The sequence below is a fragment of the Phyllobates terribilis genome, unplaced genomic scaffold, assembly GCF_046119375.1.
Source record: "Phyllobates terribilis strain yellow unplaced genomic scaffold, ASM4611937v1 Scaffold_5__5_contigs__length_657084704, whole genome shotgun sequence".
Lineage (NCBI taxonomy): Eukaryota > Metazoa > Chordata > Amphibia > Anura > Dendrobatidae > Phyllobates > Phyllobates terribilis.
In genome coordinates, this window is record NW_027362765.1 from 248595623 (window position 1) to 248667711 (window position 72089).

The window sequence follows — 72089 nt, forward strand, 5'->3', positions numbered from 1 at the left end:
GTCAAACTTCTAATAGTGTGAACACGTACCTGCTGCAATGCTCCAGGAGCGGGATCCCAAAAATGATTAATAGAAAAAAGAGAGGGGTCGCTCACTGGTCTATTCGGGTGCTCTGAAGAAAAGAGTAATCTCAATTGCAAAAAGAACTTCGGCACTCCATACATGAAAATATAAGAAATATTGTATCTAGACTAATGTCACTTTGAAAAATGAAGATTTTTTGCGCATAATTTGGCCAATTTATGTGTGCCCATCAACCATGACAAGGTCACCTTCGTATGATGGGAAACTACGCTACGCTACCACTGGATATGCCACTCTTGGGCTGTAAGCCTGTATGGACAATATGTCTGTGCTTGGGCTTTTAACCTACAATGTATGGGCTGGTAGAGCTAGTTAAAACCACCTGTGACTGAATGGGAGGGACACATGGTCAGAAAAAAGGCTGTCAAACTTCTAATAGTGTGAACACGTACCTGCTGCAATGCTCCAGGAGCGGGATCCCAAAAATGATTAATAGAAAAAAGAGAGGGGTTGCTCACTGGTCTATTCGGGTGCTGAATAGGAGACTGAGATTTAGACAGAATGAGGTAAAGACTTCTGTAATGCCAGGTCCTAGTCCCCAGAAAATCTTCTCTGACGGCGGTGAACCGATGGAGGTTGGGGCGAAGTCGCTCCCCTCTCAGGAAACAGACCGGAGGTTCACCGAGGGATTGTGTCTTTATTGTGGTAAAGCTGACCATTTGATTAAGTATTGTGAGCTTCATTTAAGTAAAGAAAAAAAAAGGTCAGTTTCGCCCGTATAGCTTGTTTACGCTCTGCAGGAGTATTTCTTTCTGGGAGTACTACTTTGCAGGAAAATTTGATTGAATTTCATGTATTTGTGGATTGTGGTTCAACACTTAATGTGATTGATAAAGGGTTTTTGGAAAAACTTAAATTGAAATCCAAACCTTTGTCATCACCTATTTCTGTGATTGCAATTGATAACACTCCCTTGAAATGTATTACTCACAAGGTTGCTGCATTTCCCCTCACTATCAATGGAGTTCACCAAGAAAGTTTGGACTTGGTTGTATTAGATAATTTACCCTCTCCGGTCGTTTTAGAATTGCCTTGGTTAAAACTGCACAATCCTTTGCTGGACTAGTCTACTAATGTGATTAAGTCTTGGAGTCCGATTTGCTATGATAAATGTTGTAATGGTCGCATTGCGGCTGTGGAAAAAGGGGAATTACCTGTACCTATTCAAGATTTTTGGAGGGTTTTTTCAGAGGAGGAGTCGCAAGTTTTACCTGCTCATAGGGATATTGATTGCGCCATTGAGTTTGTTCCTGGAGCTACTCTTCCCAAGAGTCGCTTGTTTAATCTGACTATCCCTGAAAGAAAGGCCTTGGAGGAATACATACAGACTATCCTGGCTGCTGGTCACATTAGACTTTCTAAGTCGCCTGTGGCAGTTGGATTTTTCTTTGTTAAAAAAAAGGACGGGGGGTTTACATCCATGTCAGGATTTTCGTGAAATTAATAAGATTACCGTACGCAATTTCTACCCATTGCCGTTAATTCCTGACTTGTTTAACCAGTTGGTGAGGGCCAAGTGGTTCTCTAAAATTGATCTCCGGGGGGAGTGAAGGAGGGTGATGAATGGAAAACTGCTTCTAACACTCCGTTAGGTCATTTTGAGAATCTGGTGATGCCTTTTGGTCTTACCAATGCACCTGCATTTTTTCAGAACCTTATTAATGACATCCTGAGACCTTTGATTGGTAAGAATGTGGTTGTGTATTTGGATGACATTTTGATTTATTCACCAGATCTAGAGTCCCATTGGCAGAGTATATGTGAAGTTTTGCACTTATTGAGTGATAATTCACTCTTTGCTAAGCTGGAGAAATGTGAGCTCGCTGTGCAGAAAATTAGTTTTTTTGGGCTACATTGTCTCCAGCGAGGGCTTTGAGATGGACCCGGTGAAGGTTCAGGCTGTGCAGGAATGGCCTAGGCCTATTGGTTTGAAATCTATACAGAGATTTTTGGGTTTTGCCAATTATTACAGGAAATTCATTAAGAATTTTTCTGTAATTGTTAAGCCTCTGACTGATCTCACCAGGAAAGGTGCGAATACGTTCCAGTGGACTACTGAGGCCATTGAAGCGTTTGAGTATCTCAAAGAGAGTGTAACGGGTCTGGGAGGCGGAACCTCTGAGCAACTGATACAAGGGGGCGGTCCTTGTAAGGAAGCAGGTGGCGACCAGGGAAACAGGCAGGTAGTCACAGGATGTGACCGGGACAGTCTCTGGGTAAGCGGGCAGGAGGTCACGGCAAGTGACCGGGACAGTCTCTGGGTAGAACGGGCAGGAGGTCACGGCAAGTGATCGGGACAGTCTCTGGGTGAACGGGCAGGAGGCTCTGGACTGGCAGGTGGTCACGGCACGTGACGGCGGAGCCTCCAGGTAGGCTAACAGGCAGGTAGCAGATGAGCGCTCCCAGGTGAGCGGGCAAGCTGGTCCATAGACAGACTGACTGGTGTCGGAAGGCAGACCGTCGGACCTCAGGCTAGCAAGCAGGTAAGCGGATTACAGGCAGAACTCAAACAGCAAACTGGCAGGAAACTGGCAGGTAACTGGCAGGTAACTGGCAACGGGACCTGAGGGCTGAAGCAGAGTAGTGAACAGTGCAACAACATTGCTCGGGCACCTCCATTTTGGAGGAGGTGCCTTATATATGGTGAAGTCCTCTGGCCATTGGCCGGGGACTCCTTAGTACGGCGCGCGCGGCCCCTTTAAGAGAGAGGGAGCGCGCGCGCCCTAAGCACCGTGGACGGGAAGGAGCGCGCGCTGCCAGCAGAGCGGGAGGAAGACGCCGGGCATGGAGCGGAGAGGTGAGGGGAACAGCGTCCCTGCCTAGCAGGAGGCAGGGACGCCGACGCTACAGTACCTTTAGGCCCTCCCTTTTTTAGGCCAGACAGAAATTTAGCAAGGATGAGAGGGGCATGGATGTTCTCCCGGGGCTCCCACGTTCTCTCCTCGGGACCAAACCCCTTCCAATCTACTAGAAAAAAGGTCTTTCCTCTTACCCTTTTGGTGGCCAGAATGTTCTCTACCTCAAACTCGTTTTCAGCAGAAACCGGAGCAGGAGGCGTACCTGTAGACTTGGAAAAAGAGTTAAGTATCACGGGTTTGAGGAGAGATACATGGAAGGAGTTAGGGATCCGCAAGTTGGCCGGGAGTTTCAATTTATAGGCCACCGGGTTGATCTGACTGATGACCTCCAGAGGACCGATGAACCGAGGCCCTAACTTATAAGAAGGAATCTTGAGCCGGACATACTTGGACGAGAGCCAGACTTTATCCACAGGATGGAATTGAGGAGGATCCAGACGTTTTTTGTCAGCGTGTCTTTTCATCCGCTCGGACGACTGAAGGAGTGCGGACCGGGTACTCTCCCACATGGAGGAAAATTTGTTAACAAGAGATTCCACAGCCGGATTATCCACCGAGGTGGAGACGGGAAATGGGATCCGAGGATGCTGACCGAAGACTACAAAAAACGGGGATTTGGAGGAAGATTCGCTCTCTGATTGTTGTAAGAGAACTCGGCCCATGGTAGGAGATCCACCCAGTCAGAATGGTGGGCATTAACAAAGTGCCAGAGGTAACTGGTCAGGATCTGACTGATCCGCTCCACTTGACCATTAGACTGAGGGTGGTAAGCGGAGGAGAAGTCCAGGGTGACGCCTAGCAGTTTACAAGTGGCTCTCCAGAAGCGTGAGGTGAACTGTACCCCACGATCCGACACGATGTGGAGGGGCAGGCCATGAAGACGGAAGATGTGGTGGATAAAGTCTTTAGCCAGCTCGGGTGCAGACGGAGGCCTGGCAGGGGAACAAAATGAGCCATCTTGGAAAAGCGGTCAGCGACCACCCAAATGACCGTACAACCGGCAGAGATGGGGAGATCGGTTATGAAGTCCATAGCTATATGCTGCCAGGGGGCAGCAGGTACTGGCAGAGGAAGGAGGCGACCGGCTGGCAGGTGTCTCAGAACCTTGTTGCGGGCGCAGGACATACAGGCAGAGACAAAGTCAATTACGTCCTTGTGCAGGGTTGGCCACCAGTAGTGCCGGGTAATAAGCTGGAGGGTCTTTTTCTGACCGGCGTGGCCAGCTAGTTTAGACGAGTGACCCCAGTGTAGGATCTTCTCCCGATCAGGTACAGATATGAACGTCTTACCGGGAGGAAGACGATTTAGACTCACAGGAGCCACCTGCATTACTCTGGCGGGATCGATGATATGTTTAGGTTCTTCCTCGAGATCAGACACCAGAAAGGATCGGGACAAGGCGTCCGCTTTGATGTTTTTGTCAGCCGGGCAAAAGTGAAGAACAAAATCAAAGCGAGCAAAAAACAAGGACCACCGGGCTTGGCGCGGGTTAAGTCTCTGGGCATGCTGGAGGTAAGCCAAGTTCTTGTGGTCAGTGTAAATTATCACCGGGTGAAGAGCCCCCTCGAGCAGGTAACGCCACTCCTCCAATGCCAGCTTGATGGCCAATAACTCTCGGTCTCCTATGGAATAGTTGCGCTCAGAAGAGGAGAAGAGTTTGGAGAAGAAGCCACAAGTTACCATTCTCCCGGAAGATGATTTTTGGGTAAGTACCGCTCCGGCTCCAGAGGAGGAGGCGTCAACTTCCAGGAAGAACTGCTTGTTGCCGTCCGGGCGATGCAGCACCGGGGCGGAAGAGAAGGCCTGTTTTAGGGAAAGAAAGGCCTCCTCTGCTTCGGGCGGCCACTCTCTGGGATTAGTGCCCTTACGGGTGAGCGCGGAAATTGGGGCAGTCCGGGAAGAGAAGTGCGGTATAAAGAGGCGGTAATAGTTGGCGAAGCCCAGGAACCGCTGAATAGCCTTCAACCCCTCTGGTCGAGGCCACTTCTCGATGGCAGACAGTTTCTCAGGATCCATTCGTAGGCCGGTCTGAGAAATTATGTAGCCCAAAAACGGAAGTGAGGTCTGCTCAAAGAGGCACTTCTCATATTTAGCGTAGAGGTGGTTTTGCCTGAGCCTGAGCAGGACCTGACGAACATCCCTCCGGTGAGTCTGGAGGTCCGGAGAGAAGACCAAGATTTCGTCCAGGTACACCACTACGCAGGAGTAGAGAAGGTCCCGGAAGATGTCATTGACCAACTCTTGAAAGACGGCGGGAGCGTTACAGAGACCAAAGGGCATTACCAGATATTCATAGTGGCCGTCCCGGGTGTTGAATGCCGTCTTCCATTCATCCCCCTGACGGATACTAACCAGGTTATACGCCCCACGGAGGTCCAGTTTGGTGAAGATTCTAGCCCCCCTCAGGCGGTCAAATAATTCAGGAATGAGCGGGAGAGGGTATTTATTCTTCACTGTAATCTGGTTAAGGCCTCTATAATCTATACATGGACGGAGTGAGCCGTCCTTCTTTTTGACGAAGAAGAAGCCTGCTCCCGCCGGGGAGGTAGATTTCCGGATAAATCCCCGGGCCAGATTCTCCTCAATATATTCGGACATGGACCGGGTCTCTGCTGCGGACAAAGGGTAGATACGCCCACGGGGAGGAGTAGAGCCGGGTATCAGGTCGATTGGACAGTCATATGGTCTATGAGGGGGTAATGTCTCTGCTTCTTTTTTATTGAAGACATCCGCATAAGACCAATAGGGAACCGGTAGACCGGGTAGATTGACTGGGGTAGGAGATGGACGAGCAGGATGAACGGGAACTAGACAAGTCTTATGGCAGTCCTGTCCCCAGCGAAGGACTTCTCCGGTCTGCCAGTCAAGCACGGGTGCATGTTTCTGGAGCCAAGGTAGACCCAGCAAGAGTGCGTGAGAGAGTCCAGGTAGAACATGAAAGGAGATGCTCTCAGAATGCAGCATTCCCACCTGCAGAGTTATGGATTCTGTGATGAGTTGGATGTGATGTGGTAAGAGGCCCCCATCCACGGCGGCGACAGATAAAGGCACGGCCAGAGGTTTGGTAGGAATGCGGTACCTCTCTACCAGGGATTGAGAGATGAGATTACCAGCAGCTCCTGAATCAAGTTGAGCCAGTTCGAAATAGCGGTTCTCTCCGCAGGTGATAGAGACTGACAGCATCAGGGATGGAGAGGGTTTGCTTTTGTCTAGGGCGACCTCTCTGAGCGACCCTAGACACAGGCATTTCCCGATCTCTCAGGACAGAAACGGATCCGGTGCTCCTTACTGCCACAGTAGAAGCAGCTCCCCTCGGCACGGCGTGAGTCTTGACGGGTTTTGACCATCTTGGTCTGGTCGACCTGCATAGGCTCAGGAGAGTGTGCCTGGGGAGTAACGGAGGGTGTGACGGGTCTCTGGAAAGTAGGGGCTAGACGTGGAAACCTCCTCTCACGGGTGGCCTCTTTCGCGCGCTCCTGGAACCGGATGTCAATCCGGGTGGCAAGAGTTATCAAGTCGTCGAGAGTGGTAGGAATGTCCTGACCGGCGAGTTCATCTTTAATACGGTCGGACAGACCCTCCCAGAAGACAGACACCAGAGCGTCGTTATCCCAGGCCAGCTCCGAAGCAAGGGTACGGAACCGTATGGCATATTGGCCCACGGTGAGATCTCCCTGGCGGAGGCATAGCAGAGACGATGCGGATGAGGTCTTCCGTCCGGGTTCGTCGAAGACTTTCCGGAAGGCCGTGAGAAAGGCTGGCAGGTCGGACACCAGGAGGTCTCCTCTCTCCCATAGAGGATTTAGCCAAGCCAGTGCCTCCCCCATGAGATGAGACATGATGAAGGCAACTTTGGCCCGGTCGGAGATAAACTGGTGGGACAGGAGTTCAAAGTGCAGGGTGCACTGGTTTATGAAGCCCCGAGCTTGAGCGGGGTCGCCTCCGAGGCGAGGAGGTGCAGAAAGCCGGGGTCCGGGGCAGGATACCATGGTATTGGTGGGCAGCGGCGCTGCCGGGTTGCGAGTCATGCCGCTAGCGGTGGTTGCTGGTGGAGCAGTCAGAGTGTCCAGGCGAGAGTTGACATTCCGCAGGTGACCCAGGATAGACTCCTGTTGGGACCTCTGACGGTACAGTTCATGACATAGGTCTGAGAGCGAGGGAGCTTGGGTGCCACCGGGTTCCATGGCCCGAGCAAACTGTAACGGGTCTGGGAGGCGGAACCTCTGAGCAACTGATACAAGGGGGCGGTCCTTGTAAGGAAGCGGGTGGCGACCAGGGAAACAGGCAGGTAGTCACAGGAGGTGACCGGGACAGTCTCTGGGTAAGCGGGCAGGAGGTCACGGCAAGTGACCGGGACAGTCTCTGGGTAGAACGGGCAGGAGGTCACGGCAAGTGACCGGGACAGTCTCTGGGTGAACGGGCAGGAGGCTCTGGACTGGCAGGTGGTCACGGCACGTGACGGCGGAGCCTCCAGGTAGGCTAACAGGCAGGTAGCAGATGAGCGCTCCCAGGTGAGCGGGCAAGCTGGTCCATAGACAGACTGACTGGTGTCGGAAGGCAGACCGTCGGACCTCAGGCTAGCAAGCAGGTAAGCGGATTACAGGCAGAACTCAAACAGCAAACTGGCAGGAAACTGGCAGGTAACTGGCAGGTAACTGGCAACGGGACCTGAGGGCTGAAGCAGAGTAGTGAACAGTGCAACAACATTGCTCGGGCACCTCCATTTTGGAGGAGGTGCCTTATACATGGTGAAGTCCTCCGGCCATTGGCCGGGGACTCCTTAGTACGGCGCGCGCGGCCCCTTTAAGAGGGAGCCAGCAGAGCGGGAGGAAGACGCCGGGCATGGAGCGGAGAGGTGAGGGGAACAGCTAGCAGTAGGCAGGGACGCCGACGCTACAGAGAGGTTCAGTTCTGCACCTATCCTTATGCAGCCTGATGAGACCAAGCCTTTTTTGGTCGAGGTCGATGCTTCATGGGGAGCAGTTTTGTCTCAGGAGAACAAGGATGGAGTACATCCTTGTGCCTTCTTTTCGAAAAAAATTTCGGAAACCGAACTGAATTATGAAGTTGGAAATCAGGAGGTGCTGGCTATTAAACTTGCGTTTGAACATTGGCATCATTTTTTGGAAGGCACTAGATTTCTTATTCAGGTTTTCACAGATCATAAGAATTTGATCTATCTGGATGCTGCCAAGCACTTGAATGCCCGTCAAGTTAGGTGGGCACTTTTTTTTTTCGGTTTCATTTTTCTGTTACCTATATCCCTGGTACTAAGAATGTTAAAGCCGATGCTTTATCTCGCAGCTTCTCTCCTACAGTCGGTGCCGAGGAGGAGGACAGCATTTTACAGAAAGGAGTTGTAGTGGCGGCATTGGACTTCGTTTTGGAGAATGGGATTCTGAAAGCTCAAGATGATGCTCCATCTAACACTCCCCATGGGAGATTGTTCGTGCCTAGAGCCTTTAGGAGAGATTTGCTTGTGGAGTGTCATGAGTCTCGGTTGGCAGGTCATCCAGGAATTTCGGAGACTAAGAGACTTATCAGTCGCAGCTTTTGGTGGCCTGGATGGTGGAAGGAAGTCATCAAGTGGGTGCGTCAATGTACTGTGTGTGCTAGTGTGGCGCCCCTGAGGGTTCAGTCGCCACAGGGGTACTGCACCTCAGTAGATTTGTGGTATCTCCTCTTCCAGGTAAGGATGGAGCATCTCACAGGACCCCACTTCACCACTCAACAGTACACCACTCCTGTCCTGTAGGTGGCCTAAATGCACCAGGGTGCTACCCCGGTCCGGGATGAAGGAGATGGGGGGAACTAAAGATAGGGGGAACCATGTAGTGGGTGAGGGTGGAGGACACACTTTTAGGAAGCACTTATTGATTCATATTTAATCTACGGCCATCTTAAGTTCAAGGTCTTTGATTGAGGGTCTTCTGTCAGGGTCCATCAAGAGTCTGTAGCTGGCTGAAGATTCGCGGTCCTCGTACTCTGGCCTTGAGACGAGGAGCGGGTCAGAGTTAACCACTGTCTCTACCCGGTCAGGGTCCTGTCCTAAGAAGGCCTTGGAGGGGAGCAGAAGAGAAAGGCTCCACAGGCAAAAGGATCCCAGGAGGGTACGAACGGAGTGGAGACGCTACCTGTATTCTTTACTCTGGCCTAGCCAGAGGGATTCCTGCTGCAAAAGAGGTAACCGGCCCCCGATATCTGACTTTGCTACTTCACGTCTCAATCAGAAAAGCCCGGAGGCTTAGTGGATCCCAGGGGGATACGGACGGAGCGGAGTCGCCACCTGTATCTCTCACACTGTGTTTATCCAGTGGGACCCGGCCTTACACCACATTCATACCACACACAGTCAGGAGAAGACTCAGAGGGAGAACTTACCAAGGAGAGGGACACACACCAGAGGGGTCTCGACAGGTGCTCCTGATCTACCTGGGAAGTGCTGAACCCCCTTCCCGGTGGCCACAGTACGCCGTGTGTAGCAGAGAGAAGCTTTGCGGCTGAAAGTTCATCTAAAGTGAGTAAAGACCCGGATGACTTCATTCACCGCCTCCGCTTGTTTATTCCTGCGCGGCACTGCACCCACAATCCCTTCGCACATTGCCCTGAGGCCTGCTTCACCTGTGGGGAGCCATCCCATCCTAGCTGCCCCTAACACCAGCCTCAGTGGACTGTTGCAGCGCTGGTGTCCTTCACCAGAAGCCACAGGTGGCGTAGTCGAACAACCACTCATCCAATAAGCCCATTTATCCATCATTAAATTTTTATGTGACAGCCCTGGGCACGGAACAGGTCCAGGCCACGACTGCATCCCCCGCAACACCTACACTGACCCGGCTCTGAGTAACCCCGCCGCTCAGGGCCAGGCATCACACTAGGTTAAAGGCTTCACATACTCCTGTTGCGGGGTTGCTTTGCCCTCTGGAGGTTCCTAGTGCGCCTTAGACGCATTTCATAATGGATTTTATTACTGATCTTCCTGTGTCGGAGGGTTTTACTGTCATCTGGGTGGTCGTGGACCGTTTTAGTAAGATGTGTCATTTGGTTCCATTCATTAAGTTGCCCTGTGCCAAGACACTCGCTAAGGCGTTTGTTAAGGAGATTGTCAAGCTCCATGGCGTTCCCACGGATATTGTTTCTGATAGAGGACCTCAGTTTGTGGCTCACTTTTGGAGTGCTTTTGGTGACAGGTTGGGAGTCCATTTGTCATTTTCGTCTGGGTATCATCCTGAGTCTAATGGACAGACTGAAAGAGTGAACCAGGATGTTGAACAGTTTTTGCGTTGTTTTGTGGCAGACAATCAAGAGGTGTGGTCAGAGTTTCTGCATCTCGCAGAATTTGCTCTTAACAATCATACATCCTCCTCTGCTGGGTGTTCTCCTTTTTTTTGTTGTACTAGGAGACATCCGTCTTTTGGTTCGTTCTCCAAATTGGGGTCGGCAGTGACGGAGGAGAATTTTTCCAGTGATTTGGAGAGAGTTTGGACTAATGTACGTTGCAACCTTCAAGAGGCTAACAAAAAGTCCAAGAAGTATTTTGACAGGAAAAGTAAGGAGGTTTTGTTTACTGTGGGTGACATGGTTTGGTTGTCCTCAAAGAACCTGCGGTTGAGGATTCCCTCTAAAAAACTGGGTCCTAAGTTTGTGGGTCCATTTAAAGTGCTTCAGGTTGTTAACCCGTCTGCTGTTAGGTTGGATGTCCCTACTTGCTGGAAGATTAATCCTGTGTTTCATGTTTCCTTGTTGAAAAAGGCTGATGTACCAGATAGGGATGCCACTCTCTCAGTTCCTCCTGTGGTGGAACACGGGGAATATGAAATTTCTCGTATCTTGAATTCTAGATGGCATAGAGGGAGACTACAGTATCTTGTCTCCTGGAAGGGTTTCGGTCCCAAAGACAACTCCTGGGTAAAGACGGATGACGTCTCTGCTCCTAGGCTTGTTAAAGCTTTCCACAAGAGGTTTCCGGATAGGCCTGGGCCTGGAGGAACCGTAGGATCCTCATAAAAGAGGGGTACTATTAGAATCCTCCTGTTTGTATTTTCCATCTTGTGTTTTGCGGTCAAGTGACCATCTGCCTTTATATTCCAGCTCCGCCCTTTTGGCTGTGCTGGACTTCAGTGTTTGACTGTTTCTCTAGCCAGGTGCTTCTGTGCCTTTCTCTGTCAGTTTGTTTGGTCCATCTGGGACCTCTAGTACTTTTTTTGTCTGTTTGTCTTTTTTGTGTTCTGCAACAACTTCTCTGTTTAGGAGGTGTCCCATTTTTGTCCCAGTCCTTAGTTCTTTTAGGTACCCCTCCCCTTATGCTATAGGTCTTCGTTCAGACTAGCCGAGGACAGGTCTGTTCGCTACGAACAGGCAGCCCGCTACATCGTAGGGATTCAGCTTAGTTTTACTGTAGGGACAGTTTTTCCTTATCTTTCCTTAGTACATATTGCAGATCATAACAACCACAAGCTGGCCTGGGTGGGAGGTGTATCGTCTGTGTCCTCTGTATCCCCCAGACACACTCCAGTGATGCTGTAAACTTCCTTTAGTGCCATCCTGTTGTGAACACGGTTCCTCCTCATCCTCTAAAACTGTCACTTGGCTGGACAGTTGTGTACCTGTCCACTGTTGGTACAGGAGCCCACCATCCAATCCGTGAATAGAAATGCTAATGAAGATTGGGTGAATGGGCCTAGCTGACATCTTGCTCTTTTGCAAAAAAGAGGGAGCATGGACCGCACCTCCAAAAATCACACATTTGATCTAATGCCTCTTCGGCAAAAATATATATAACTGAACATGAGGTTCTTAGTTTAACATTCTGATCAGACTGTATGAAGCCTACTGCCACGTCACGGAAAACCTCATAGTGGGTCCTAACATTTCCTGCCTGAACGGGAGCGGAGCCGTGCGCCAACCGCCGCCACAGCGAAAATGCACCAGCAGGGCGGGCGGCCTGGTGCCTCACAGCACCCACGCTGCAAGACCGAGTCCCCATGACTCCAGGCCGCGCCGCCTCACAAGCACAAAACCACAGCAACAATGGCCAACACACTGCACCAACACCACAAGAAAGGAGCATTGTGACTCACCTTTCTTAAGCTCTCATGTGAGAGCAAAAATAGGCTAGACCCTCTTTGCCAATATACTCACTCCAGTTCTGATGATAATCCATTTGTATGCAATGTCCCACTAAATAATTTTATTTAGCTCCAAAAATCATTCATTGATGTACAAAAACGCTTAAAAAAATGCATCCAAAAATGCATGTAAAATCGCATGTATTTTACCTGCCAAGGAAAAGCAGAAACGCACAGAAAATTTCTGCTTCAAATACGCATCTTGCGCACATAGCCAAATAGTTGATCTGGACATGATATTTCTTGCAGGGGTTTCACTGTCAAGAAATAAAAGGAAAGAGCTTGCCAGTGGGAAGAATGATAATAGAAATCACCTTCAGTAGAAACAGATAAGGATTCATAAGACTAGAATCATAGAATCATAGAATGGTAGAGTTGGAGGGGACCTCCTGGGTCATCTGGTCCAAGCCCCTGCTCAAAGCAGGATTCACTAAATCATCCCAGACAGATATCTGTCCAGCCTCTGAAAACGTCCATTGAAGGGGAACTCACTACTTCTCGTGGCAGCCTTTTCCACTCTTTGATCACCCTAACTGTCAAAAAGTTTTTTCTAATATCTAATCTGTGTCTCCTCCCATTCAGTTTCATCCCATTGCTTCTAGTCTTTCTTTGTGCAAATGAGAATAAAGATGATCCTTCTACAATGTGACAGCCCTTGAGATATTTGTACCAAAAATACCAAATATTTGTACCAAAAGTGACACCTTATAAACAACTACCTAAAATGGAATGTACAAGTCCCTCTTCCACACTTGCTGTTCCTACCTAAAAATATTCCTAGTGATATTTTCCAAACATTCCCAACAACTAGACACTCTGTAAACCTTTCAGCATCACAGAAGTGTTTACTAGACCTTCTGACATCTACAATACAGCAATTGAATGTCAATATGATCAAAAGGTTTAACAGTTTACAAACATCACTGGATGATATAAATCACAAAATTATTGAAACTGACAATCTATGTAAATACTTTTAAGTCCAAAAATGACAAAAGTATTTTAGGAGTGATTCCTTTATTGGCTAACCAGAAAAAATATACTGAATATGCAAGCTTTCAGAGCACAGAGGCTCCTTCTTCAGGCATTATTACAAATGAATACATAAAACACAATGCACAACATTTAAGAGATGTTACAGTATGACATTTGTTCATGAGGTGGAGGGGGTGATGCTTCCTACTGATAAGTCAAGGAGATCAAATTAGTTTTTTTTTTGTTGCAAGTGGAGATGCTGTGGGGATGTTTAATTATCTGGAGGTGTGAATTGTGTCCATGTAGTGAGTCATAAATCCAGGTGTTAGGTTGAGTCCTGTTGATAAGGAATTGAATAGCCTTATCAACAGAACTCAACTTAACACCTAGATTTACCAAATGGCTGCAATGAAACAAAGAGTAAAAATTTAAAGGGGTCTGAATACTTTCCGTACCCACTGTAGCCTACATAAAGTATAATGCACCACACCAGATAGTCCCCAATATAGTATAATATGCTCCCCATAGGCCTCTATAGTGTAATACACTCCCCATAGGCAGACTCTATATAGTAAAATGCACACCATAGGCCTCTATAGTATACTGCACCCCCATAGGCCTCCACATAGTATAATGCACCCCCATAGGCAGAGTCTATAGTATAATACACTTACCATAGGCATAGTATATAGTATAATACACCCCCATATGCAGAGTCTATAGTATAATGCATCCCCATAGAAAGAGTATATAGTATAATGCAACCCCATAGGCAGTCTATATAGTATGATTCACCCCTATAGGCAGAGTATATAGTATAATGCACCCCATATGCAGAGTCTATACTATAATGCACTCCCATAGGCAGAGTATATAGTATAATGCACTACCCATAGGCAGAGTTTATATAGTATAATCCACCCCCATAGGCAGAGTATATAGAATAATGCACCCCCATAGGCCGAGTATATAGTATAATGCATACCCATATGCAGAGTCTATAGTATAATGCAGCCCTATAGGCAGAGTATATAGTATAATGCACCCCCATAGGCAGAGTATATAGTATAATACATCCCCATAGGAAGTCTATATAGTATAATACACCCCCATAGGCAGTCTATATAGTATGATGCACCCCCATAGGCCTCTATATAGTATAATGCACTCTCCATAGGCAGTCTATATAGTATAATGCACCCGTATAGGCAGTCTATATAGTATTATGCACCCCCATAGGCTTCTATATAGTATAATGCACCCCCATAGGCAGAGTATATAGTATAATGCAGCCCTAGAGGCAGTTTATATAGTAATGCACCCTTATAAAAATAAATAAATCCAATACTCACCTTTCCTCCTCATTCCCCCACTGCTCTGAGTGCCCGTAGATCTACAGAACAGCGGACGCCAAGTGTAACGTCATCACGCTCGTTCAGCAGCGTCAGGCGCAGAGGGGCCTAATGGGAGAGGGAGCGTCACATTTCCTCTCTCATCATTGAACTGTCTTGGGGTGACTGGCGGGGGGCCCGATGCTGGCACTGGGGCCCCCCCCTCCTGCTCATGGACCCGATAGTGGCCACCTGGCGGTGCAGGGACATCGAGTCTCCCTGCTCTGGCCCAACGTGTAACTGTATCGGCGTGTTGCGCACGCTGATACAGTTACACTGGCGTAGCTCCATTGTGATCCCTCTCAGGGCCCCTCTGCCGCCCCCTCTGCCACCCCGGTAGCTATGCTACTGGGCGGAACAATATAAAATTCAGAGGTATCCCGGAAAATGCACCACCAGCAGATCTTGTTCCATATATTAAATATATATTGCACAAATCCTTGCCTTCCTTTCCTATTGCAGATTTAAAATCGACAGAGCAAATAGGTTACAAAAACCTAGCTTTCTTCCAAAAGAAACACCAAGAGAAGTGATTACAAAAGATCAATTTAAGAGACTATCTAAGAAAACGCAAGAACCCACATCCCCCCTATGAGTCGTAAAGTTTTTCTTGATTTCTTGAAAGAAACTTTAGACACCAGAAAATCTTTTGCAGGTATTACTTCCATTTTAAGATCAAACAACATTTCTGAGTAGCCCAGGGGGATGGGGACAACTCGGTACCCGGGCCTTTGCCTGGCCTTTGGGGATGTCGCGGTGGTCGGCTCCCGGGCCCGTACCCTGGGGTCTCTCTTTTAAAAGCGTGGATATTATACTGGGATAATAGGTTTGTTATTTTTATGAAAGTTCATGACGCCACCTGTGGCTTTGGGTGAGAATCACCAGCGCTGTGCAGTCCACTGAGGCCGATGATAAGGCAGCTTGATGGAATAGCTCCCCACAGGTGGAGCTAGGCCTTAGGGCAGCGTATGAAGGGGGATGCAGGACAGGCGAGACCCAGCCAGGGCAGAGCAAGAACAGGGACACTTCAGTACCTTTTACTGATGGAAATTCAGGCACGTCCCGGAGCACTGTAGGGTGAAGGATGCATGTCAGGATCCTCCCCAATGAGCGGGTGTAGGGCCTCCTGTTACTTGCCTCTGCGTAGTAAGTTTCTGACATGCCTGGAGCTAGGTCTAACTTTGTCTCTGTCCTGCGCTGGCTGACCTTGTGGTAGGGCCTTTTCTTGGAGTACACGCTCCTCAGCTTGCGGGGCCTATGTGTCTCCCGGCTCTGTTACTTATCAGCACTTTAGCGATCCTGGGACTTGTAGTTCTCCAGGGATTCCGGTTATACCTTACTTGGTCATAGAGATCCCGGTAAGCTTCGGACCCGATGTCCGGTAATTTCTTCGGGGTGAGCTAGTTAAGCTCCTCTGCCCCCTATGTACTAACTCTCCACTCGCCTTCGGCCTACTTGGGCCCTCACTAGGCTACTCACACTAACGGCAGCTTGCCGCACTTCACCGATCTTATGATGCCGGCACGCCTAAAGCTCACTACTCTGAGCTACAACTGAGTCTAGAATGTGCTCCACTGCAGACTGACCTCGCTCAGGCTTCTTTTCTGCAGGAACTCTCTCAACAGGTTTGGATCTCTGTCGACTCCAGTCTAGACCAACTGCTGCCTGGCTCCACCTTCCCTATTTATCTCCCTAACGGGCTCCCTCTGCTGGTCTGAGGTGGAAGGTGAAGATGTGTGAATGGTTATGGGGGCCTCTTGTGGAGGAAACCATCAATGCACTCTTCTAGGATCTGTGATACCAAGCGCAGCTGGGCGTCACATTTCCTTTTAGTGGGGTTTCCCCACTAAACTCACAGTATTTTTTAATGAAAGGACAAACACATTACAGGATCCAGAGACGAGATGGAACTGTTTAAAACAATGCAAAATACCCGGAAATAGATACAACTGCGACCATGAAGGAAAAGAAGACACTGCGGAGTAATGGTAGTTGAAGGTTTTAAAGTAAAACTTGCTTTACAGTTTCCTTGTTCATGTTCTATTTTATTTTACAGCTGATTATAAGCAATCTTCTGTTTTGCGTTCTCTTTTTCTACTTAAAATTGCTTTAACTCCAGGACTCGCACGCAGAGTTCGCCGAACTTTCTTTTCCCAGATATAGCATGAGGTGCTTGAGAACTGGTATATTTTTGTTATCAACCTTTTTCCTCGGATCATCTAAGGAGTATCAGAATCTGGCTTTCTTTTGTTTTTTGTTTTGTTTTATGATTGGTTTTCTACAGAATTGCATTTCATTTTACCACCTTCACCATAGGTATATGCATTTAAATATTGTACAAAGCACTACATATGTTTTTTTCTGGCTATTATACATATTTTTCTTGTTTAAATCCTAATGGTGCTAAAAATTCTATCACTGAATGTCAAAGGACTAAATAGTCGGTTTAAGAGGTATTCCACCTGGAGGGAAGCCAAGAGCTCTAATAGTGATATAGTGGCATTCCAAGAAACTAAATTCTCTCAAATTAACCCACCAGAATTTTCTCATAAAGATTTCCCACATATTTTTAGATCCTCTTTGGAGGAAAAAAAGAACGGTGTGATTACAACCATAAGAAACACCGTGTCCTTTCAATTATTAGAAGAGATTATAGATAACAATGGTCGCTACCATATTCTTGTCTGCATTATTAATACAATAACGTACACTTTGGTAAATGTGTATGCCCCTAACAGGGCCAAATTTCCTTCCTCAATAAATTAATGAAAAAGGTATAGACACCAAAAAAGAAATGTATTTATTTTTGGTGATTTTAATATTATCCCCAAGCAAAATTTGGATACTTCGGCTTCTCCGAGATGTAAAATGTTTACTTTAAAAAATTGGTTAATAAAGGAACAGCTATGTGATGTATTCAGAAATGTAAAATTTACATCAAGGGAATACATCTATTATTCTGCTAAACATAAAACCTTTTCGAGAATAGACTTGGTTCTGACTAACTTACATACCCTACAAAAATGTAAGGATATTCAAATAGGTACTATCACTTGTTCAGACCATGCTCGTATCAAATTGTCTTTGAAATCCACACAATCAAATAATTACTCTAAAATGTGGAAATGCAATTCTTTTCTACTACATTTTCCAATGTATAAAACCAAAACTGATAATAATTAAATTATACTTCCAAGAAATTATCTCACAAGACATTTCCCCCGCTACTACATGGAACGCCCATAAGGCAGTACTTAGAGGAGTTGTCAAACAATTAAACTCACAACATAAAAGAAAAACTAGAGAAAGTATCAAAAATATAATTCAAAAGATTAATGAGGAGGAAAAACAACAACAAAACCCATCAGATAAAACCTTCTCAGTTATACTGAGTCTTAGAGCAGAACTTAAATTCATTCTTATGGAATAATTATGATAAATTAATGAACTCTATCAAACTTAATTATTATTTCTCCTATTAACAAAATGACCAAACTTATGGCTAATAAAGTTAGAAAACCACGTATAAGATCAAGGGTAATTTCTATTAAAAAAATTGGAGCCTCTTATGTCCATCCGCAAAACATAGCTGAGCAGCTTGCAGCATTCTATTCCACTTTATATAACCTGAAAAAGGATGTGAATACCACCCAACCAAACATCAAAGAAATAAATCAATTCCTTTCTAAAGTCAACCTACGGCAACTAAATTCTGAACAAATTAACTCGCTAAATTCCCCTTTCTCCATAGACAAAACAGAAATTGCCATTAAAAAACTACAAGAAAATAAATCTCTTGGACCTGATGGATTCCCCAATGAATATTACAAATTATTTAAGCATAAAGTATCCAGCCCCTTGACCTCCATGTTTAATCAAGCTAATAACGAAGGCCTTCTTCCAAAAGAATCGTTAGAAGTGACTATCGTTGCTGTACCAAACCAAACAGTGCTCTTGAGGCGATTTCGAATGATAGACCCATATCCCTCTTAAAAACAAACATAAAAATTTTTGCTAAACTAACTTCTGAAAATCTCACCCTTATTAATTCAGTCTGATCAAGTAGGGTTTTTTAAGGGGAGACAGGTTTCAAATGGAAGCAGGAGAATTTTGAATTTACTTACATATATGGAAAGGGGGAAAATCCCCTTCATTCTGATTTCTCTAGATGCAGAAAAGGCGTTTGATAGGATCAATTGGGATTTTATGCGCGTCATTTTAAATAAATTTGGTTTTCAGGGACAAATTCTTAAGGCCATCTTTTCCCTATATTCGTGCCTTTCAGCAAGGGTCCAAGTCAATAATCTACTTTCTAATTCCTTTTTTATCTCAAACGGCACACGCTAAGGTTGCCCATTATCCCAGCTTCTTTTTGATCTTATAATGGAAACCATCAGAACCAGCAATCTCATAAAGGGCATTCCATTCAATCACAATATAGACCATATGTGGCGCCCCTGAGGGTTCGACCGCCACAGGAATGCTGCACTTCTTCAGTGGAGTGTGATGTTCCTCCTCTGAGGTAAGGCCAGTGTGATGGTTGTGACCTAGCCTTTTGCATCCAACACCACATTTCTCCACCAGAGGGAGCTAGTATGCACTAGGTGCTGCTCCCCTGGTTACAGGGAGACTGGGGAACACAAAGTGGTAGGAACCAGTTAGTGTGTGTGGGTGGAGGAACAACTAGTTAGTTACACTTCAAATTTCATATTTAATAGAATGCCATCTTTGATGGTGGTTCTTCTGGCGGTTCTAGTGGTCGTACTGTGCTGTCAAACTACTGTGTGTTAATGTGACTTCCCTCCGGGAGCGCAGATCCTGTGTGGGCCTGCACCGGTAAGGGAAACAGCCCTTGTACCCTGATCTTGGGACGAGAGGTAGGTTGCAGACAAGGAATGTCTCAACCCGGCCGAGGTAGTCGGACCCAAGTCCCTGGTGGCTGCAGGACTCCGCGAGGAGCAGGGAGTCGCCTTCCCGCTAACATCTCTGAGTGAGTAAAGCCTTGGAAGTTCACCCCTATGGCCTCCGGACTGTTCATTACGCGCCATACCATGCGACGCGGTGCCCGCTCTCCCCGCGCTACTGATACCCCCTTTCATCCTGTTTGCCTGCCCTGAGGCCTTGCTCCTTGTGGGGAGCAGTAAGAACTTTAGCCGCCATGACACAGGGCCTCAGCGGACTGCTAGCGGCGCTGGTGGCTCTTCACTAGACACCACAGGTGGCGTAGTCGTAAAAATCAGCCACTCCAACCGGACTAGCCCACAACATCTCTTTCTAATGTGACGGCCCTGAGCACGGGTCGGGCCCGGGCCACGGCTGCATCCCATCTCTCTATCACAGGGCCCGACGCCGAGTCCCCCAACACCCTGGGTAAAACACGGGCTTTTTCCGAGTAGAGGCGTCACAACCTGGCGTAGTCAGCAGGATATCGTGCCCGCAGCAACGGAGAAGAGTGCCCATTGCTATCGGGTACTGTGCGCCTTACACCTTGAACTGTTGTTCTACACTTAAAATGGCGCCCACCCAAGAAGAACAGGCGCCATAATGCTGTGAAAAGACTGTCTTTGAACGCCTCCCATCGTGGGCTGGGCTACCGCTTGGCGCCAAAAATGTGGACTGCCCCTTCCATCAGAGACTGTCCACGGGGTAATGCCCGTCAAACTGGATGGGCTGAACGAAGGTGGGCCTGTCAGCATTCCGCCCAGGAACCGCTCTGAAAGAGGAGGAAGAAGCAAAGCAACAAGGTGCGGCCATGGCAGTCGGAGCTTGACAGGCAATGGAGGCAGACATGGATGCCTCTGGGGAACAAGACCATATGTCTACTGAACCCGGTTCAGGCCCTTCACCTGGCAGAGAGCAAGGTGGCAGCGTGTTGGCCCCGGGAGATATTGCATTTCTCCATCAAGAAGCTCGGGAACTCCTAAGAAGGCAGAGAGAGGCCCAGGAGGCGGCGACGGCAGCGTGGCGGGAGGAGATTCTGCTGCGTATCCGAGACTGCCGCCAAGGGGTTGAGGTCCCAGGACAAATCGACTCGGTGACAGAGGTCGAGGGTGACCTCGCGGCGGGTGAGTGTGCAACCCCTGCCCCGGCTGCAGTGCCTACCATGACTATCCTGGACCTCATGTCGGAGTACTTAGTTCCCTACGCGGTCACCTGGGAGCAAGCGTTGGCTCCAGAGCTGCAATCGGCAGCCATCGGTGGGGACCTGCAATGCTGCCCAAATCCTGATATGGAGGTGTCTGAAGCTGCGGAGGAATCTACCGGCTCCAACCCGGACTGGTCTGCGTCTACAGAGGACTCGCAGCAACCCGTCCTTACCCCGCTACCCGCACCAGCAGTAACCTGGCCCGAGGCTGAGGAGTGGGCCTGGGAAAACCAGGGGGGCAACCTAATGGGCTTCCCTCAGGAGACCCGGTCTGAAGCGCGAAGGAGGAGTCAGTGGTGCAGCGACCAGATTTTCCAGCTTGCATGGGAGCAGCGTCGGCGGGAGCAGCGCTGCGAGCGCCTCGAGGTCAGGACCAAAGCTACAAAGACTCGGGCGCGTCAGGAGGAGGCCACCCGTCCCAGTCCCCGGTACGAAGGCCAAGTCGTCCGCTTTCATCATGAGGCGGGGTTGGGGTTCATCCGGTGTCCCCAGTTCCAGGACGATGTGTTCGTCAGCCGGCGGGACGTTGAGCCGCGACTCAAGAAGGGACACCCCGGTCGGAACCTCCTCCCGAGCGACACAGTGACTTTCTCTCGCCACCAGGGGGAGCGTGGGTGGTACGCCCTGGACGTCCACAAAGTGTCTGGGAGCGACGCCACCCCGCCCTCAGCCTCAGGTGACCGGCTAGCCTCTGTCGGGAAGAATGAGACTTTTCCAAGAAGAGAGCCCGAGGTCTAAAGCAGCCCCCGACTGCTGCTGTTGTTAAAGTTTTAAGTTGAATGCTGCTATTTTATGTTTTCCCCCTGTTTACAGAGACTTTGGTCCCTGCGGACTATGGCAGGCGGCGGACTGTGTTTGGATATAGTTATGCATCTATTTAGGTGCTTCCTATTGGTTTTATGCAAAACCGTGCTCCTTCTTCTACCTCAGACCTCTGAAGCAAAACCTGTCTGGAGTGGCTTTTGTGGAGGTCCAACTCCGGATCTTCATGCCCTGCAGCCACCCCAGGGCCCACGTAGAGGGTTTAGGGCAGATCCCTCTTGCTACTGAACTGATCGTCGCCACTTTTAACAAGTCTGCTGCCATTGTCAAAAGTCTCTTGTCCTAATTTATGCTTTATACTTTTATAATTTTGTACTTTTGCACTTTTACACTTTTATACCTTGTTATGCAACGTTTAAGAAATGTGCATCCCATAAAGGGATGAAAGTTTTGTTATTATAAAAAGAAAATTTCCTGGGTGTTACTTCCTTTGCAGCCCGCGGATGTGCTGAGTTTTACCAGGGGGGAATGTGGCACCCCTGAGGGTTCGACCGCCACAGGAATGCTGCACTTCTTCAATGGAGTGTAGTGTTCCTCCTCTGAGGTAAGGCCAGTGTGATGGTTGTGACCTAGCCTTTTGCATCCAACACCACATTTCTCCACCAGAGGGAGCTAGTATGCGCTAGGTGCTGCTCCCCTGGTTACAGGGAGACTGGGGAACACAAAGTGGTAGGAACCAGTTAATGGGTGTGGGTGGAGGAACAACTAGTTAGTTACACTTCAAATTTCATATTTAATAGAATGCCATTTTGATGGTGGTTCTTCTGGGGGTTCTAGTGGTCGTACTGTGCTGTCAAACTACTGTGTGTTAATGTGACTTCCCTCCGGGAGCGCAGATCCTGTGTGGGCCTGCACCGGTAAGGGACACAGCCCTCGTACCCTGATCTTGGGACGAGAGGTAGGTTGCAGACAAGAAATGTCTCAACCCGGCCGAGGACCAGGATCAAGAAGGCCCGGGAGCTTTAGAGTGTGGCTTCCTAGCAAATGGGTCCCGGGGAGGATGCAGATGGAGCGGAGCACGCCACCTGTCCTCGCCTACCTGATCTATTCAGAGGGATTCCGGCTGCAAGAGGGGTACCGGCCCCCGACACCCGACCTTGTACTCTACGTCCCCGCGCTACTGATACCCCCTTTCATCCTGTTTGCCGGCCCTGAGCCCTTGCTCCGCCTGTGGGGAGCAGTAAGAACTTTAGCCGCCATGACACCGGGCCTCAGTGGACTACTAGCGGCGCTGATGGCCCTTCACCAGACACCACAGGTGGCATAGTCGTAAAAATCAGCCACTCCAACCGGACTAGCCCACACCATCTCTTTCTAATGTGACGGCCCTGAGCACGGGTCGGGCCATTGCCACGGCGGCATCCCATCTCTCCATCACAGGGTCCGACGCCGAGTCCCCCAACACCCAGGGTAAAACACGGGCTTTTTCCGAGTAGAGGCGTCACACCATATACAATATAGACAATATAAAATTGGACTATTTGTGGACATCATTTTAATTTCTATTATGGACGCTATTAACTCTTTAAGAGCTATTTCTTTAATAATTAGGGAGCTCTCGTAAGTATCCTATTACAAAATTAATCTAAAAAACTCAAAAATCTTAAGTTTTTTTAGACTCTCAATTAAAAAAAGCAATGGAAAGGGAATTTCCCTACACCTGGGAAACATCCCAAATTCCTTACTTGGGAATTAAAATTATGAACCCCTTAAACAAAATCGTGAATGAAAACTTAAATTGCTTACAAAAACATATTCAAACTAGTATGAACAATTTTGATAAAATCAACACTTCATAGTTAGGCAGAATTGTTTTTTTATCAAAATGTTTATCTTGCCTAAATAGCAGTATATTTCAGATTAATCCCAATTCAAATACCACATCTATGGACTGAAAAACTTCATAAACAGCTTTCTAACTACATATGGCAAACAAAAAACCCAAGAATCGCAAAATTATTATTATTCAAAAATAAAAGAAAAGGTGGCATGGGCCTACCAAATATTCAGGCCTATTCTGAAACCAACATCATTCTCCAAAGCAGACACTGGTTTCTAGATGAAGGGAAAAATAATTGGACAGCAATGGAAAAGCAGTACAATGGAAATTTTTCTTTGTTAGCACTCACTATTTCGCATTTATTAGGCCAAACTCTTCTATTACCCTAACATACACTAATAAAATGCACTATTACATTATGGCGGAAATTATTTAAGATCACAAAAAATAACCAACATAACTACCCATTAGAGAAACTTCCTATATCTTTTTTCCACACTGCCTTTCCTAATTTTACGATTGATAAATGGGAAAAATGTTGAATTGTAAATTGCTCTGCTTTAATTACAGGTCTTAAAAAAGATGCAATTATTAACTTTCAAGCCCTAAAAATTCTATACAATCTTTCAGAGGAGGAAATTTTTTAATTTTCTAGAGCTTAGGAAATATATTAGAAAAAATGTAATCTCCCTATACTTCTTCCTAGAGTTATTATTTCCCTTTTTAAAAACTTTACAAACGCTAATATTTGGAATACAAGAAATATACAGTACAGACCAAAAGTTTGGACACACCTTCTCATTTAAAGGTTTTTCTGTATTTTCTTGACTATGAAAATTGTATATTCACACTGAAGGCATCAAAACTATGAATTAACACATGTGGAACTATATACTTAACAAAAAAGTGTGAAACAACTGAAAATATGTCTTATATTCTAGGTTCTTCAAAGTAGCCAACTTTTGCTTTGATGACTGCTTTGCACACTCTTGGTATTCTCTTGATGAGCTTCAAGAGGTAGTCACCGGAAATGGTCTTCCAACAATCTTGAAGGAGTTCCCAGAGATACTTAGCACTTGTTGGCCCTTTTGCCTTCACTCTGCGGTCCAGCTCACCCCACACCATCTCGATTGGGTTCAGGTCTGGTGACTGTGGAGGCCAGGTCATCTGGCGTAGCACCCCATCACTCTCCATCTTGGTCAAATAGCCCTTACACAGCCTGGAGGTGTGTTTGGGGTCATTGTCCTGTTGAAAAATAAATGATGGTCCAACTAAACGCAAACCGGATGGAATAGCATGCCGCTGCAAGATGCTGTGGTAGCCATGCTGGTTCAGTATGCCTTCAATTTTGAATAAATCCCCAACAGTGTCACCAGCAAAGCACCCCCACACCATCACACCTCCTCCTCCATGCTTCACGGTGGAAACCAGGCATGTAGAGTCCATCCGTTCACCTTTTTGGCGTCACACAAAGACACGGTGGTTGGAACCAAAGATCTCAAATTTGGACTCATCAGACCAAAGCACAGATTTCCACTGGTCTAATGTCCATTCCTTGTGTTCTTTAGCCCAAACAAGTCTCTTCTGCTTGTTGCCTGTCCTTAGCAGTGGTTTCCTAGCAGCTATTTTACCATGAAGGCCTGCTGCACAAAGTCTCCTCTTAACAGTTATTGAAGAGATGGGTCTGCTGCTAGAACTCTGTGTGGCATTGACCTGGTCTGTAATCTGAGCTGCTGTTAACCTGCGATTTCTGAGGCTGGTGACTCGGATAAACTTATCCTCAGAAACAGAGGTGACTCTTGGTCTTCCTTTCCTGGAGTTGTCCTCATGTGAGCCAGTTTCTTTGTAGCGCTTGATGGTTTTTGCAACTGCACTTGGGGACACTTTCAAAGTTTTCCCAATTTTTCGGACTGATTGACCTTCATTTCTTAAAGTAATGATGGCCACTCGTTTTTTTTTACTTAGCTGCTTTTTTCTTGCCATAATACAAATTCTAACAGTCTATTCAGTAGGACTATCAGCTGTGTATCCGCCAGACTTCTGCACAACACAACTGATGGTCCCAACCCCATTTATAAGGCAAGAAATCCCACTTATTAAACCTAACAGGGCACACCTGTGAAGTGAAAGCCATTTCCGGTGACTAACTCTTGAAGCTCATCAAGAGAATGCCAAGAGTGTGCAAAGCAGTCATCAAAGCAAAAGGTGGCTACTTTGAAGAACCTAGAATATAAGACATATTTTAAGTTGTTTCACACTTTTTTGTTAAGTATATAGTTCCACATGTGTTAATTCATAGTTTTGATGTCTTCAGTAAATGAGAAGGTGTGTCCAAACTTTTGGTCTGTACTGTATATATATGCTTTTTTCAATTCTGATACAGTTTTTGAAAAATCAAAACCCATGATAAAATGGGAAAATGACTTAAACCTTAATTTCTCTCCTGAAATGTGGAGGGAAGCGATTGACGTAACATACAAAACCAATGTCAATCCTAATCTCCATGAAAATTACTTTAAAATACTATCAAGCTGGTTTTTCACACCAGTATCACTTAAAGCTTTCATGGAACATAAAGCAAATCTTCTACATATCTACTGGATAAGTCCTAAAATTATATCAATATGGAAAGAAATCTCTAAATTACTAAATAAAATCAATAACTACAGGTAAAATCCCTCCTCAACTATTTCTTCTTTCTCTCAATTCAAACTTGCTCCCCCAGAAGATAAAATATATTTCAGTTCACATATTTGCTATAACGAAAGTACTTATTGCATCTAAATGGGAGTCTATTGACGTTCCTACTATTTCAGATATTATAGAAAAAATGTCCTCTCATAATTATTTTGAATACTGTTTTGCTTTAAGAAACAACTCTCTTAAAAAATATTATTCTAGATGGGGGGCGTGGCCTGGGCTCTGGCATGGCTGGTCGTGCATGATCTTTGCTCCTGCTTCCAAGCCACAAAAAGTGTAAAAAAAAAACAGATTTTCTGACACTTCAGCATATGAAACCTTCAGTGTCCCCTCTCTACCACCGTGCGGGGACAATAGGTCACTCTTACCCTGGTGACGACCAGGAGGATCGAGGAAAATGCGGAGGAGACCCCGGAGCGGCGTGACTGGAGCTGTGGTGAAGCTTTCCGCCTGATCTGCATCGCCTGCACCTCACCAGACAGATCGCGGACACGGAGGTGAGCTGTGCGACCCCTGGAGACCCAGGGTGTCGGATTCGGCCGCTCTGTCGGCAGTTTGAAGACAGAGAGCACGGAGGAATGCTGCGGGGCCCGATCCACCTGGTGAGCGAGGGTTAAGGGGCCCGTGACGCTTACCTCAGCTTTGTCCTCAGAAGCGGTGCGGGAGCCATCGGCGGGCCTTGGAGTCTTCGTGCCCGCATTGGACGGTTGGAGAGTGCTGGGAGGGATCTGGTGGTGAGTGCCTCTGCAAAAAGGCAAAAAAAAAAAAAATCAAGCTGGCGCCATCTTTCCCTGTATAGCTCCGCCCACGAAGCCTCGGAAGCGGGAAAGGCACCACTGCACTGTTGCCACTGCTCCTGCTACCCAAGCGCCTGGAGGGAAGTTGCTGGCAGCTGAACTGTACTCTCATTAACCCGTAGCTGCCAGGTGGGGAAATAGTCCTCGGTGTCTGCAATATTTATAGGACACAAATATATCCTCATGGTGGCTACAAACTGCTAGAGGGGAAGAGCTGTGACTTTTATTGAGTCCTGTCCATATACAGGCATTCAACACCATTTCAGTTTCTTTTATACACATCTTCTTTGTTTGAGTACTAGTACCCATCAATTTGTGGAGTGTGAGCTCCACCTGCTGGAAGAATTGGGTTACTACATTTCTACACTATTGGATATATAAACTCTACAACTATGTCCAAAGCCACATAAATATGCAGATAAAATGACTTTACTGATGTAACCAAGTGGTGTTTACAAGCACCCATAATCATCACCATGATGGTTCGCACAGATCATAAAATAAATGCAAAAAGCCTCCAACGGCAAACCTCTATAACTCAGTCTACTACTTCTAAGGGAGATTTGGAAAAATTCCTAAATAAAAAATTGGGAATGTCACAGTCTCCAGACAAACAAAAGGTCCGTGGTGAAGCGACTCCTATGGTTAATGATCACTCTGACGACGGTCCGGGTGACTCGGATTGCGGATCCACTTCGGATGACTCGGCTCCCCTCTCCAGGTCCTACATGAAATCCTTGCTGGAATCTACTGTACAACTGACGCACCCCCTGGGCCATGTGCAAGGGGATACCCGGAGCCGGATCTCGATGGGGGTAGTAGTCCTTGTGGCGGTGACCCGGTCCGTGCCCAGGGTGTCAAACTAAGTGGCAGTCTATGGCAGTAGATGTTTAACTTGATTGTCGACTACGCCACCCGTTGAGTGCGGCTTTGAAGCCGCCGCTGCAGAGCAGTCCACTGAGGCCGGTGGTATATGTGCAGCAGTGATGGTATAACCCCCAACGGGAGGGGTATGGCCTCAGGGCAGCAGGTGTAGATGATGGGGGTTGTGATGATGCAGAAAGAAGATTCAGAGTCAGGAGATGCAGTTCAGGGTTTTTACTTACTGGTGTTCTTTTGGTCACTCTGGCCTTGAGTGACCACCCGAGCCGTGCTGCGTCCACCAGGTCCTGGAATCGGCCAACCCCCAGGCAATTCCGGAGCGTGGTCCTGAGCTCCTTTCTGACTTTCCCTTCCTCTGGCCGTTCCCACCAGGGATCCACTTTTGGCCGGCTCCCTTGGGTCTCTTGGTGGTCAAGCCTCCTCTGGGCTCCCTGACCCTATACTCGGTGTGCCTTTCTAGTGGATTTGGTGAGGGTCGTGGCAGATCCTGACCACGACCTCCGGTTCCTGGCTAAGGTTCGTTTTGGGCCTCCGCCAGCTTGGGATCCGGTACCCTTGTCCGCCAAGCCTTCACCCTTCTGTCCTTATTCTGGGATCTTGGGGTTCCTTCTTGTTTCCTCTCTGGATCCTTCTCACTCCTCTCTCTCTCTCTGCAGGCTCTGCACTGGAGCTGGGCCCAGCCGGAGCCACAGCTCCCTGTCAGCCCTCCTGGCTGAGCTCCTCTGCTCTGCTCCTCAGGCTAAACTCTGACCCTGTTCTAAGATGGTGCCCACCTTATATACTCCCTCTATGTGTGAGCTCAGGTGACCAGCACCCAATGAGCTCCTATCTTTACCCAGACTACTCCCCCTATCTGCCCCTACACTACTGGGATGTTCCACCCCCCTCCCACTCCAGCCAGGGACAGACGCTGTCGTACCTGCACATATACTGGTGGGAGTACCGTAGTTCTGTCCCCCGGAAATGGGATGTATGTAGTGCATGCAGCCTACTGAGCTCAGTTCCACACTCCATCCTTACCCGGGAGTGGAATACCACACCTCTGGCTTGAGGTGTAATACCCCTGTAGCAGCCGAGTCCTCAGGGTGCTACACAACCCTTGGTCAAGGAATTGGCTGAACTCAGATCTGACGTAAGACATGTAGGGCATAGGGTTGAAACACTTGAGAACACACAGGCGGACTTAATAAACGCCTCTAATACCCTTGGCGGCCATATTCTTGTCCATCAACAACACTTCAATTTCGTATATCTAGCTTTGGAGGATCAGAAGAACAGGAGCCGGAGAAAAAAATGTGCGTTTTCGCGGCATTCCCGAGTCGTTCACTCCAGAATCCCTCAAAAAGGTCTCTAAAGAGATATTCGCGGCTATACTAGGCACTGAAAGGGCCGACGCGGTTATCATCGAGAGAGATCATAGGGCTCTTAGACCAAAGCCTGAACCTAATGAACGCCCACTGGATATAATTTGTGGCCTCCTCAGTTATGTCGACACGGCTGCTATTTTGTCTGGAGCAAGGGAAAAATCACCACTGACGTATGGAGACGTCAGTTACCAAATTTTCCAGGATATCTCCCCAACTACGCTGGCCAAGAGAAAAATTCTCAAACCATTGACTGACGCAATACTAGGCCAAGGCTTGTGATTCAGGTGGTTATACCCCTTTGGGGTGGCTATTACTAAGGATGATCGTCAGATCACCATCCGCACCCCAGAAGACCTGGAAGCTGCCTGGGAACCTTTACAAATGGATCCAATATTCATTCCCTTGTGAATGCCACTCGACATCGGTTTGCTCATCCCACGGCTTGATAAGCCCGACGATTGGTCGATTAAAAAAAAGTCGACATCACCAAAGGCCAAAAAGTAAGCAAACAGACAGCAACACACATGAATGTGACTATCACCTTTCTTTAAAGGGGACTCTGTCAGACGAGATGGGTTTATGTAATGGATGTAGATAGAGACTGTTAATCTCAAGGAATTTTACATCCAATACTTGTTCACTTATCGGTCCTGTGGATACCGATACCGATTGCCTATGCTGTCCTTCTCCTCCTTGGGGACTTGCAAGCGACGATGGGGGCTCCTTACACTTTTATCTAACCTTCCTTTTTTCTCCCTCTTTACTCCTTTAACCCAATTTTCCTGTCTACCCCCCTTTTCCCCACCTTTCCTTATCTAGCTGATATTCCATTTTTCTTCTTCCCACCCTCTCCCCTGACCTCGTTTATCAGAACGCCTGGGAGTTCTCGGACATGGGTCTCCTCAAATTACTGATACAGATCAGGAAAGTGCAAGGTCGCGCTAGTCACATACAATTCTATTTTGGCTTATAGCTGACTGTTTGAAGTGTACTTGTTTCTTTCTTGTCACATGTTAATAACTATTTGAATTATATTTGAACTCCACTTGGTTGCTATGGACCTCATCTTCAACAATTGGGTCCCTACAATCCCCCCCTGCAGAAGATGAGATTATCTTTGTTTTTATACATAGTTTTGTTTTAAATTTGTTTAATTCCCAATACAGGTTTATTATGCAGGAAAAGGTTACCGATGACTCGTCTGAATATGGCTAGTAGCGCTGGGGAAGGTTTGCTCACTGTGGCGTCTCTCAACACAAAGGGACTGAATAGCCCCGTCAAACGTAGCCAGATCTTATCTCTCTTGAATAAGGCTTACTCTCAGGTAATTTTTTTTTCAGGAAACTCATTTCAAGAAGGGCAGATCCCCTAATATGTCCTATTCTAAGTACCCAATTTGGTTTCATAGCTGTCAGGGGTCGGCTTCCAAGGGGGGTCAGTACAGCTTTTAAGAGGGGACTTCCATTTACCCTAAAAGAGAGCATCTTGGACTCAGAGGGCAGATACATTTTTGTGAAGGGTTTACTATTCAACAACCCAATTACATTCGCAAACGTCTATGCACCAAATCAGGGACAGGTTGAGTGGTTGTCGGAAGCTTTGGATGCGCTCTCATTGTTCATGGAAGGACTATTAATTTTGGGAGGGGACCTTAATTTGACGTTACAACCGGACCTGGACTCTTCCTCAGCGAAATCTACAATTTCTCACAAAGACCGGAGAAAACTGATTAATAAATTACAAACCTTTCACTTAATAGACCCCTGGAGATTAGCCCACCCCAATGAAAAGGATTATACGTTTTACTCTTCTCCTCATGACACGTATCACAGAATCGATTACTTACTAGTCCAATCCTCAGCCATTAAACTAATCACTTCCACCTCGATAGGATCCATGACATTATCGGATCATGCTCCGATTTTTCTGTCGGTTAAAATAGACTCCCTATCGCGGCTCCCATCCTCGTGGCGTTTGAACGAAACACTCTTGTGTAGCGCTGACAATGTTTCCCAGATTACCTTCTCATTTGAAAGGTTTTTTGGGGAGAATAAGGTCGACGGGAAACTCACCCCCATGATATGGGAAGCCCATAAAGCTGTCCTAAGGGGGAAACTGATTTCACTGGGTTCCCATATACATAAAAAAGAAAAGAGATAAAGAAATTTACTCTCTTTTGCATCAAATTAATGTCATGGAACGTTTGCATAGACAAAAGAAAACGGACAGAATCCGATCGGAGTTGAGGGATCTGAGAGAGAAACTAAAGGACTTACTTAATATACGTTCAGCCAAAATTTATGCACTCTGCAAGCAGAAAATATATGTACATGGCAACAGAGGCAGCAAACTTACTTCCAGAATGCTAAAGGCGCAGAGGGACAAATGCTTCATTAGGCAGATTCGAGCAGAGGGGGGAAAGGTAGTCTCGGAGTCAGAGGGGGTAGCAGAGGCCTTCTGCACATATTATCACTCCCTATACAATCTAAACCCCCATGATTCCATGTCCGACCCTCCTACAGCACTTCACCGCATTCATGACTTTCTCTCTACTCTTGCGCTCCCGGAGATCTCCGCTTCAGGACATTCTATTTTACTTGCCCCAATTTCCTCTCGAGAGGTAAAGGAAGCACTTGCCTCTATTCCTGGTGGGAAGACCCCGGGTCCGGATGGCTTCCCCATCATATATTACAAGACGTTTGTGGAGGTATTTGTTCCTCATTTGGTTGAATTGTTTAACCTTTTCCTCTCAGATTCGGTTCCTCCACCACAGGCTTTAGAGACACACATCACTGTGCTTCCTAAGGAGGGGAGAGACGGCACCCTGTGTAGCAATTATCGCCCTATTTCCCTGCTGAATATGGATCTCAAACTTTGGGCCAAAATTTTAGCCAATAGAATACTCTTAGTTTTTGCTGACCTGGTCCGCCCTGATCAGGCTGGTTTCATTCGTGGAAGAGAGGGAAAGGATAATACTACTAAAGTCTTACAGGCGATTTCTCATGCTAGGCACAATCGTCTGCCACTTATATTACTCTCCACGGATGCCGAAAAGGCATTCGATCGCATCAGTTGGCGCTATATGACGTGTGTTTTGCATAGATTCGCCTTTCCCCCTCCTTTCATAGATGCAATCATGTCACTGTATACCTTTCCTACAGCCTGGGTCAGGGTGAATGGGACTCTGTCAGCGCCCTTTAATATCACTAATGGCACTAGGCAGGGTTGCCCTCTCTCCCCTTCTTTATTCGTCCTTGTGATGGAATCATTTATCCAAGCAATCAGGCAGCAGCCTGAGATTGAAGGGTTGAAGATCAACCATTTGGAGTTGAAGGCTGCCTTTGCGGATGACCTCTTACTTCTACTATCCAACCCTAAAATGGCAGTCCCCAAGATTTTGGAACTCTTCTCCTTATTTGGAGAACTCTCCAACTTTAAGATTAATCTGGATAAATCGGAGGCTCTGAATATTTCGGTACCCAGAGAGGACGTACAAATCCTGAAAAACCTTGCCCCCTTTAAATGGCAACAACACAAACTTAAATATTTGGGGATATATATAACAGATGATGCTAGCACACTTTTTCAACACTATTTCTCCCCATTGATAGGACAAACGGAAACTCTCCTACGCTCCTATGATACCGCTCTTCTATCCTGGCTCGGTAGGGTTAATGTGTTTAAGTCCTATGTTTTCCCCAAGATTTTCTATGTGATGAGCAGGATCTCAATCCAACTCCCCGTTTCCTTCATACGCTCTCTCAACCAATTATAGCCAAATTTGTTTGGAAATACAAAAAATCCAGACTACCTTTGAAACTCTTAATATGCTCTAAATGCGGGGGAGGGGCGGGTTTACCTAACCTAGCCTTCTATCATCAAGCCATCCTCCTAGCAAATTCGCTAAAATTAATAAGATGGGCGGAGAAGGGTCATGATTCGCACATTGAAATACAAATCTTGGGAAAACATGCATCGAAATATTTATGGACAGATTGCCCCCTTCCAAGAGAGGGATTGGGGGATACTCTCCTAGCCACTCTACAAATCAGACGTACACTGATTCTAATCCGAGCTCCAACTTAATTTTATAGACAAAATTCCAATAGGACTTATTCCCTACCTCTTCTCTCCGGATTTTACAGACCCCTACGAACTGTGGTCATCTCTACCACAAAAACCCATTTCACATTTGCTACAGGGGAAAATTCCTTGTGTTAACGGTTGGCCATTGGCGGCCGGGAAACGCCCCCTCAATTATTTACAACATATACATATTGCCCATTTTATGAATTTGATCAAAAAGCTATGCAGACAAGTGGGTACTGGCAAGCACGGCTGGTATGCTGACAGGTGGGTACTGGTAAGTACAGCTTGAGTGCAGACAGGGAGATGCTGGCAAGCACGGCTGGAGTGCAGACAGGTAGGTACTAGCAGGTTGGAGCGCAGGCTGGATAGGGTCCAGTACAGACTGGGAGACAGGAACAGAGCCGCAGATGCGGTAGACAAGCAGAGTAAAGTGAAACCACCGGAGCGGAGGACAAGGCTGAGCAGAGCAGAACCGGAGGTGCGTTGGACAAGGCAGAGCAGAGCGAAACCGCTGGAGCGGTGAGCAAGCAGAGCAGAACGAAACCGCAGGTGCGGTGGACAAGGCAGAGCAGAGAGGAACCGCCAAAGTGGTGGGCAAGGCAGAGCAGAGAGGAACTGCTGGAGCGGTGGGCAAGGCAGAGCAGAGAGGAACCGCAGATGCGGTCGACAAAGCAGAGCAGAGAGGAACCGCCAGAGCGGTGGGCAAGGCAGAGCAGAGAGGAACCGCCAGAGCGGTGGGCAAGGCAGAGCAGAGAGGAATCGCCAGAGCAGTGGGCAAGGCAGAGCAGAGAGGAACCGCCGGAGCAGTGGGCAAGGCAGAGCAGAGCGAAACCGCAGGTGCGGTGGACAAGGCAGAGCAGAGAGGAACCGCCGGAGCGGTGGGCAAGGCGAGCAGAGAGGAACCGCCGGAGCGGTGGGCAAGGCAGAGCAGAGCGAAACAGCCGGATCGGTGAGCAAGCAGAGCAGAACAGGCTCATGGAGCAGGCAGAGAGGACAGGGCTCTGTTCACATGGAACAGATAGGAAAATACAGGAGGATGGCTAGAACACAGGAGGTAGATAAGGAGGAAGGGAAAATGGACAAACAGAACCAGATACACACAAAGTACTTACAATGAAGTAGCGAGTGGACACAAAATTCACAAACAGAAGTACAGAGACAATGAGTTGGAGTTAGGTGCAGGTTCAGACACTGAAGGAAAAGGGAGGGTACGGACATAGAGACAAACAGGTAACAGGCTAGGAGACAGTTGAGACAGGAACTGACACTCCAACGAGATACAGGAACGAGCCTGGGTATACAGCCCCCAGAGTGGCGGAAACAGACTAGAAGTCACAGGTAACAGGCCTGGGTATACAGCCCCCAGGGTGGCAGAAACAGACTGGAAGTCAGAGATAACAGGCCTGGGCATGCAACTCCCAGGGTGGCAGAAACAGACAAGATAGAGGACAAGACCTGGCAAGTTCAGAGGCAAGGAGCACACTGATAGTTAGTGTTGCTCAGGCACCTCCTTCTGGGTGGAGGAGGTTTAAATATCCAGAGACTCACAGCAATAAGCTGGGGACGCATTAGGAGTGCACCTACAGCAGCTATAAGAATCAGGAAGTAATCGGGCCGCCGCCCTAAGCAATCAGACAGGAGACATGCACACAGCATGAACTGGAGCAAGGTTTGTAGGCTGAACTGACGGGTAAGATTGCGGTCTTGCATGGTGGGAGGTGGTGCACTATGCAAGCACGCTGCTAGGCATGTTACACAACACTTAATACTTGGTGGCAAAACCCTTTTTGGCAAGCACAGCAGTCAGACGTTTTTTGTAGTTGATGATAAGGTTTGCGCACATGTCAGGACTCAGGAGGAATTTTGGTCCACTCCTCTTTGCAGATCATCTCTAAATCATTAAGATTTTGAGGCTGTCGCTTGGCAACTCGGAGCTTCAACTTCCTCCAAAAGCTTTCTACGGGATTAAGGTCTGGAGACTGGCTAGGCCACTCCATGACCTTAATGTGCTTCTTTTTGAGCCACTTTGTTGCCTTGGCTGTATGTTTTGGGTCATTGTCTTGCTGGAAGACCCAGCGACGACTCATTTTTAATGTCCTGGTGGAGTGAAGGAGATTGTCACTCAGGATTTTATGGTACATGGCTCCATCCATTATGCCATTGATGCAGTGAACTAGTCCTGTGCCCTTAGCAGAGAAACACCCTCAAAACATAATGTTTCCACCTCCATGCTTGACAGTGGGGACGGTGTTGTTTGGGTCATATGCAGCATTTCTCTTCCTCCAAACATGGTGAGTTCAGTTAATGCATAAGAGCTCAATTTTTGTCTCATCTGACCACAGCCCCTTCTCACAGTAACTCACAGAATCATCAGGTGTTCAATGAAAAACTTCAGACGGGCCTGCACATGTGTCTTCTTGAGCAGGGGTACCTTGCGGGCACTGCAGGGTTTTAAACCTTTAAGATGTAATGTGTTACCAATGGTTTTCTTAGTGTCTGTGGTCCCAGATGCCTTGAGATCATTAACAAGTTCCCCCCGTGTAGTTTTAGGCTGATCTCTGACTGATTAATTGAGTCTGTGGACAGGAGTCTTTTATACAGGTGACTATGTAAGACAGCTGTCTTTAATGCAGGTAATGAGTTGATTAGGAGCATCTAACTGGTCTGTAGGAGCCAGAACTCATAATGGTTTGTAGGGGATCAAATACTTATTTCTCACTACAAAATGCAAAATAATTTATCTAATTTATACAATGTGATTTTCTTGATTTTTTGGGGGATATTCTATCTCTCAATGTTAAAATTAACCTACCCTTAAAATTATAGACTGTTCATGTCTTTGTCAGGGGGCAAACTTACGAAAACAGCAAGGGATCAAATACTTATTTCCTTCACTGTATCAAGCTGCAACCCTTCCTAGTTACTTGTCAGGACGGCTTTCACGATGAATAAATACCGCTCGAGACATGTCCCAAGTGTCAGAGATGCAGCATCGTGAACAAACATACTTCATCTGCTCACTAAGCCACAGAGCAGGGCTGTAAGACGAATGGAAAAAAACAAAAAAACTTCCCCCTCAGCGTACAATGGTTGTTTTTTTTGTCCACTTTCAGTCTGACTGTGTGCTCAGTCAGTCTCTGTGCCCTGCTGTAAAGCTGTCAGACTGACAGGGGGTAGATCAAATTTGAGTGGGAAGATCAGATGTGTTTGCTTACAGTGTTACTCCTCTGACAGTTGACACGTCTCAGATGGTGTTTGTTTAGGATGTAGCCCATCCTGACTTGACTAGAACAGATTGTAGCTTGAAATATGTGTTGGGGGACATTTTTATCACATTCTCAGAGAATCTCTATATTAGAATTGATTTTTCAGATGGGCTAAACAAACCATTTGGTCCCCCGCCTTCCCTAGGCTCCTGGAAAAAGATGCAACTGCAACCCCTGCACCGACTATAGTGACCTCTAGTGACCAAAAATCTAAGACACATGACTATTGCACAGGTGTGCCTTAGGCGGCCCACAATAAAGGGTCACTCTAAAATGAGCAGTTTTACAGTATTGCAGGGGTCAGAAAACCAATCAGTATCTGGTGTGTTGAACTGCGTGATGCAAATAGTGGTCAAATCTCCTTCGCATAGAGTTGATAAGGCTGTTGATTGCTACGTGCGGCCTCCTGCTGGGTATTGATGGCTACATGCGGCCCCCTGCTGTGTATAAATGGCTACTTGCGGCCTCTAGCTGTGTATACATGGCTATGTGCGGCCTCCTGCTGTGTACAAATGGCTACGTACAGCCTTCCGCTGTGTATAGATGTCTACGAGCGGTCTCCCACTGTATCTTGGGGGCGCAGTGCGGCCTCACGCTATGTATAAATGGCTATGTGAGGCCTCCCACTATGTATAGATGGCTATGTGCCACCTCCTGCTGTGTATAGATGGTGCAGTGAGGCCTCCCACTGTGTAAAAATGGCACCGTGCTGCCTCCTGCTGTTTGTAGATGGCTATTTGTAGCCTCCCGCTGTGTATAGATGGGTACGTGCGGCCCTCTGCTGTGTATACATTGCTACATGCGGTCTACCGCTGTGTATACATGGCGCCGTGCTCCCCCCTGCTGTTTATAGATGGCTACGTGCGGCCTCCTGCATTGTATAGAGCGCGCCATGCTGCCTCCTACTGTTTATAGATGGCTACATGCGGCCTCCCGTTGTGTAAAGATGGCTACGTTCGAACTCCTGCTGTGTATAGATGGCTACAGGCGACCCCCTGCTGTGTATAGATGGCTACTTGCGGCCCCCTGCTGTGTATAGATTGCTACTTGCGGATTTCTGCAGTGTATAGATGGCTATTTGTGGCCTTCCACTGTGTATAGATGGCTGCATGTGGCCTCCTGCTGTTTATAGATGGCTATGTGCTGCCTCCTGCTGTGTATAGATGGCTATGTGCAGCCTCCTGCTGTGTATAGATGGCTCTATGCGGACTCCTGATATATATAGATGGCAACGTGAGGCCTCTTGCTGTGTATAGATGGCTACGTACGGGCTCCTGCTGTGTATAGATGGCTACGTCCTGCCTCCCGCTGTGTATAGATGGCTACTTGTGGCATCCTGCAGTGTATATATGGCTTCGTGCGGCATTCTGCCGTGTATAGATGGCTACATGCGGCCTCCTGCTGTGTTTAGATGGCTACGTGCGGCCTCCTGCTGTGTGTAGATGTCCACATCCGGCGTCTTGCTGTGTATAGATGTCTACGTGCGGCCTCCCGCTGTATGTGGGAGGCACCGTGCTGCCTCCCGCTTTGTATAGATGGCTACATGCTGCCTCACACTGTGTATAGATGGCTACGTGCGGCCTCCCGCTGTATCTGGGGGGCGCCGTGTGGCCTACCGCTATGTATAGATGGCTACATGCGGCCTCCCACTGTGAATAGATGACTACGTGCGGCCTCCCACTGTGTATAGATGGCTACGTGCGGCCTCCCGCTGTGTATAAATGGTGCCGTGCTGCCTCCTGCTGTGTGTAGATGGCTACGTGTGGACTACTGCTGTGTATAGATGGCTACGTGCAGCCTTACGCTTTGCATAGATTGCAATGTGCGGCCTCCCGCTGTGTATAGATGGCTACGTGCGACCTCCTGCTGTGTATAGAAGGCTACGTGTGGCCTCCCACTGTGTATAGATGGCTACGTTCGGCCTCCTGCTGTGTATAGTTGGCTACATGCGGCCTCCTGCTGTGTACAGATGGCTACGTGCAGCCTCCTGCTGTGTAGAGATAGCTACGTGAAGCCTCCTGTTGTGTATAGATGGCTACGTGTGGCCTCCGGCTGTGCTTAGATGGCTACGTGTGGCCTCCTGCTGTGTATAGATGGCTACGTGCGACCTCCTGCTGTGTAACGATGGTGTCGGGCGGCATCCCGCTGTGTATAGATGGCTATGTGCAGCCTCCTGCTGTGTACAGATGGCTATGTGCGGCCTCCCGCTGTGCATAGATGGCGCTGTGCTGCCTCCTGCTGTTTATAGATGGCTACATGTGGCCTCCCACTGTGTATAGATGGCGCCGTGCTGCCTCCTGCTGTTTATAGATGGCTGCATGCGGTCTACCGCTGTGTATAGATGGCGCCATGCTGCCTCCTGCTGTTTATAGATTGCTACCTGCGGCCTACCGCTTTGTATACAGCGCGCCGTGCTAACTCCTGCTGTTTATAGATGGATACTTGCGGCCTCGCGCTGTGTAAAGATGGCTACGTGCGAGTTCCTGCTGTGTACATATTGCTACATGCGGCCCCCTGCTGTGTATAGATGACTACTTGTGGGCCCCTGCTGTGTATAGATGGCTACGTGCGGATTCCTGCTGTTTATAGGTGGCTACATGCGGCCTCCTGCTGTGTATAGATGGCTATGCGCTGCCTCCTGCTTTGTATAGATGGCTATGTGTGGCCACCTGCTGTGTATAGATGGATACGTGCAGCCTCCCGCTGTGTATAGATGGCTACGTGCAGCCTCCTGTTGTGTATAGATGGCTACGTGCGGCCTCCTGCTGTGTATAGATGGCTACATACGGCCTCCTGCTGTGTATAGATGGCTACGTGTAGCCTCCTGCTTTGCATAGATGGCACGTGCGGCCTCCTGCTGTGTATAGATGGCTACATTCGGCCTCCTGCTGTGTATAAATGGCTACATGCGCCCTCCCGCTGTGTATAGATGTCTACGTGTGGCCTCCCTCTGTATATGGGGGGCGCCGTGCAGCCTCCCGCTATGTATAGATTGCTACGTGCTTCCTCCCACTGTGTATAGATGGCTAGGTGCGGCCTCCCACTGTGTATAATTGGCTACGTGCGGCCTCCCGCTGTGTATAGATGGCTATATGTGGCCTCCTGCTGTGTATAGATGGCTACATGCGGCCTCCTGCTGTGTATAAATGGCAACGTGCAGCCTCCTGCTGTGTATAGATGGTGCAGTGCTGCCTCCTGCTGTTTATAGATGGCTACATGCAGCCTCCTGCTGTGTATAGATGGCTACGTGCGGCCCTCTGCTGTGTATAGATGGCTACGTGCGGCCTCCTGCTGTGTATAGATGGCTAAGTGCGGCCTCCTGCTGTGTATAGATGGCTACGGGCTGCCTACCGCTGTGTATAGTTGGCTACGTGCGGCCTCCCGCTGTGTTTAGATGGCTATGTTCGGCCTCCTGCTATGTATAGATGGCTATGTGCGGCCTCCTGCTATGTATAGATGGCTATATGCGGCCTCCTGCTGTGTATAGATGGCTATGTGCGGCCTCCTGCTGTGTATAGATGGCTACGTGCCGCCTCCTGGTGTGTAGAGATTACTACGTGCGGCCTCCCGCTGTGTATAGATGACACAGTGCGGCCTCCCACTGTGTATAGATGGGTTTGTGCGGCCTCCCGCTGTGTATAGATTGCTACGTGCGGCCTCCCGCTGTGTATAGATGGCTACGTGCGGCCTCCCGCTGTGTATAGATGGCTATGTGCGGCCCCCCGCCGTGTATAGATGGCGCCGTGCGACCTTCCGCTGTGTATAGATGGCTTTGTACGGCCTCCTGCTGTGTATAGATGGCAACGTGCGGCATCCCGCTGTGTATAGATGGCTACGTGCGGCTTGCGGCTGTGTATAGATGGCTCATTGTGGCCTCCTGCTGTGTATAGATGGCTACGTGCGGCCTCCCGCTGTGTATAGATGGCTATGTTTGGCCTCCTGCTGTGTATAGATGGCACCGTGCGGCCTCCTGTTGTGTATAGATGGCTATGTGCGGCCTCCTGCTGTGTATAGGAGGATTATGGCAGCTCATATTGTGTGTAGGGTCTCATACCGTACATAGGGGATGTCAGCATACTTAATTGTGCTCAATATTAAGTCATACAATTAATGTAAAAAAATTATTATAATTAATTTATTAAAATTGTGCCAAATTAATTTCACGTGAACTATCACATGATCTATCACAGGGGATCATGTGACATGTCACGTGATACATCAGGTGTGTGTGGAGACCCCCACCTTCTAAACTGCCCGGGGCCCTTGCTACTCTTAATCTACAAACCCCTATAGACCAATACTTATAACTGCAGACAAAGATCTGTATGTATTCAGTGTCTTGTGCAGGGGGTGATGGTTTTTAATGTTTTTTTTTAAATTAATCATAAACTACACCATTACATTAGGTTATTGCCAAGACGGAAAGTTCTCATTATCTTTAACCCTCTGGTGGCTGGGGGTCACAGCACTGGAACTCCCAGTAATCGTGAGATTGGCTCTCTGGAATCCGCGAGGACCGGTCCCTGCAGATCCAATTCCTGCATACAATGGGGTTGTATGTGCTCGATCTCTGCTCCATTTATTGTCTGTGGCACTGCTGCAAATAGAGGAGATCTGTACTCTGCTTCCTCTGGCAGTCTCCTATCTGCAGAGTCCAGTTCTCGTAGTCTAAGGTCCCAGTCTCATGATTACTGGGTGTTCCTGTGCTCTGTCCCCTAGCGATCATTAGATTATCCATCATCCCTTGGATAGGTGATAACTTGCTGTCTTGGGAACAACCTTTTTATATTCTGTTAATTCCACATAATTTTTGACAGCAAGTACATTCTTAATAGAACTTTTAATTGAACATTGACAGGATGCAAAATTGTATTATATCTTTTCACAAATATGCAATTTTTTTGCCAGGAAGCGCAGTACCTGGAGCAAAAAAATCCTGCCGCCATTTTCCTTTAGCTGATCACTCTCAGATTAGGCCTTTTCCCAAATATCAAGTAAAAAGTAGAGTGATCCCTCCATAATATGGTGACATTTTAGCACCCGTTTGGCCTGAGTCTGTAGCACATGGGTTTTGTATACCAGCTGGAGAACTCGTCCTGGCACATTAATTACACAGATGTACAAATTCTACCAATTTCATCTTTAACAGTCTCATCTACTATATAATTGTCTTATCCCGTCTGTCTGTCTGTCTGTCTGTCTGTCTATCTGTCTGTCTGTCTTTCTGTCTGTCTGTCTTTCTGTCTGTGTGTCCTGGAAATCCCGCGTTGCTCATTGGTCCGGCAGCGGCCAATCAGCGCCGCGGGATTTCTGAAAAAAGATGGCGGCCGTTAGCGGCTCATCTGGCGGACGGAGGTCAGCGGCGATGCAGCGGGAAGATGAGCGGCGCTAGCTGCACAACTACCCCGACCGGCGCCGCTGACCTCCATGCGGCTAACGTCGGAAGATCAGCGGCAATCAGCGATTTTGGCGCCAAATTTAAACAACATTCTGCTGATTGCGCCCGGTCGGCCGCATACATATTCTAGAATACCCGATGCGTTAGAATCGGGCCACCATCTAGTTGAGAAATAACCTAGTTGACTTTTTCTTTTTTTGTAGCTATGGAAAAGATGCTGGTCATGCCACTGACGATGCAGTAAATTCTGCTATCAGTGTCGGGGTGACTGCACTAAATATTGACCATTTAGGTATAAAGGCAATGGTGAAAAAAACTGCAAAAGAAACCAGTCATGTCATTCTGGATGAACACAGACAGAAAGAGAAACAGGACAAGATGGATCCGCACTGACGCCGTAATCCCGCTCTCCCCTCTGCCTTAATGTGTGACACTAAACCTTTCCACTAGTTAATACAATATCTGGTTTTTAATAGACTTTTCTTCTGTGTGTTAGAATAAGAACCTTGTGAAACACTGGCACAAAGATCAGGTCTGCTAAAAATATTCCACTATACGAATAGAAACAATAGCAATATTAATATTCTGAAACTCAAAGTAGCAATAAGTAGGCCTGGTTCTAAAAGGAAATATTCCGATTTTTTTTCTCCAGACAGATGAATTACATGTATTATTCCTTGTTATATCATTGTCTGAAGACAATAGTTTTGCACTTTTCGGATTTGTGGCTAAAGGGGCTATCCCAGGAATAATTTTTACACTAAAATTCCTGACAGGGGATCAGTGTGTTAAGGTAATTTTCAGTGCTTATAGTATAAAAAGTACCCACAATGGTTTGCTTCCCATGAGTCCTGCAAGGGGAGGGTGATCTGCAGAATTGGTCTCCTTCACCTTCTGGCAGTTAACAATATAGCACCTATGTCTCCAGCAGAAGGAATCTTATCAGCTACACTACAATATACCTTGTAAAAAGTCATTTCTATTTGCAGTAAACAGGGGATCACTATGTCTAGAACTGTCTGCAGAGGAAGGGACGACGCATGTGTGACCACCAGCATCAGCTCATAAGGTGGACATGCTACAACAGAAGGTGGTGCCAGAAGTAAATGTTATAAGGCTTCACTGGATTTTTTTTTACAACACGTAAATTGCAAGCACTGTATACAATGAATGATATTTAAAGGGTTTTTTCCCACGAACACAAAATCATTTTAAACAACAGATCTTGGAAGAAGAATAATTTCCACAATTGGATGTGTTTAAAACAAATGTTCCTGTGCTGAGATAATCTTATAAATGTGCTCCTGCTGTGTACTGTGTAATGGCTGTGTCTAACCGTACAGGAACATGGTCTGATCATACCACATCTCGTGGGCGGGGGAGAACGGAAAAGAGTATACAGACATTACAGCACGGGATCACAGCTTATACTTTTTGTGAGGTAAAACAATTCTCTGCCTGTATTTAAACAATGTTTTACTTCAAAGAAAGAATCAGCTGTGATCCCCTGCTGTAATGTCTGTATACTCATTTGCTTCCTCCCCTGCCCAGGAGCTGTGGTATGATCAGACCATGTTCCTGCTCAGTCAGACACAGCCATTACACAGTACACAGCAGGGGCACATTTATAAGATTATCTCAGCACAGGAACATTTTATTTAAACACATTCAATTGTGAAAGTTATTATTATTCCAAGATCTATTGGTTAAAATCAACTTTTGTTCATGGGAAAACCCCTTTAACGCCTTAACAACATCTGACGTACTAATACGCGTCTGTGCCCTGGGACTTAAAAGCCAGACCCGTATTAGTACGTCATCGCGATCGCGCGCGCACACAGGCTGTGCGGGCGCGATCGCCACCGGGTGTCAGCTGATTATCACAGCTGACACCCGGTACTATGTGCAGGGAGCGGTCCTGCACCGCTCCCAGCACATTAACCCCTGCGATGCTGCGATCAAAGTCGATCGCGGCATTGCGGGGGCAAGGGGAGGTGATCGCCAATACTCATCTCCTCTTCCGGCTTCCAGCGCAGTCTGCAAAGGCTTCCCGGGTGTTGCCATGACGACGCGATGTCGTCATGACAACATCCGGGTCACCAGACAGCAGGAAGATTGTTTGGACATGTGCAGTGCATCTCCAAACAATCTTCACACTGTGCACCGCTGACAGCCTGCATGGCATAGGGATGGTGCTGCATTCCTGTGCCGTGCAGGCGATCAGAGAAAAAAAAGTGAAAGTCCCAGAGTGGGACAAAGTAATAAAGTGTATAAACTGTCTGAAAGTGGAAAAAAAAAAAAAAAATTGCAAAAATATAAAAAAAAAATAAAAAAAATAATCCACCAAAAATAAAAATATAATGTACCCATCAATAAATATTATTATAAAAAAAACAAAAAAAAAAATAAAAGTACACATATTTGGTATCGCCGCGTCCGGAACAACCTGACCTATAAAACTCTCCCACTAGTTAACCCCTTCAGTGAACACGGTAAAAAAAAAAAAAAAAAAAACGAAGCAAAAAACAATGCTTTATCACCATACCGCCAAACAAAAAGTGGAATAACACGCAATTAAAAAGACGCATATAAATAAAAATGGTACCGCTGAAAACGTAATCTCGTCCCGCAAAAAACAAGCTGCCATTCAGCACCATCAGCCGAAAAATAAAAAAGTTATAGCTCTCAGAATAAAGCGATGCTAAAAAATATTTTTTTCTATAAAATAGCTTTTATTGTGTATAAGCGCCAAAACATAGAAAAATGATACAAATGTGGTACCGCTGTAAACGTACTGACCCGAAGAATAAAGCTACCTCATCAATTTTACCACACGCGGAACAGAATAAAAAAATAAATAAAAAAAAAACAATTCCTGAATTGTTGGTTTTTGTTTATTCTGCCTCCCAAAAATCGGAATAGAAAGCGATCAAAAAATGTCACGTGCCTGAAAATGGCACCAATAACAACGTCAAGTCATCCCGCAAAAAACGAGCCGCCACATGACTGTCTGCCAAAATCTGGAAAAATTATAGCTCTCAAAATATGGCGATGCAAAAACTAGATTTTACAAAAAATGCGTCTTTTAGTGTGTGACAGCTGTCAGTCATAAAAACCCCATATGATTCTGGCATTGCTGTAATCACACCGACCTGAAGAATAAAGTCGTCTAATCACTTATACCGCACAAGGAACGGCGTAAAAAATAAACTCTTGGGTTAGGATTGGGCTAGGGTTAGGACTGGTTTGGGGCTAGGGTTGTGCTGGGGCTAGGGTTTCGCTGGGGCTAGGGTTGTGCTGGGGCTAGGGTTGTGCTGGGGCTAGGGTTGTGCTGGGGCTAGGGTTGTGCTAGGGCTAGGGTTGTGCTATGGTTAGGGTTGTGCTAGGGTTAGGGCTGGGGTTGTGATTTTTTTCAAAAGTAAGAAAAAAAGATGACGATATGGCGACTAGTGTTGAGCGCAAGTGCTCGCTACTTGAGTTTGCATCGGGTGCTCTGGTATGCATTGAGTATCGCGGGTATTTGAGTGACATGCTCGAGTCTCTGCCCCATATGCTTCGCGGCCAAAAAAACTTTACGGGGATTGCCTGCCATACACGAGCGATCCCCGCATGTTTTTTTTTGGGTGTCTAATAACCGTGAAACATGCGGAGCAGGGACTCGAGCATGTCACTCGAGCACACGCTGTACATGGTGCATACCTGAGTACCCGATGCAAACTCAAGCAGCGAGCACTTGCGCTCAAGAATAATGACAACTTATTCAATATGATGACCTAATGTAAACAAATTCTGTGCCGTACCTCTGGGTTCAAAATGTTCACTATACACCTTAATAAAATCCTTGAGGGGTATAGTTTCCAAAATGGGGACACTTGTGGGGGAGCTCCACTGTTTAGGCACATCACGGGCTCTCCAAACGCGACATGGTGTCAGCTAACGAATTGAATGGAAAATCGGCTCAAATTGTTAGCGGACGCCATGTTGCGTTTGGAGAGCCCCTGTGTGCCCAAACATTGGGGCTCCCCCACAAGTGACCCCATTTTGGAAACTAGACCCCCCAAGGCACCTATCTAAATGCATAGTGCGCACTTGGAACCCCCAGGTGCTTCACAAATTGATTCATAAAAATGAAAAAGTGAAAAAAAAAACCATTTTTCATTTTTATGAATCAATTTGTGAAGCACCTGGGGTTCCAAGTGCTCACTATGAATCTAGATAGGTGCCTTGGGGGGTCTAGTTTCCAAAATGAGGTCACTTGTGGGGGAGCTCCAATGTTTGGGCACACAGGGACTCTCCAAATGCAACATGATATCCGCTAACAAATTGTCGGCTCAAATTGTTAGCGGACACCATGTTGCGTTTGGAGAGCCCCTGTGTGCCCAAACTTTGGAGCTCCCCCACAATTGACCCCATTTTGGAAACTAGACCCCCCAAGGCACCTATCTAGATGCATAGTGAGCACTTGGATCCCCCAGGTGCTTCACAAATTGATTCGTAAAAATGAAAAAGTGAAAAAAAAAACACTTTTTCATTTTTATGAATCAATTTGTAAAGCACCTGGGGTTCCAAGTGCTCACTATGAATATAGATAGGTGCCTTGGGGGGTCTAGTTTCCAAAATGGGGTCACTTGTGGGGGAGCTCCAATGTTTGGGCACACAATGACTCTCCAAATGCAACATGATATCCGCTAACAAATTGTCGGCTCAAATTGTTAGCGGACACCATGTTGCGTTTGGAGAGCTCCTGTGTGCCCAAACTTTGGAGCTCCCCCACAAGTGACCCCATTTTGGAAACTAGACCCCCCAAGGCACCTATCTAGATGCATAGTGAGCACTTGGAACCCCCAGGTGCTTCACAAATTGATTCGTAAAAATGAAAAAGTGAAAAAAAAAACACTTTTTCATTTTTATGAATCAATTTGTGAAGCACCTGGGGGTTCCAAGTGCTCACTATGAATCTAGATAGGTGCCTTGGGGGGTCCAGTTTCCAAAATGGGGTCACTTGTGGGGGAGCTCCAATGTTTGGGCACACAGGGACTCTCCAAATGCAACATGATATCCGCTAACAAATTGTCGGCTCAAATTGTTAGCGGACACCATGTTTCCAAAATGGGGTCACTTGTGGGGGAGCTCTAAAGTTTGGGCACACAGGGGCTCTCCAAATGCAACATGGTGTCCGCTAACAATTTGAGCCGACATTTTGTTAGCGGATATCATGTTGCATTTGGAGAGTCCCTGTGTGCTCAAACATTGGAGCTCCCCCACAAGTGACCCCATTTTGGAAACTAGACCCCCAAGGCACCTATCTAGATTCATAGTGAGCACTTGGAACCCCAGGTGCTTCACAAATTGATTCATAAAAATGAAAAAGTGTTTTTTTTTTCACTTTTTCATTTTTACGAATCAATTTGTGAAGCACCTGGGGGTTCCAAGTGCTCACTATGCATCTAGATAGGTGCCTTGGGGGGTCTAGTTTCCAAAATGGGGTCACTTGTGGGGGAGCTCCAAAGTTTGGGCACAGAGGGGCTCTCCAAACGCAACGTGGTGTTCGCTAACAATTTGAGCCGATTTTCCATTCAATTTGTTAGCGGATACCATGTTGCATTTGGAGAGTCCCTGTGTGCCCAAACATTGGAACTCCCCCACAAGTGACCCCATTTTGGAAACTAGAACCCCCAAGGCACCTATCTAGATGCATAGTGAGCAGTTGGAACCCCCAGGTGCTTCACAAATTGATTCGTAAAAATGAAAAAGTGTTTTTTTTTTCACTTTTTCATTTTTACGAATCAATTTGTGAAGCACCTGGGGGTTCCAAGTGCTCACTATGCATCTAGAAAGGTGCCTTGGGGGGTCTAGTTTCCAAAATGGGGTCACTTGTGGGGGAGCTCCAAAGTTTGGGCACACAGGGGCTCTCCAAACACAACATGGCATCCGCTAATTATTCAAGCAAATTTTACAATCAAAAAGTCAAATGGCGCTCCTTCCCTTCCGAGCCCTGCCGTGCGCCCAAACAGTGTTTTTTCCCCAAATATTGGGTATCTGCGTGCCCAGGGGAAATTGCACAACAAATTTTGGGGTCCATTTTTTCTTGTTACCCCTGTGAAAATAAAAAAAATTGGGTCTAAAGTAATATTTTTGTGAAAAAAGTTAAATGTTCATTTTTTTCTTCCACATTCAAAAAATTCCTGTGAAGCACCTGAAGGGTTAATAAAGTTCTTGAATGTGGTTTTGAGCACCTTGAGGGGTGCAGTTTTTAGAATGGTGTCACTTTTGGGTATTTTCTGTCATAAAGACCTCTCAAAGTGACTTCAAATGTGATGTGGTCCCTAAAAAAATGGTTTTGTAAATTTTGTTGGAAAAATGAGAAATCGCTGGTCAACTTTTAACCCTTATAGCTCCCTAACAAAAAAAAATTTTGGTTCCAAAATTGTGCTGATGTAAAGTAGACATGTGGGAAATGTTATTTATTAACTCTTTTGTGTGACATATCTCTCTGATTTCAGAGCTTAAAAATTCAAATTTTGAAAATTGCAAAATTTTCAAAATTTTCGTCAAATTTCCATTTTTTTCACAAATAAACGCAAGTGATATCGAAGAAATTTTTCCACAATCATGAAGTACAATATGTCCCAAAAAAACTGTCTCAGAATCAGGGGGATCCGTTGAAGCGTTCCAGAGTAATTACCTCATAAAGTGACAGTGGTCAGAATTGTAAAAATTGGCCTGGTCATTAACGTGCAAACCGCCCTCGGGGCTTAAGGGGTTAATGGTGGCACAATCCCTTTAAAATGACCATTTATTTTATCTACTAGCAGCCTTTGTGAAAATGAAGTGCTGGAGTGTAAATAATTTAATTGGGAGGAAATGTCAGCCCTTTCCTCTTGATTCTCAGTAAAGCTGAAAAAAATATTCTATCACATGCTATAGGAGTCGTCAGGGCTGCCACCAGGAATTTCAGGGCCACATACTGGCAAAATGTTCAGGCCCCCTTGAGACTCCACCCAGGCTCCACCCCAGCTCCGCCTCCACCCCAGCTCCGCCTCCACTCCAGCTCCCCCTCCACCCTAGCTCCGCCTCCACCCCAGATGCGCTTCCACCCCAGCTCTGCCTCCACCCTAGCTCCGCCTCCAACCTTCCACAGTCCCACCGCCCACTTTGGAAAAACTCCACTTCAGCACCATGTCCTCACCAATCACACATTAATAGTTTCCATTGAACACCAGATCACATACATAGCCATCAGGATTTGTTTTGACCAAAAGATTTTTTAAGCCTGCCACCACGGCAAGGTAGACTCTTTCGGCAGGGCCCTACTCTACTCTAACCTATTAAACATTTCTTATAATATCTAATACTCTTGTTATGTATATTTTTTATTTATTTTTCTTTAAGGGAATGTGTCAAATATTTTTTTTTTAAACTATTTGAAACCAGATTGTGATAATTTTTTTTATAACCTGTATTTCTGATTGCAGATTACTGTTTTTTTGTACATTTATGGAAGCTGCTCTCTTGCCTGTTTGGAGATTGGGCATTATCTATCTATCTATCTATCTATCTATCTATCTATCTATCTATCTATCCATCTATCTCACAAGACAATATAGGGGACTTTATTTTGTTCCTTGGGAGAGTTTTATATAGAGGTTCTCATGTTTAGTGACATAAAGATGTCATTGTGCAGGAAGGGGGAAGAGGTGAGCTGTGACACTACGTACTGTGAATGGTGGATTCTGTTATCTCTCATTGTAATCCTGCTTGTTATGATAATGTGGTGACTGCTGAAATGGGATATCTTCCGGATGTGTCAATCTATTATAAAAGCAATTTCTGTTTATTTGTTATTTGATGATATAAGAGGTGACAAACGTTAAAGTAAATTCTTTCCAAATCTTTAAACTATGATTAAAAGCAATGGCCATCTTCTGTTTTTTGTTGACCCATGTGTTTGAGATGATGATAAGGCACTTACTAATATGGCCTTTCTTGAATTTTGTCACCAAATATGAATTATGGGAAATAGTGCAGAATAGCCTATATTTCTAAGTGCCTTTTAATCATCTCACAAACACATTATTTAACAATAATCAGAAAGTGGTCAATGCCTTAACATAAAAGCTTCCTAACACATTACTAAACATTTCGCTAACTAAATCTACTTTTTATAAGAGTCATTTAGTTAAATCCTTTGGTCAATTATGTAAAGGGCAAATTATAGTGTTATTAGCCGGCCATCACGTACCTTTACCCCTCACCTACAGCTCTATCATGGATAAGAGGAAATCCTATTACCGGTCAGTTTTAGAATTTACTATACACAGTGGATACATCTGTATATAGTAATAAATATGTGTCATGGGCATGTGCTAGATGTTACTAAATACAAAAGAAAACAAACATGCCTCCTTAACCCCTTCACCCCCAGGCTATTTTCCGTTTTGCGCTTTAATTTTTTGCTTCCCTTCTTTCCGGAACCATAACTTTTTTTTCCTATCAATTTGGCTATGTGGGGTCTTATTTTTTGTGGGACAAGTTGTACTTTTGAGCGACTCCATTGGTTTTACCATATCGTGTACTGGAAAATGGGAAAAAAATTCCAAGTGCGATGAAATTGCAAAAAAAGTGCAGTTCCACCGTTCTTGGTTTTTTTTTTACCATGTTCACTAAATGTTAAAACTGACCTGCCATAATGATTCTCCGGGTCATTACAAGTTCACAGATACCAAGCATGTATAGGTTCATTTTTATTTAAGCGGTGAAAAAAAAATCCAAATTTTGTAAAAAAAAATGTCGCCATTTTCTGAGACCCGGGTAGGGCTTATTTTTTGCACGCCAAGCTGATGTTTATATTGATATCATTTTAGGGTAGATATGATTTTTGATCGCCCGTTAATGCATTTTATTGCAATGTTGCGGTGACCAAAAAAAACGAAATTCTGGCGGTTTCATTTTTTTTCTTGTTACACCGTTTACCAATCAAACTAATCCTTTTTATATATTGATAGATCGGGTGATTCTGAATGTGGCGATACCAAATATGTGTATATTTGATTTTTTTATTGTTTTATTTTGAATGGGACGAAAGAGGAGTGATTTTTATATTTTTACATTTTTTTTTAATATTTTTAAAAATATTTTTTTTTACTTTTCACTTGCTTCAATAGTCTCCATGGGAGACTAGAAACTGTGACCATCAGATCGCCTGTGTGTAGCAGAAATGCTCACTGGCTATGAGCAATGACAAACGCAGGGGTCTCCTGCAGACCCTGTGTTGTCATGTCAACCCATCGGCGACCCACAGTCATGTGACAGGGGCGCCGATGGGAGGGACTTATGACGTCCTTCCACTGCGGCCATGTTAAATGCCGCTGTCAGAGATTGACAGCGGCATTTAACATGTTAACAGCCGCGGGGGGATCGCAGTTCCACCTGCGGCTGTTAAAGGCACATGACAGCTGATCAAATTAGCTGTCATGTCCCCGGAAAGGTGCAGTCTCATCGCCAGAGCCTGCACCAAAGAAAGACACCCGACATGTGCCATACATGTATGGCACATGTTGGAAATGGATTAATAGCCGGCCATCACGCACCTTTTGGTTTTGTTCAACCCAAGACAGCACAACATGGTGGTGCTATCATGAATGTGAGGAAATCCAGTTACCGGCCTGTATATTCTGGAGTGTATGATACATGCCTATGTGTGCGCACAGATGTTCTGGCTCCTACTTACCACCATTGTCTTAGCTGATCTTTTGGTGTACAGAAGCCCTATCGCTCAGAATCCTCCATCGATTAAAAAAAAAAAAAAAAAAAAAATCCGGCCTCCTCCACCCCTAAATAGCCGGCCATCACTCACCTTTTTCCCCTCACCTATGACAGCTTTGTCATAAATGAGAGGAAATCCTATTACCGGTCAGTTTTAAAAATTACTATACACAGTGGATACATCTGTATATAGTAACACTTTTAAGTGTCATAGGCATGTGGGAGATGTTACTTAAAAAAAAAAAAAAAATCCGGCCTCCTCCACCCCTAAATAGCCGGCCAACGCTCACCACTTGGTTTCTTCCAATCCAAGACAGCACAACATGGTGGTGCTGTCATGAATGTGAGGAAATCCAGTTACCGGTAGATACATTTTGAAGTGTTTTTCACATGCCTATGAGTGGAAAGTAGCGCAGATGTTCTGGCGCCACCACTTACAACCATCGGCTGTGCTGGTCTTCTGCTGTCTTCTTGTCGGGTCACTCGACATCTCCACTGACAGGTGTCTTCACTTTCAGTCTTGTCCTCATCTCTGATGAATTCTTGGGAAGATGATGTGCTTCGGTCCTGTGCCAATTGTAGGTGTTATTAGACATTCCAGTTCTTCGATGCCTGGGTCCACTCTTCTACACGTCAGTAGATCTTCTTCCAGGAGCTCAGGAGGACAACTCGCTCTGGTGACATTAGAGCTGGTGTCTAGAGGATTCACCAGGTGACAAACGATAAACCTCTGAACATGGCCGTCGAGTTATCTGGTAAAGGTCCCTTCTCGGCCTCTGCTCTCTCCATGTTGTTCAGGTTGAATTTTCTGGCACGGCGTTGAGGTATAGGTGGCTGTAAGAGAGAAATAAAAATAGATTATGATGTTCTGATGATCAGACGATACGTCCTAATGGCATCCTAGCATGTAACTTACATGATAGTATATATTTTGTGCTTTTCTCTCCCATCATGCACACAAATCTCTGAAGGCTCACAAGCATATTTGGATTTAGAATGAAGTGACTGAATCATAGGGATACCATGCCCTATCACTACTGCAGATGCAAACACTGAGAATTAAAGGCCCTTGTCCGAAAATTCTGTATTGACCCCCTCACTTAAAGGGTTATCCACTGCTTGGACAATGCCTTTTCAGTCCCTAAGTGTCCGCTCAGTAAAATAACACTTACAGTATAGTCACTACTAGCAGCGGCTGCACTCACTTCCTCCGAAAGTCAATTATGTCCATAGGAGAGGGAAGTGAAGCCAGCGCTGATTGGCTGCAGTGATTGCATGACATAACAATGCCTCACGAGCTGCAGGAGAAGCCAGTTCTAACACTGCTGGAATGGCACCGGCAACAGAGGGGAGTATAAGTGTTATTATTTTACTGAGGGGGAAACATAAGGATTAAGAAAGGATTGTCTGAGTAGTGGATGACCCTTATAAGTACAACAAAACATTATAGAACAAAAACATGATAAAAACACATCACACAAGCACAGCGCACAACTTACACAGCACAGTGCACAGATCACAAAAGCACAGCACACACATGCACAGTCCACATATTACACAAGCACAAGACATGCACTTGACACGTACATCATACAAACGCAAATACATAGGTTATACACACATCAATAAATCATGCCAATCACATTGCTATAAATACTTTCCACATCCAGCACTGACCTCCAACAAGATCAAACCAAACAGAAGAAAAAGTCCTCCCCGATCATTAACACTTGCATCTTTTATGGTCAAACCTTCAGAGTTTGTGAAGGGCCCCCTCCTCACTATGCTTGTGTGTAACTACTCTGGCTGCACAGGCTATATGTCCACACTACTGCTGAATGGCATCCACACCTTCCTCTGCAGACCCTGGGCACATCTCTCTTCATCTACCTCCTAACATTAGGTAGCATATATTGTCTATAAAATGTGTCCAGAATGTAGAATGTTTGTGTATATACTTACTATAGGGATGTGTGGTGGGGGCATCCGAAGGGCTTCCACAGAGACCCAGTCAATATGCTGGAACAAGTGATGACCTCTGATGTTTCCGTGGACTCCTAAGCGCTTGACAGGATCTCTCTGGAGGAGCTAAAATAGACAAACATCATTAGAAACATCATTTAGCAAAGACCTAAACAAGAAGATTGCACATGGAGACTTCTAGGTGTGAAAAGATGCCTTCCATAGATCTGCTACCAGACTGATACTGTAAAGGGAAACTCTCACCCTTATTATTCATTAGGTCAGTAAAATTTTGTCCCTTAAAGGGGATATCCGGGATATTCTGAAAAACAAAGGCAGGCAGGTGGCCGGCACTGCTCTTTCCCAGTACAGGCGATTCAGCTGCCTCTGCTGACGTCACGTCGACAGAGAGATGGCTTCTTTTCTACCCTGCTCTGTTGACAGAGCATGACTTCTGACGTCATTCTGATTGACAGCCGTATTCCCGCTGCCTAACTGGAGGAGCCGACTATGAATCAGAATGACGGCAGAAGTTACGTTCCATCAATAGAGCATGGCGGAAAAGAAGCTGCTACTCTGTCAACATGAGAACAGCAGAGACAGCTGAATCACCGGCAGGAGCAATCTGTGCCGGCAATCAATGGTGTCAAGCACAACAGGCAGATAGGTAGCAACTCCCTGCCTGTTAGTCCTTAGCTATATTTTTTGTTTTTCACTATGTCCTTGATTTCCCCTATAATGGCGCAGTCTGGGGTGTAGTGGGGGGGGGGGGTCTTTCTGTCGGAGGTTTTCATGTAATATGGTATAAAATACAGTGGTGTCTTATTACAGTGCCATACTCACCATTTTGATGAGGTCTTCAGCGCTGGAGGATAATTGATTAAATAGTGCAGGATGGTAATTGCACTTACTGGTAATCATTTTATTTAAGATGATGCCAAAGGAATACCAGTCCACTCCAGCGCCATACTCCTCCTCAGCCAGCATCTGCCAAAGAGGAGAGAACAGTTACTGCACAGAAAATACTAAGGAGCCAACATTGTGGACTGACCAGACTTGATGACCGGACGCTACTATTTAGAGGGGACATTCACCCCTATGTAAGAGATGGGGTAACACTTTCCCTGGTCTTGTATTGTCCATGTTCCTAATCTCTCCACCTCTCCATTGTCTGTGATGTAAAATTATTACTATCATTGCATCAGTCAAAAGAGGAAAATTCTCTTCTTCTCACCTCAGGAGCCACAAATTCTTTGGTCCCAGCATATTCGGTGGCTGTGCGGTCTCCAAGCATGTTCTCAAGTGCGAGACCGAAATCTGTGATCTTAACATGGCCCGACTCAGCCACCAGGATGTTCTCGGGCTTGAGGTCTCTGTGGACGATGCCCTTAGAATGGAGATACTGGATGCCACACACGAGCTCCGCGGCATAGAATCTGGCACAAAAGAAAATGGAAAGATGTAATGTGAGGAGACCCTTAGAAATCCACACTAATCTATAGACTGACAGGTGAATGTTAAATCTTATTACCTTGCACTGGGGATGTTAAGCCGCCCTTTCATCTGTAGGAAGTGGTGGAAGTCCCCGCAGCTCATGTATTCCAGACCAAGTAGCACAAACATCTGTGTCATGGAAGAAACACGGCAAAGAGAAGATATGATTACTGAATCATCCTAACATCTACACATTTACTATACAGAATACATTAGCGGCTTCTCTAATGCTTGAAGGGATATTCCAGCTTTAGCAAGAAAAAAATATTATTTTTTTAAAGAGAATCTGACAGCTCCTCCATGTCCCCCAAACCACCACCATGTATTTATTCTTATGATAATACCCTTCCTAACAAGCCCTTTGTACTGTATATTTGATTGTAGTGAATGACAAAAAAATATTTTATAAATTTAATTTGCAATATGAAAATTTGCATCAGACTAGTCAACACAGTATTGGCTTCACCAGACTAGTCGTCCAATCAAATATACAAAGGTCTTGTTATAAAGTGGTATAATTACAGAAAAGCAAATCAGACAAAATCCTAGGACAGGTGGCGGTGGGTAGTAGAGGAGCCTGAGATGTGAGCGGTAAGATGAGGATTTGTTTTATTTTTTTAACCTTTGAATGATTAAAAAAATGTGGCATTTTGTTGAATCCAAGCAGAAGTGAATTACAAAAAATCAGCATTTTGGCAAATTTTGATTTTTGAAAAATGTTATTAAAATTTGAATTTATTCGCTTACCTTTAGTATTAACAAAATAATAAATGCATGGTGGTTTGGAGGGCATGGGGACCTGTCAGGTTTTCCTTAAAGAGGTTTTCCAGTACTATTTTTTTACTATGGGTCTAAGAACTAACAGTCAGGTAGATGCTAACTACCTGGCTTTTCTACCCGGCGTCTACTCTGTCGACGAGGCATGACTGCTGGCTTCATGCTGATTGACAGTCAGTTTCCTGCAGTTACGCAGTGAGGAGCCGGCTGTCAATCAGCATGACACCAGCAGTCACACCCCATCAACAGAGCAAAGTAGAAGAGAAGCCGCTGCTCTGTTGATCTGATGTCAGTGGAGGCCGCAGAATCACTGGCAGCAGCGGTCTGTGACTGCTCTAAGCCGGCAGAGATCAGCGCCAGGCACAACAGGCAGGTAATTAACAATCACCTGCCTGTCAGCTCTTAGGCCCATAGCCAAAAAAATTAATTAGTCATGGATAAACCCATTAATGATTAGTTATAAAATTGTCCACTTTGCTTTTTATATCCATTCCTCAAACTTTCTAAGATCTCTGCTTTCAGTTACTGTGTAGGAACCTACATTGTTCACCTCCAGTGGCTACAAACCCTCTCCTGATCATGTAGTGGACACACAGGTCACTTTTAGTGTTGAGCATTCCGATACTGAAATATCGGGTATCGGCCGATATTCGCGGTATCGGAATTCCGATACTTAATTCCGATACTATTGCAATATCGTATACCGGAATCGGAAGTTCCCATAATGCAATGAGACATTTTCATTTTATTCAGCCAATGAGGATCCTAAGAAGTGTGGGCACATCCTGTTAGGCATGTAGGCATCTTAACTAATGGCATGGCTGTGATTGGCTGCTGAAATGATGTCATGATGCACTATAAAAGCCACCGCCGCCATTTTGAGCTCACTCTGCTGTGAATTCAGTTAGGGATAGGACGCTGTTGTTCTGAGGGACAGTTTTAGCTACCTATTTGCTCTATACTGCTTTACCCAAGCTACTTTCTAAATCACTGTGCCTTGCAGTGCTAGTGCACAGTTCCCTGTGCTGTTCACCGCTATCTGCAAGGTCTGTGTGTGTGAGTGCAGCTCACCCTGTAGTGTGTGCTTCAGCCAAGTCTGGTTGTAGTGCACTCAGTGTGTGTCACTGCCTCATACATTGTCCTTTTTTGCCAATTCATAATTTTTCCTGATATCTCCTATTAGTGTGGTGGTTCCATCTGTATTCAGCTAAATTGGTTCCAAACACACTATATAGGAGTAGATAGAGAAATTTTTTTCCGTCTTGCAGCACTAGTGCACAGTGCTCTGCATCTGTACTGTTCACCGCTGTCTGCAAGGTCTGGTGTGTGAGTGCAGCTCACCCTGTAGTGTGTGCTTCAACCCCGTCTGGTTGTAGTGCACTCAGTGTGTGTCACTGCCTCATACATTGTCCTTTATTGCCAATTCATAATTTTTCCTGATATCTCCTATTAGTGTGGTGGTTCCATCTGTATTCAGCTAAATTGGTTCCAAACACACTATATAGGAGTAGATAGAGAAATTTTTTTCCGTCTTGCAGCACTAGTGCACAGTGCTCTGCATCTGTACTGTTCACCGCTGTCTGCAAGGTCTGGTGTGTGAGTGCAGCTCACCCTGTAGTGTGTGCTTCAACCCCGTCTGGTTGTAGTGCACTCAGTGTGTGTCACTGCCTCATACATTGTCCTTTATTGCCAATTCATAATTTTTCCTGATATCTCCTATTAGTGTGGTGGTTCCATCTGTATTCAGCTAAATTGGTTCCAAACACACTATATAGGAGTAGATAGAGAATTTTTTTTCCGTCTTGCAGCACTAGTGCACAGTGCTCTGCATCTGTACTGTTCACCGCTGTCTGCAAGGTCTGGTGTGTGAGTGCAGCTCACCCTGTAGTGTGTGCTTCAACCCCGTCTGGTTGTAGTGCACTCAGTGTGTGTCACTGCCTCATACATTGTCCTTTATTGCCAATTCATAATTTTTCCTGATATCTCCTATTAGTGTGGTGGTTCCATCTGTATTCAGCTAAATTGGTTCCAAACACACTATATAGGAGTAGATAGAGAATTTTTTTTCCGTCTTGCAGCACTAGTGCACAGTGCTCTGCATCTGTACTGTTCACCGCTGTCTGCAAGGTCTGGTGTGTGAGTGCAGCTCACCCTGTAGTGTGTGCTTCAACCCCGTCTGGTTGTAGTGCACTCAGTGTGTGTCACTGCCTCATACATTGTCCTTTATTGCCAATTCATAATTTTTCCTGATATCTCCTATTAGTGTGGTGGTTCCATCCATATTCAGCTAAATTGATTCCAAACACACTATATAGGAGTAGATAGAGGAGCCTTTCTGCAGCATTGGGCCCTGCAGCCCCAGCCAGATTAGTATTAGCCTATTTTTTGCAGCCTCATCTATTGCATTGTAGGTTACCTTCCTACATTGTAATAGCTACAAAAAGTTTGTGATACTATCGTTATTACATCTTTAGGCACATCCAGTGTCTTTTTGTGACAAAAAAAACCTAAATAAAGTTCACCAAACACTCCACTTTACAGTTGTGTAGGCCACATTAGCTCATATTAAAGTCTAGTCCACACTTTATAAAATTAGTGTTTCTTATACCTGTTAGCAGCTGTTCAGGAATAAGCACACTAAGCCCTTAGTACTTTTCTGCCTATCTTTATCAGTCTACCAAGATGAAGAAGGCAGGGAGTAAGGCATGTGGTCGTGGTCGTGGGCGTGGGCGTGGAGTTTCTGCAGGGAGAGGACGTGAGGATTCTGTGCCTGCAGGGAGAGGACGTGGGGATTCTGTGCCTGCTGCGGGCACCAGTGACTCAGCATCCCCCAGTTTTACCAGGGAACAGTCCTTTATGCGCAGCTTTGTAGGAGCTAGCCGTACCCCACTGCTGCGCGAGGACCAAATTGAAGCCGTTGTCGGATGGATGGCAGCTAACGCATCGACTTCAATTAGTTCCAGATCCTCTCAGGTCCTGAGCACTGAAGAGCACCCATCTGTCTCTTCACCACCTGCCAAATTGCCCAGGCAGTCAGAGAGCCCTGGACAGGAGCCATCTCTACTTCTGTTCTCTGAATCTCTTGGCTTGGAAAGAGGGGGCCAGCCAAGCAGAATTCGAGAATTTGAAGAAGAGGTAGTATGCAGTGATGCGCAACCGTTTTGTCTCTCTGAATCTGAAGAGGCGGGTGGGCCAGTGCCTATGGTCAGCAGCACACCTCAGTACGCATCTGATGATGAGACTCAGGTGCCACTTTCTGGTGCGTACTGTGCTGTCGAGACTACCCAGGAGAAGCAGTTGTTTGAAGAGGGTGGTGTAGATGATGAGGTCCTTGACCCATCATGGCGTGAGGGACAGGAAGGTGGTGGGAGCAGCTCTGAGGAAGAGATTCCCCGAACGGCCCAAAAAGGAGGGAGAGGGAGGGGGCAGACTTGGTTGCCTGTAGCCTCCACTTCGGCACCCATTAGGAGCATGGCTCTTCCAAAATCCAAAGCGGGCGCTCCCAAGACTTGCAGTGCCTGGTCCTTTTTTGACACAGTTGCAGATGACATTTGCTTTGTCAAATGCAAGCTGTGTAATCAGAAGGTGAAAAGAGGGAAAAGTGTCAGCAACCTCAATACCACAAATATGTGGAAACATGTGCGGACCAAGCACGTGGTGGAGTTACACAAACACACTGAAGACCTAGGCCAACCTACAGCGCCACCTACCACCTCTTCAGCTCGTGTTGTAGCCTCTTCCTCCAGCTCACACACAGCTGGTTCGGCTTCCTCACAGGATCGCCATGGAAGAATCTCTGGCACTGTTGTACAGAGACACAGTGTAATTCCACCCACAGCACCACTTTCCCAGTCATCCTCACACTCCCAGGCCAGTCTACAGCCATCGTTAGCACAGGCATGGGAGAAAAGGCGCCCATACTCGGCAAACCACCCCCGAGCACAGGCTCTGAATGCTGGCATTGCTAAACTACTGGCCCTTGAAATGCTATCATTCAGGCTGGTGGAGACTGACACATTCCGTAACTTTATGGCATTGGCAGTCCCACAATACAACGTGCCCAGCCGCTTTTATTTCAGCAGGCAAGCCGTCCCTGCCCTGCAACATCATGTGGAGGGAAAAATTAAACATGCGCTACAAAACGCCGTCAGTAGCAAGGTCCACCTGACCACTGATGCGTGGACCAGTAAGCATGGACAGGGACGATACCTTTCCCTCACTGCCCATTGGGTAAATGTTGTGGAGCCGGGTACAGATCTTGAGAGTGGCGCTGTACGTGTTCTGCCAACTCCAAGGATTGCAGGAATCCAGTCTGTACACATTGACTCCTCCTCATACTCCAGTTCCTCTGAATCAGCGCTGCAGGAGCCGTCACGGTCTACCTCCACATCGACCCGTGAACGGTTACCTGTTATGATGACCGATATGAGCACAGCCGTGGCCAAACGTCAACAGGCCGTATTAAAATTAATTTCTTTGGGGAATCGAAGCCACACAGCGCAGGAGCTCTGGAATGCCATCAAGCAGCAGAGTGACGTGTGGTTTGTGCCAGCGAATCTCCAGCCAGGCATGGTAGTGTGTGACAATGGCCGAAATCTGGTGGCAGCTCTGGGCCTAGGCAACCTCACTCACATCCCATGTCTGGCACATGTGCTCAACTTGGTCGTGCAGAGTTTTTTGAGGGACTATCGGGATCTTGATGCACTGCTTCACAAGGTCCGCATAGAGTGCGCTCACTTGCGGCGTTCCAGCAATGCAAGATCACGCATTGCAGCTCTGCAGCGCCGATTATGTCTTCCGGAACATCGCATCATATGTGACCTACCCACCAGGTGGAATTCAACGTTACATATGTTGGAGAGGTTGTGTGAGCAGCAGGCAGCAGTAATGGAGTACCAGCTGCAGCAGGCGCAAACAAGTCGCAGTGCGCGCCGTTCACACTTCACCACCACTGAGTGGGCCTCTATGAAGGACATTTGCCACGTTTTGCGTGCCTTCGATTATTCCACGCGGATGGCGAGTGCAGATGATGCACTAGTCAGCATGACTATCCCCCTTATCTGCCTGCTTGAAAAAACACTGCAAGCACTAAGGGACGAGGTTTTGGAAGAGGTGGAGGATGAGGAGTCACAAATGCCATCTGCTTCTCTACAGTCTGCGCAATGTGGTTCCTCACAAAGGCCTAGGCAGGGGACACTTTGTGAGGAGGATGAGGAGGAGTCAATGGATGAGGAAGACATCTGTCCAGAGGAGGGAGGTACACAATGCTCTAGTAGTCAGTATCTAGAGCGAGGGTGGGGTGATGCAGAGCAGGCAGAGATCACGCCTCAAGCAGGGGACAGCGTTTCTTGGCCAGTTGGCAGTCTGCAGCACATGGTTGATTTCATGCTGCAGTGCCTCAGAAACGACCGCCGCATCGCCCACATTCTCAACACGGCTGATTATTGGGTGTCCACCCTCCTAGATCCTCGCTACCGGGACAACTTACAAAGCCTCATAACACCATTGAACCGGGAGCGTAAAATGCGGGAGTACCAAGACGCACTGGTGCATTCCATCATGTTCTCCATTCCAACCGAGAGCAGTGCTGCTAGTGCTTTACAAAGCAGCTCAGTGCGTCGAGGCAGTGGAGGAAGCTCTGCACAAAGAGGGAGCAGAAGCAGCGCCTCAGCACAAGGCAAGACCAGTATGGCCGAAATGTGGCAAAGTTTTGTGTCCCCGCCGCCACAAATGTCTACACCATCACAGACAGCTCCAGTCAGCAGGAGGCAACGTTTCCGTCAGATGGTGACAGACTACATGTCTTGCCCTCTTAGTGTACTCCCAGACGGCTCTTCTCCCTTCAAGTTTTGGGTCTGTAAGCTGGATACATGGCCAGAGCTTAGTCAGTATGCACTGGAGGTGCTAGCTTGCCCTGCTGCTAGTGTATTATCGGAACGCGTCTTTAGTGCCGCAGGTGGTGTACTAACAGACCGTCGCATGCGACTATCCTCCGATAACGTTGACCGGCTTACTTTTCTCAAAATGAACAAGGCCTGGATCTCTCATGAATTTGCCAGTCCTCTTCCAGAATAAATAATTGGTTGGCAACAGTATCCAGGTCTCCTGTTCTGTTCATGTTTCTACCACCTGAACTGTAATCCCTGAGCTCCAACACCGCCAGTTGGCGCTCGGAAGTGCCGTCTGCACAGTCAACACTTGCTGCCGTGTTATTGGGGTTCAGTAACGTCAGCTGTTCTCCTGCTGTGCGGACGGCAATTTCTCCTGATTTGTCCACATCCACTGTACTACACATTTTAAAGTTGCTCCAATTACTCCTCTGGCTCCTCTGTTTTCATTCTTATCCCTGGGCTCCAGCACCGCCAGTTGGCGCTCGGAAGTGCTGTCTGCACAGTCAACACTTGCTACCATGTTATTGGGGTTCAGTAACGTCAGCTGTTCCCCTGCTGTGCGGACGGCAATTTCTCCTGCTCTGTCCACATTCTCACTACTACAGATTTTAAAGTTGCTCCAATTACACCTCTGGCTCCTCTGTTTTCAGTATTATCCCTGAGCTCCAACACCGCCAGTTGGCGCACGGAAGTGCCGTCTGCACAGTCAACACTTGCTGCCGTGTTATTGGGGTTCAGTAACGTCAGCTGTTCTCCTGCTGTGCGGACGGCAATTTCTCCTGCTTTGTCCAAATCCACTGTACTACACATTTTAAAGTTGCTCGAATTACACCTCTGGCTCCTCTGTTTTCATTCTTATCCCTGGGCTCCAGCACCGCCAGTTGGCGCTCGGAAGTGCCGTCTGCACAGTCAACACTTGCTGCCGTGTTATTGGGGTTCAGTAACGTCAGCTGTTCCCCTGCTGTGCGGACGGCAATTTCTCCTGCTCTGTCCACATTCTCACTACTACAGATTTTAAAGTTGCTCCAATTACACCTCTGGCTCCTCTGTTTTCATTCTTATCCCTGGGCTCCAGCACCGCCAGTTGGCGCTCGGAAGTGCTGTCTGCACAGTCAACACTTGCTACCATGTTATTGGGGTTCAGTAACGTCAGCTGTTCCCCTGCTGTGCGGACGGCAATTTCTCCTGCTCTGTCCACATTCTCACTACTACAGATTTTAAAGTTGCTCCAATTACACCTCTGGCTCCTCTGTTTTCATTCTTATCCCTGGGCTCCAGCACCGCCAGTTGGCGCTCGGAAGTGCCGTCTGCACAGTCAACACTTGCTGCCGTGTTATTGGGGTTCAGTAACGTCAGCTGTTCTCCTGCTGTGCGGACGGCAATTTCTCCTGATTTGTCCACATCCACTGTACTACACATTTTAAAGTTGCTCCAATTACTCCTCTGGCTCCTCTGTTTTCATTCTTATCCCTGGGCTCCAGCACCGCCAGTTGGCGCTCGGAAGTGCTGTCTGCACAGTCAACACTTGCTACCATGTTATTGGGGTTCAGTAACGTCAGCTGTTCCCCTGCTGTGCGGACGGCAATTTCTCCTGCTCTGTCCACATTCTCACTACTACAGATTTTAAAGTTGCTCCAATTACACCTCTGGCTCCTCTGTTTTCAGTATTATCCCTGAGCTCCAACACCGCCAGTTGGCGCACGGAAGTGCCATCTGCACAGTCAACACTTGCTGCCGTGTTATTGGGGTTCAGTAACGTCAGCTGTTCCCCTGCTGTGCGGACGGCAATTTCTCCTGCTCTGTCCACATTCTCACTACTACAGATTTTAAAGTTGCTCCAATTACACCTCTGGCTCCTCTGTTTTCATTCTTATCCCTGGGCTCCAGCACCGCCAGTTGGCGCTCGGAAGTGCCGTCTGCACAGTCAACACTTGCTGCGGTGTTATTGGGGTTCGGTAACGTCAGCTGTTCCCCTGCTGTGTTCACGGCAATTTCTCCTGCTCTGTCCATATTCACTGTGCTACTTATTTAAAACTTGCTCCAATTACACCTCTGGCTCCTCCGTTTTTAGTATTTACCCTGGGCTCCAATACCGCTAGTTGCTGCTCAGAAGTGCCGTCTGCACAGTCAACGCTTGCTCCAGTGTTATTGGGATTCAGTAACGTCAGCTGATCCCCAGCTGTGTGTCCGGCAAATTCTCCTGCTTTGTCCACATCCACTGTAGTACGGATTTAAAACCTCCTCCAAATACACCTCTGGCTCTTCTGTTTTTAGTATTTACCCTGGGCTCCAGCACCGCCAGCTGGTTCTCGGCAGTTCCATTGGCTCTTGTACCTTCTGCTACCCATCCGGGTTCCAGTACCGTCAGCTGGTTCTCGGCAGTGTCTTTGGCACGGGTACTCCCTCCTGCCCAGCCTGGTTCCAGCACGCCAGCTGTTTCCGGGTAGTGTCAACGTCACTTTGCCTCCAATGCGTTGTCCTGTCGTGTTGCGGTCGGGTTAGCCGACTCTATGGTGCCTGCAGTTTAGGTGACTCCTATGTGGGCTGCGGGATCTGGCAATGAAGGCTGGTTCCATAGTGCCAATAGGACAAGCACCCTCTGTAGGACTGTGGGTTTTGGTAACTGCGGCCGGCTCGCGGCCTTGAACTTTTTTTTTACATGGGTACCTTCTGCTACCCATCCGGGTTCCAGTACCGTCAGCTGGTTCTCGGCAGTGCCTTTGGATTAGGTGCCTCCTTCTCGGTATCCAAGTTCCACCAACGTCTGCTGGTCCTTGGTAGTGCTTTCTGGCACAGGTACCTCCTGCTTAGTAACCGAGTTCCAGTAACATCAGCTGGTCCTCGGTAGTTCCATTGGCTCTTGTACCTTCTGCTACCCATCCGGGTTCCAGTACCGTCAGCTGGTCCTCGGTAGTTCCATTTGCTCTTGTATCTTCTGCTACCCATCCGGGTTCCAGTACCGTCAGCTGGTCCTCGGTAGTTCCATTTGCTCTTGTATCTTCTGCTACCCATCCGGGTTCCAGTACCGTCAGCTGGTTCTCGGCAGTGCCTTTGGATTAGGTGCCTCCTTCTCGGTATCCAAGTTCCACCAACGTCTGCTGGTCCTTGGTAGTGCTTTCTGGCACAGGTACCTCCTGCTTAGTAACCGAGTTCCAGTAACATCAGCTGGTCCTCGGTAGTTCCATTGGCTCTTGTACCTTCTGCTACCCATCCGGGTTCCAGTACCGTCAGCTGGTCCTCGGTAGTTCCATTTGCTCTTGTATCTTCTGCTACCCATCCGGGTTCCAGTACCGTCAGCTGGTTCTCGGCAGTGTCTTTGGCACGGGTACTCCCTCCTGCCCAGCCTGGTTCCAGCACGCCAGCTGTTTCCGGGTAGTGTCAACGTCACTTTGCCTCCAATGCGTTGTCCTGTCGTGTTGCGGTCGGGTTAGCCGACTCTATGGTGCCTGCAGTTTAGGTGACTCCTATGTGGGCTGCGGGATCTGGCAATGAAGGCTGGTTCCATAGTGCCAATAGGACAAGCACCCTCTGTAGGACTGTGGGTTTTGGTAACTGCGGCCGGCTCGCGGCCTTGAACTTTTTTTTTACATGGGTACCTTCTGCTACCCATCCGGGTTCCAGTACCGTCAGCTGGTTCTCGGCAGTGCCTTTGGATTAGGTGCCTCCTTCTCGGTATCCAAGTTCCACCAACGTCTGCTGGTCCTTGGTAGTGCTTTCTGGCACAGGTACCTCCTGCTTAGTAACCGAGTTCCAGTAACATCAGCTGGTCCTCGGTAGTTCCATTGGCTCTTGTACCTTCTGCTACCCATCCGGGTTCCAGTACCGTCAGCTGGTCCTCGGTAGTTCCATTTGCTCTTGTATCTTCTGCTACCCATCCGGGTTCCAGTACCGTCAGCTGGTCCTCGGTAGTTCCATTTGCTCTTGTATCTTCTGCTACCCATCCGGGTTCCAGTACCGTCAGCTGGTTCTCGGCAGTGCCTTTGGATTAGGTGCCTCCTTCTCGGTATCCAAGTTCCACCAACGTCTGCTGGTCCTTGGTAGTGCTTTCTGGCACAGGTACCTCCTGCTTAGTAACCGAGTTCCAGTAACATCAGCTGGTCCTCGGTAGTTCCATTGGCTCTTGTACCTTCTGCTACCCATCCGGGTTCCAGTACCGTCAGCTGGTCCTCGGTAGTTCCATTTGCTCTTGTATCTTCTGCTACCCATCCGGGTTCCAGTACCGTCAGCTGGTTCTCGGCAGTGTCTTTGGCACGGGTACTCCCTCCTGCCCAGCCTGGTTCCAGCACGCCAGCTGTTTCCGGGTAGTGTCAACGTCACTTTGCCTCCAATGCGTTGTCCTGTCGTGTTGCGGTCGGGTTAGCCGACTCTATGGTGCCTGCAGTTTAGGTGACTCCTATGTGGGCTGCGGGATCTGGCAATGAAGGCTGGTTCCATAGTGCCAATAGGACAAGCACCCTCTGTAGGACTGTGGGTTTTGGTAACTGCGGCCGGCTCGCGGCCTTGAACTTTTTTTTTACATGGGTACCTTCTGCTACCCATCCGGGTTCCAGTACCGTCAGCTGGTTCTCGGCAGTGCCTTTGGATTAGGTGCCTCCTTCTCGGTATCCAAGTTCCACCAACGTCTGCTGGTCCTTGGTAGTGCTTTCTGGCACAGGTACCTCCTGCTTAGTAACCGAGTTCCAGTAACATCAGCTGGTCCTCGGTAGTTCCATTGGCTCTTGTACCTTCTGCTACCCATCCGGGTTCCAGTACCGTCAGCTGGTCCTCGGTAGTTCCATTTGCTCTTGTATCTTCTGCTACCCATCCGGGTTCCAGTACCGTCAGCTGGTTCTCGGCAGTGTCTTTGGCACGGGTACTCCCTCCTGCCCAGCCTGGTTCCAGCACGCCAGCTGTTTCCGGGTAGTGTCAACGTCACTTTGCCTCCAATGCGTTGTCCTGTCGTGTTGCGGTCGGGTTAGCCGACTCTATGGTGCCTGCAGTTTAGGTGACTCCTATGTGGGCTGCGGGATCTGGCAATGAAGGCTGGTTCCATAGTGCCAATAGGACAAGCACCCTCTGTAGGACTGTGGGTTTTGGTAACTGCGGCCGGCTCGCGGCCTTGAACTTTTTTTTTACATGGGTACCTTCTGCTACCCATCCGGGTTCCAGTACCGTCAGCTGGTTCTCGGCAGTGCCTTTGGATTAGGTGCCTCCTTCTCGGTATCCAAGTTCCACCAACGTCTGCTGGTCCTTGGTAGTGCTTTCTGGCACAGGTACCTCCTGCTTAGTAACCGAGTTCCAGTAACATCAGCTGGTCCTCGGTAGTTCCATTGGCTCTTGTACCTTCTGCTACCCATCCGGGTTCCAGTAACATCAGCTGGTCCTCGGTAGTTCCATTGGCTCTTGTACCTTCTGCTACCCATCCGGGTTCCAGTACCGTCAGCTGGTTCTCGGCAGTGTCTTTGGCACGGGTACTCCCTCCTGCCCAGCCTGGTTCCAGCACGCCAGCTGTTTCCGGGTAGTGTCAACGTCACTTTGCCTCCAATGCGTTGTCCTGTCGTGTTGCGGTCGGGTTAGCCGACTCTATGGTGCCTGCAGTTTAGGTGACTTCTATGTGGGCTGCGGGATCTGGCAATGAAGGCTGGTTCCATAGTGCCAATAGGACAAGCACCCTCTGTAGGACTGTGGGTTTTGGTAACTGCGGCCGGCTCGCGGCCTTGAACTTTTTTTTTACATGGGTACCTTCTGCTACCCATCCGGGTTCCAGTACCGTCAGCTGGTTCTCGGCAGTGCCTTTGGATTAGGTGCCTCCTTCTCGGTATCCAAGTTCCACCAACGTCTGCTGGTCCTTGGTAGTGCTTTCTGGCACAGGTACCTCCTGCTTAGTAACCGAGTTCCAGTAACATCAGCTGGTCCTCGGTAGTTCCATTGGCTCTTGTACCTTCTGCTACCCATCCGGGTTCCAGTAACATCAGCTGGTCCTCGGTAGTTCCATTGGCTCTTGTACCTTCTGCTACCCATCCGGGTTCCAGTACCGTCAGCTGGTTCTCAGCAGTGCCTTTGGATTAGGTGCCTCCTTCTCGGTATCCAAGTTCCACCAACGTCTGCTGGTCCTTGGTAGTGCTTTCTGGCACAGGTACCTCCTGCTTAGTAACCGAGTTCCAGTAACATCAGCTGGTCCTCGGTAGTTCCATTGGCTCTTGTACCTTCTGCTATCCATCCGGGTTCCAGTACCGTCAGCTGGTCCTCGGTAGTTCCTCAGCTTTCTTGTACCTTCTGCTACATTTCCAAGTTCAAGCTTTTTGAAATGGTTCTTGGTAATCACTCTGGATCTCCCTGACGAGGACCCTGAAGACGAGGACCCTGAAGACCAACCCTAAGAAGACGAGGACCCCGAAGACAATGACCCTGAAGACGAGGACCCTGAAGACCACCCCGAAGAAGACGAGGACCCTGAAGACCACCCCGAAGAAGACGAGGACCCTGAAGACCACCCCGAAGAAGACGAGGACCCCGAAGACGAGGACCCAGAAGACCAACCCGAAGAAGACGAGGACCCCGAAGACGAGGACCCCCGAAGACGACGACCCTGAAGACCACCCCGAAGAAGACCAAGAAGATGACCCTGAAGAAGTTGACCAAGAAGACAAAGAAGAGAAGACAAGCACCAAGATACAGAAAAACAAGAGACAGAAAACCAAGAAGCAGAAATACAAGAAGCTGCAGAACAAAAAGCGGAAGAACATTAAGCATAAGACTAAAAATCAGAGCAAAAGATAATATCTAAATTATAAGCAGAAGATGACTAAGCAGTGTATGGGGGTGAGTCCGTTCCTCCTCGTGGTGCCCCTGGAAAAGACCTGCTGCTGCAGGCCAAACTGAACGCGGACAAATCCTGTTGTAAATCTTTTGTGACGGGCAGAACGAAAGGTGTAATGTCCAACCTTTTATAGATAACAACTACAGGAATGCCTGTCACAAATAAGAATATGATGAAGAAGAAGAATATGAAGAAGATGAAGAAGTAGAATATGAAGAATGTAAAAAAAAGAATAATACGAAGAAGGTGAAGAAGAAGAAGGTGAAGAAGAAGTGGATGAAAAAGATGCTGAGGATGATGAAGGAGAAAGTGTGGGAGAAGTAAAAAAGAAGGTGAAGAGCATGGAAGTAGTGAAACATAAATATCTGACAAAATATAAAAATACTTAACATAGTTAATATTTCCGTAACTCAGAACATAATAAAAAAATATTAATTCCTGCTATTCCATTTGACTGGGCTAAACCTCTATGCCTTTATTGTCTCCCCCACCTCCCCCAATACATTCTACATTATTCTTAGTTGTTTTCCTTCATGTAGAAATAACCTACAAGGAAAGAAAGGGTTTATTTTAATTCCGATATTTATGTCCCATTGACTTGCATTGGTTTCCGGTATCGGAATCGGCGATATCCGATACTTTTTCGGTATCGGTCCGATCCAATCCGATCCGATATTTCCCGATATCGGAAGGTATCGCTCAACACTAGTCACTTTACAAGAAACAGATCCAGTAACTGTCCTGCAATGAGCCGTGAGCCTGAGCGTCCATCACATGATCAGGAAAGGGTTTTCATACATTGGAGGCAAACAATGGAGCTTACTAACTGACTGAAAGCAGAGATCTTAGAGACGGCGATGAATTGATATAGAAAGTAGAATATGTGTAGAATCCATGACCCTGTGTCCGGTACTGCAGGGCATTCCTATTCTCACTAACAGACAATTTGCTCGCACATGGCCGGGGCTCTGTCCGGTATTGCAGTGAATCGGTCAGAGTATCCAAGTAAGCGCTGCTGCCCTCCTGATCAGCTGATTACCTATGGGGATAGTAATAAAGTAGTAGTCAGTATTATACCTTGGTCTGGAATGCAAAGTCTGCGTGGACGAGGAAGGGGCTCCCAGATGCCAGCTGTAACACTCGGTGCTCCACCATCACATCCGCCTCATCGCCAGTAGAGAGCAGGGATCTCTTGCTGATGATCTTCACAGCATACTTCTGATGGTTAGAAGCATCCTCCGCCAGGACAACCTTCCCATAACTCCCCTGCCCGAGCACATGATGGAATATTAATCTCTGCCTGATGTTATCTGAGATTGTGCTACTAGAGCAGGTCGGCCGAACACCGCTGTCCTCTACTAGGGTGAAGAATTACAGAACAGGAGACATTTACAAGGATGTTCCCATCTTAGGCATTTCTGACATTTGCATTTATTTGGCTCTTTCTATAACCCTCATGGACATTAATGAAGAGGGCCACATGCACACGCGGCCTCCTCACGATTGAAGTGTATGGAGAATGTCAGGAGTTGACTTTTGGGAGCCTCAGGCAAGAGACGGTACTTATGGCTTATTCTGGGAATGGGAAAATCGCTTTTGCATTTCACAAAGTGTTGAAAGTATTTTCAGAAAGTGGAATCCTAGGTTTACAATATGAATGTCCTATCCTTAGAATAGGCCATCAATAACAGATCTTGGGAGGTCCGACTCTTATCACCTCCACCATCAGCTCTTTTGCTGGTTTCCTCTGACCAGATAGTAGCGACTGTGTTTGGTATTTCAGTGTCCCATTCACTTCAATAGAACAATGTTGCAAAATCCATCAGTTGCTGTAGTATGTAGCCAGCGTGCAGGTAAGCGGGGCAGAAGAGGCTGCATCACTTACTAAGTTCTGAGACCCCTTAAAAAAGTCATTCAGGTGTTACTGGGAGTTGGTTGGAAATATCCCTTTTAATGTCTCTTGTTATCAAGTAAGGATAAGCACCTTAAATGGATCCTGTCATGTGCAAAACCACTATTTACCGGCAGATATGAGGTTAATCTGCAGGTAAAAAGCGTTAAAATGCTGTCTGGCCACATTACTGATGAAATTACAGTAGCTTCTATCAGTAATAGAAATTAGCTTCTATACTCCCTGTGTTGAGGAGAGACATAGGATCAAATACTTAATTAACCTCAAGACATAGGAGATTGAGAGAAAAGACCCACAAAGTGTATTATTTCACCTTACATAAGCTTGTTTAGATCAAAAGATGACTGCCATTTCCTGTTTCATCACACCATGCTCTGTTCTGGGAGGAAGCTGCATTCTATAGAAGGACTAACCAACCACAGAGCGACACATTGCTTGGAGAAACCCACCCTGATGACCTCATGGATCACGCCCTCTGATGACCTCATGGACCAACCCACCCTGATGACCTCATGGACCACGTCCCCTGATGACCTCATGGATCACACCCCCTGATGACCTCATGGACCATACCCACCCTGATGACTTCATGGATCTGCCCATGGACTAACCAATGAATACATCTGGTTACTCACATTCTAAGGCTAACTGAGCCCCTATTTACAGTTTATATATGTCTATGTTTGGGTTGAATAAAGACACTTGGAGCTGTGTCATATCTGATCAAGGAGAGCTTACATCTGACTGTGTGTGTCTGATGTTATTCTTTCTTGCATGCACTTGATCATATTCATTAGGCCCGGAGCAGGCAACTAATGAACATACCAAAGTGTTCACCCTAACACCTGCAGCCACTCCATATGGAGTGGTTACAATCACCCCTCACTATACACTGTGTGCAGAATTATTAGGCAAATGGGATTTTGATCACATGATACTTTTTATACATGTCGTCCTACTCCAAGCTGCAACGGCTTGAGAGCCAACTACCAATTAAGTAAATCTGGTGATGTGCATCTCTGTAATGAGGAGGGGTGTTGATTAATGACATCAACACCCTCTATAAGGTGTGCTTAATTATTAGGCAACTTCCTTTCCTTTGGCAAAATGGGTCAGAAGAGAGATTTAACGGGCTCTGAAAATTCCAAAATTGTGAGATGTCTTGCAGAGGGATGCAGCAGTCTTGAAATTTCCAAACTTTTGAAGTGTGATCACCGAACAATCAAGCGTTTCATGGCAAATAGCCAACAGGGGCGCAAGAAGCATGTTGGCCAAAAAAGGCGCAAAATAAATGCCCATGAATTGAGTAAAATCAAGCTTGAAGCTGCCAAGATGCCATACGCCCCCAGTTTTGCCATATTTCAGAGCTGCAACGTTACTGGAGTATCAAAAAGCACAAGGTGGCCAATACTCAGGTTTATGGCCAAGGTAAGAGGAAGGCTGAAAAATGACCACCTTTGAACAAGAAACATAAGATAAAACGTCAAGAATGGGCCAAGAAATATCTTAAGACTGATTTTTCAAAGGTTTTATGGACTGATGAAATGAGAGTGACTCTTGATGGGCCAGATGGATGGACCAGAAGCTGGATCAGTAAAGGGCAGAGAGCTCCACTCCGACTCAGACGCCAGCAAGGTCGAGGTGGGGTACTGGTATGGGCTGGTATCATAAAAGATGAACTTGTGGGACCTTTTCAGGTTGAGGATGGAGTGAAGCTTAACTCCCAGACCTACTGTCAGTTTCTGGAAGACAACTTCTTCAAGCAGTGGTACAGGAAGAAGTCGGTATCGTTCAAGAAAAACATGAT